Below are 71,368 nucleotides of genomic sequence, written 5' to 3' on the forward strand. Positions count from 1 at the left end.
CGTTCTTTTTCACCGCTCATGGTTCTTACTCACGTATAGATATGTTTTTAGTCACCCACAATGCTATCCCGGCGGTCACAGACGCTCAGATAGGCCACATAGCCCTGTCTGACCATGCCCCGATTTCTTTGATGCTGAAGCTACAACAGGAGTCGCGTGGTCAGTCCTGGTGGAGACTGAACGAGTCTCTCCTGAAGGACCCTGAGACCCACGCAGACCTGCTTAGGGAATTAGAAAGTTACTTTGATCATAACCGTGATTCTGTTTCCAACCCCCTCATGTTATGGGCGGCTCATAAATGCTACATTAGGGGCATTCTTATTAAACATGGTCATAGACTCAAAGTGGCCAAAACTGAGGCTCTCTCCAAACTTATTGCCAAGTTGCATGCGTGTGAACAACGACACAAATCCCAGCCGACTGCTGCGCTGGAGGTGGAGGTGAGAGATCTTAGAGAACAAATCAGAGATTTCTCTCTCTTTCAGGCTAGAACCAGACTCATGTGGGTCCGCAGGACGTATTATGAATATGGAGACAAGTGTAGTAGGTCCCTAGCGAACTCCCTGCGTGCCCAACGCAACGCGTCCTTCATTCCAACCATAACCTCCCCTTCGGGTGCCAAGCTTCATGATTCACGGGAGATAGCGGAGTGTTTCCGATCTTTCTATGAAGCCCTTTATAACTTGCACCCCCGGGACTCAGGAGACGCCCTCCAGGCCGGCACAGCGGCCATTGACGAGTACCTAGCTTCGGCAAACCTCCCGTCGCTGACACAGGAAGAGATAGAGCTTCTCTCGCAACCTATCTCCCCGGAGGAATTGTCGGCAGCGTTAAGAGACTCACCCAAGGGCAAGGCACCAGGCCCAGATGGGTTTACGGTCCCTTATTATAAGGCCTTCCTCTCCCTGTTGTCCACGCCGTTTGTGTCAGCTTTTAACGCCCTATTGGAGGGCCAGACCTTTCCACCGGAGCTGTTGCAGGCAAGCATCTCGGTCATACTCAAGCCGGAGAAGGATCCGCTTCTCTGTGCGAACTACAGGCCCATCTCCTTATTAAACAGCGACCTTAAGCTCTTCACTAAGATACTGGCGGAGCGGTTGGCGCCCATTCTCCAACGCCTGATACCTCTGGATCAGGTGGGGTTTATTCGTAACAGGGAAGCCCGAGACAACACTACCAGGACAATCAATGTTATAGAACGCGCCAGACGCCTTAAACTACCGATTATGTTGCTCTCTGTGGACGCAGAAAAAGCGTTTGACAGGGTGAGCTGGCCTTTTTTGCTAGCCACCCTGCGAAGCTTGGGTGTACCCCCCCATGCTTTCATGGGTTACAGCTCTTTACTCGTCACCGACGGCGATGGTTAAGGTCAATGGGTTTGCCTCGTCGCGTTTCACTATTGGCAATGGAACGAGGCAGGGATGCCCGTTGTCCCCCCTTTTGTTTGTCCTATCGCTTGAACCCTTGCTGCACCACATCAGGCAGAACATAGACATCAAGGGACTGGACACCCCCTCACACCACCATAAGGTCGCAGCCTTTGCAGATGACCTCTTGTTCTATGTCTCGGAGCCTCACATTACATTGCCGAATCTCTTAGCGGAAATAAGACGATATGGCACCCTGTCAAATTTTAAAATTAACTTACAGAAATCGGAAGCACTCAACGTCTCCCTGTCTACCAACGCCCAGACGAGTCTAAGCACTAATTTTCCCTTTCGTTGGGCAACTGGGGCTATACAATATCTGGGTACCAAGGTTCCCCCGGACCCACATCTGATTTTCCAATTGAATTTCCAGCCGCTTCTAAAAAATTTTGCCATAGATCTAGAGAGGTGGTCAAAGTTGGCGACCTCTTGGTTTGGGAGATGCAATGTGCTCAAAATGAATGTAATGCCCAGACTCTTGTACCTATTACAAGCCTTACCGATAAAAATCCCCCAATCATTTTTTAAAGCCATGCGCTCCATCTTTATTCGATACGTATGGCAGGGCAGGCCTCCAAGACTCAGCCGAACATTACTGCTCAGATCAAAAGACAAGGGAGGGATTGGCCTCCCAGATCCGGCATGGTACTATACGGCGGTGCACATGAACAGTGTAGTTGACTGGTGCAGACACCTGAAGGATAAGCTGTGGGTTCGTCTGGAGCGTGAATCCGTACCATTTCCAGGTTTGCCCTGGAGTGGACCGGGCTGGTCGGGAGCGACGCGGGCACACCCACTCATTGAGCCAACGTTACAAGAGCTAGACAGATATTTTACCCTGACGGGCGTGCCCAGTTTCCCTTCGCCCATGACTCCTATTATTGGACACCCACGCTTTGAACCCGGCATGACGGAAAAGTCTTTCCGCCTCGACCCTGACCGGAACCTTGTGCGGGCCTCTTCTTTTCTTGGCCCTAGGATGTGGACAGCGGTCTCCACTATGTACGAGGCGTTAGCAACCACGGCCCTGGGACAGTGGAAGCTTGCCCAACTCTCCCACTTCTTGAAATCTTTGTCAAACAGTGGCGAATTCCGCAGACCCCTAACATCGTTTGAGGAGGTATGCTCAGGAGAGGGACCGACCCGAGGGTCTCTTTCCCTGTCATATCGCATCCTACTGGACCAACTCTCCCAGGGTAACCTGGTGTTCGTGGAAAAATGGGAGTGAGACCTGCATGTCCGGCTCTCGCCAGACCAGAAGAACCGCGCGCTTCTTTTTGCGCACAAGTCATCCCTATGTAGTAAATACCAGGAAATAGCTTATAAAATTTTGACCCGATGGTACAGGACCCCCACTGTCCTGGCGGCTATGTTTCCCGGTCACAGCCCTTTGTGCTGGAGATGCGGTGAACAAGCCGGCACGTTACTACATATCTTTTGGGAATGCCCTCAACTGGCCCATTTCTGGAGACAGGTTCTCAATATCATTTATGACCTCACGGCTATTGATCTCCAGAACAACCCAGCTGCGATCTTCCTCAATCTGACCCCACTCTCGAGCAAGAAGTACCATAAATCTCTCTTAAAACATCTTCTGAGTGGGGCCAGGGCATGTATACCTAGCATGTGGAAACAGCAGGCCGCTCCACTGGTGTCTCACTGGTTTGCAAGAGTTTGCGACATCTACCGTATGGAACAGCTCACATCAGCGTTAGGCGACAGGGAGGAAGAGCACACTGCTCGTTGGTTGTCGTTGGTTGTCTTGGAGCCCCCCATCCCCTTCTCCTGCCCATTTGCTCCCCCCTCTTTCCCTACCCCCTAACTCCCAAGTATAATTAAAATACATGGTGATTGCAAGGATCTTTTCGTTTTGTTCCCTCGATTTCCCAGCCAGGGGTTGGCGGCCCTCGGGGTGGTCCCGGCTGAGCTCTTTGACCAATAGAATGAAGGTGACCGATGTTAGAGGCCCCTCAGTCTGGGCATTGAGGGGGATCGCCCCGGGGACTGCCCTGGTTTATAAGTAGACACTGGGGTGCCAGATCATTAGAGTGGGATAATGTGGTGGCCTAGCCACGGCTGGGGCTGCTGCTGACATAAGTTGTTAGGTTTCCCCCGGTCCCCCACGAAGTATTAACTATGTATTTTTGTTAACCTGGAAAACTGAGGGATCTATGTCTTTTACAGTTTGTCTCTGTATTACCTGCAATCCGTAAATAAAGAATTAAAAAAAAAAAAGACACTAACCAGACCAGATTCTTCTATGGCACCTGGTCTTCCCAGGGAGTCTCCCATCCAGGTACTAACCAGGCCTGACGCTGCTTAGCCTCTGAAATCAGATGACATCGGGTGCTTTCAGGTTGATGTGGCCGTAAGCGTTCTCTTCAAGACACGCCCAACCCTCTTGACAAATGCCAAGATGGTCGCCTTGAGAAACAAGCAAAAAACAACATAAAAAGAAGCCTATGGGCTTACAGCGGACCTTAAAAGATGGGACCCACTAGCTCTGTCATGGTTCGGACGCTGTAATGTGTTGAAGATGAACGCGAGGCCACGACTTCTGTATCTACTACAAGCCTTACCTATCAAAATACCCCAGACTTTCTTTCATGCGGTTCGCTCAATCTTTATCAAGTTCCTCTGGCGTGGAAAACATATGCGTATTGGTAGGGCAATGCTATTGTGACCGAAATTGCGGGGAGGTATTGGCTTCCCGGACCCTGCTCTATATTACACAGCGACGCACATGACACCGGTGGTTGACTGGTGCCGGTGTTCTGCCATATACTGTCTGGCCATGATATAGTGTCCGCGCCGTACTGTGCATGCGCAGTACGGAGCAGACGAAGCTTCGGAAAATCTCCGAAGCTGAACGGCGCCTGCGCGGTGAGTGGAGGTGGTAGCCCCACCATCCAAGCGGACATAGGGTTGTGAATATTAGAGGGTCCCTCGCAGGCGAGCTTTGCTCGCCACGCTTCGGGCTCGGCCTCGCTGCGCTCGGCTCTTTTATATTCTTACTCTATGTCCACTTGGATAGTGGGGATAGAACCTGGACTCAGTGCGCAGGCGCCGTTCATGCTCGGCAATTTTCTGAATCTGTGTTGCTGTGTACTGCGCATGCGCAGTACACAGCGGACACTATCCGATGGGGGACCATATGTGATAAGACACCGGCATGGGGAACTGAAGCTATGGGTCAAGCTAGAGCAGGAGATGGCGCGGGTTCCACTGGCTGGTCTGCCTTGGGCGGGGAGGCCATTGGAGCCCTGTGTGACTACTCACCCGTTAATTGGCCCCTCGCTCGCCGAGATGGATAGTTTTTTTCACCTTTCCCACCTGACTAACTTCCCTTCTCCTATGACCCCAATTATTGGACATCCTAGATTCCCTCCGGGCCTGTCTGACCAGGCCTTTACCAGGCAAGCCCCGAAAGGGCTTCTGAGAGCAGCCCTATTTCTTGGACCCACGGGCTTGATTCCCATGGGGACCATACTGCTAGAGCAAGTACCTGTTGCATTGAATAGCTGGAGAGCTAGACAGCTAATCCATTTCCTCGGATCACTACCTAACCATTCGTTCTTCTCTAGACAGTTCCACCCCTTCGAGGAACTTTGCCTGGATGATGGCCCAATTCGTGGTTCCCTCTCTAGGTCCTACCAAATCCTGACAGACGCACAATCCTCCACGGATCCACCCTTCCTAGCTAAATGGAAAAGGGACTTACAAACTACATTCTCCAAACCACAGAAGGACAGAATACTCTTTTTCGCCCATAAGTCGTCACTCTGCAGTAAATATCAGGAGATCTCATATAAGCTGATCACACGCTGGTATCGTACACCGGTGGTGTTGGCCAAAATATTCCCCGGTCAATCTGACCGCTGCTGTCGCTGTGGGCAACAGACTGGCACCATTCTCCACATTTTCTGGGAATGCCCTAAATTACAAACATTCTGGCAGCCTGTCCTGAGACTCATCCACAAGTTCACAGACATTTCCTTAGCCAATGATCCCGCAGCAGTTCTTCTCAATCTAACTCCTATGTCGAGAAAGCGTTATCATAAGTCCTTACTTAAACATCTCCTCAATGCAGCTAGGGCCTGCATCCCAAGTCAGTGGAAAGAGCAATCTGCTCCAATGGTGACCCAGTGGTTCGCAAGGGTAAATGATATTGAACGAATGGAAGATCTGACTGCCACAATGAGGGATAAAACGGAGGAGCATGGGAACAGATGGTTCTACTGGACCCAGTTTCGCTTTTCGGAAGAATACCTCCGTGAGACATAGTAAGCTCATGGTGATCGTTGGAGATCGCTGTTCCAAACGTTGGACAGCTGATGAGCTGGTGAGCCGAGCGCGTCTCTTGCTCCCTGGGAGGGGACCCCACCCTATCCACTCTACCCACGACACCCCCTTACCCCTTCTTTACCTTTTCTGCCATTTCCTTCCCCAATCTTCTCTTTCCCCTTCTCCCTCCTTTCAGTTCTACTATTTCCCTTCTTAACTCAAAAAAGGGAAAAGAAAATGGTATGTTCCGACCCCATTTGACTACTACACAATACTCTTCCCCTATCTATGGATATCTAAACTCTTCGAGGGTAGCAGGGCTAGTATCAATACTATTTTAAGTGATAGAGGATCCCAACGAGATGGAGCTTTAATCTCATCTTGATATGACCGCAAAGCTGTACACGTGCTATTCTCCTCAGACTTCTTACCATTGGCTCTGATATCCATGCAATATGATCGTTTGTTTGTAACTATTTGTATCACACATTCTGTGAAGTTGCCTTTGCATTGTATGTCGCATACTACTAAATAAAAAAAAAAAAAAACACAGAAGCCTATGGCACCTGGTATTCCCAGGCGGTCTCCCATCCAGGTACTAACCAGGCCCGACACTGTTTAGCATCCGAGATCAGACGAGATTGGGCGCTTTCAGGGTGATGGGGCCGTAGGTGATCTCTTCGGGCACTCTCAACCCTCTTGACAAATGCCAAGATGGTCACCTTGGGAAACAAGTGAAAAAAAAACAGGTCAATGTCAACAACATAAAAAGAAGAATACGGCACCTGGTATTCCAACGCCATCTCCCATCCAGGTACTAACTAGGCCCAACCCTTCTTAGCCTCAGAAAAGAGAAGAGATAGGGCTCTTTCAGGGTGATGCTGCTGTAAGCGATCTCTTTGGGCACTCTCAACCCTCTTGACAAATGCCAAGATGGTCACCTTGGGAAACAAGCAAAAAAAAGAAAACGAATCAACGCCAACAACATAAAAAGAAGCCTACAATAACTGGTAATCCCAGGTGGTCTCCCATCCAGGTACTAACCAGGCACGACTCTTCTTAGCCTCCAAGATCAGACGAGATTGGGTGCTTTCAGAGTGATGTGGCCATAGGCAATCTCTTCAGGCACTCTCAACCCTCTTGACAAACCCCAAGATGGTCACTTTGGGAAATAAGCGAAAAAAAAACAGGTCAACGCCAACAACATAAAAAGAAGTCTACGACACCTGGTATTCCCAGGCGTTCTCCAATCCAGGTACTAACAAGGCCCGACTCTATTAGCCTCCAACATCAAACGAGATCGGGTGCTTTCAGGGTGATGTGCCCGTAGGCAATCTCTTCAGGCACTTTCAACCCTCTTGACAAACGCCAAGATGGTCACCTTGGGAAACAAGCAAAAAAATAAAAATAAGTCGGAAGCTAGAGACAATACGGCCCGAGTCCTCAATTTAATCCATGCAGCGCATGTACAGGGAAGGCCCTTGCTTATGTTGTCAACGGACGCGGAGAAGGCCTTTGACAGGGTGGCCTGGCACTTTATGCAGGCCACCCTGGAACATATAGGTCTTGGCCCCAACATGATGAGCCGGGTAATGTCGCTTTACTCCACGCCATCGGCAGCGGTACGGGTGACCGAGTGGTGCTCGGACTCTTTCCCCATCACTAATGGGACGAGGCAGGGGTGCCCTCTGTCTCCCCTAATTTTAATTCTGACACTGGAACCACTTATGTGTCACGTTTGGAATGACCCGAATATTACTGGCATATCCAAACCCTCGGCACACCACAAAATTGCGGCGTACGCTAACGATCTAATTTTTTCCGTCTCCAATCCACACATTTTGCTTCCCAAAATACTTGCGTCTCTACAGCGACACGGCAGCCTATATGTATTGAATATATCGGTTCCGGATGGTGAGGCCAAGAGGCTCCGCTCCTCTTTTCCATTCTACTGGGCTGAAAAATCTATACGTTAACTGGGCGTTGACATCGCAGCGGATTTAGCGCAATTGTACCTGCTTAATTTTGTCCCTCTCCTGGATAGACTGAAATCTGATTTGGGAAACTGGCATGCTTTAACACTGACCTGGTTCGGGCGCTGTAATGCATTCAAAATGATGGCCCTCCCTCGGATCTTATACATGTTCCAGACATTACCGATCCGGTTACCCCCAATTTTTTTCCGACAACTGCAGCTGCTGCTCCGGGACTTTATTTGGGCGCGCAAACCGCCCAGAGCCCGTTTGCAATTGCTTGCCAGACCAAAGGACAAGGGGGGTCTGGGTCTCCCAGATCTCAGACAATACTATAGAGTGACTCTGCTAGCGAGAGTCGTTGATTGGCATTGTAATGGCCCACACAAGCAGTGGGTGGAGATGGAGATTGAGGATGGATCCATTCCCCTATTGACCTCCCCGTGGCTCCTGTCCTCCCTACCAAAAGACCTCAGAGGTCACCCCGTAGTGGGAGCTACGTTGGCTGTTGTGCGGAGGTTGTTCCGCTGCACACACATTGCTCCCCTGCCATCACCAATGACTCCGGTTATAGGTAATCCAGACTTCCCACCGGGATTTACCAACAAGAAACTGCGACAGTTGACAGTGGTGGGGAAACAGCGTCTGGGAGAGGTGTGGCCCACGGGAGGGCTCCCGACCACGCAAACTGTTGCCGAGCTTTCTGACCGTCCGCTTGACTTGTTTAGTGCTTATCAACTTCGTCACTTTCTTCTGGCCATACAAAGGGCCCCCTACACTCCTAGAGACCTGACACCCTATGAATCCATCTGTCACAAAAGGGAACCTGTGCGACACACCCTCTCCCTCCTGTACAACCTATTGAGTAGTCAGGAGGAGGAGTCAACCCCCACCATTTATCCACAAATGGGAGAAGGACTTTGGCATCACATTTACCCCACAACAGATAGGGAAGATCCTGACCTTAGTACATAAAGCTTCCATCGCAAACCAATATCACGATACAAGATAGTCTCACGCTGGTATAGAGTCCCATACCTTCTGAATAAAATGGATAGATCGATCCCGGATGTTTGTTGGAGGTGAAATTCAGATATGGGGACCATGGGACACCTTTTCTGGGCATGCCCGACCTTGAGGAACTTTTGGGTTCCCAGTAGTGTGCCTTCTACACTTGACCGAACAGCCTGTTCGAAAATACAAAAAAACCCTCACGATGCACCTCCTGAATGCCGCCCGGGCCTGCATTCCCGCACTGTGGAGGCAGCCTCAGCCCCCATCCAAGGTGCTGTGGTATTCCAAAGTCAATCATATTCTCCGGATGGAAGAATTGACCGCCACCCTTCACAACACTGAAGAGGCATTTAGTGTTACATGGAGGCCCTGGAGGTATTTTACTGTTACGCGAGACTACATTCGGGAGGTGAGCAGTGCCTCCGTCCCAGAAAACGACTGAACATCTAACGTTTACCTACGTAGGCCATGTCTGCCCTGGGTGGCATTCCCCCCCTCCCTTTTTGTCTTTATTTTTCTTTTTTTTCCCCGCCGCCATCCCCCCACCTCCTCTCTCTCCGTCTTTGCACTCTCTTCTTCCCCCGTCCTCCCTTTTGACTATGCCTTGTCTCCTTACTAGCCTTCGGGACCCAGAAGAACCCCAGGGTTCTGGACATGACCGGCTCATATTTTACTCTGGTTCACGTAGGTCATAATAAGCTGGCTCGCTGTGGTCCCAGTTGTTCTCCATGATTACATTTGTCCGAACGGAGTTGCACTAGTTATACTGTACTACATGTCGGAGGTGGGGTTTCTCTATTTTCTGCATGAAACTGTAGGACTCCCCTCTGAGAACCCAGAGTTATTTGGCTGCCTATTTTTTGTTAGCATGTAATTGTGACCCTGGCTCATGCTGTATGGTTGACTGTTATATTTATGTTGTTCTACTCAATAAAAGAATAATAAAAATTAAAAAAATAAGTCAATGTCAACAACTTAAAACTAAAGCCTATGGCATCGAGAAATCCCAGGCGGTCTCCCATCCATGTACTAACCATGTCCCAACCCTGCTTAGCCTCTGAGATCAAATGCACGCTCAACCCTCTTGACAAACGCCAAGATGGTCACCTTGGGAAACAAACAAAAAAAACAAGTCAACGCCAACAACATAAAAAGAAGCCTGCGGCATCTGGAAAACCCAGGCGGTCTCCCATCCAGGTACAAACCAGGCCCAACCCTGCTTAGCCTCTGAGACCAAACGAGATTGGGCGCTTTCAGGGTGTTGTGCCCATAGGCAATTTCTTTGTGCACTCTCAACCCTCTTGACAAATGCCAAGATGGTCACCTTGGGAAACAAGGGAAAAAAAACAGGTCAAAGCCAACAACATAAAAAGAAGCCTACGGCATCCGGAATTCCCAGGCGATCTCCCAATCAAGACACTAACCAGGCCAGATCCTTCTATGTCACCTGGTCTTCCCAGGCAGTCTCCCATTCAGGTACTAACCAGGCCTGATGCTGCTAAGCCTCTGAAATCAGACGAGATCGGGTGCTTTCAGGGTGATGTGGCCGTAAGCGTTCTCTTCAAGACACGCCCAACCCTCTTGACAAACGCCAAGATGGTCGCCTTGAGAAACAAGCGAAAAAAACAGTTCAAAGCCAACAACAAAAAAAGAAGCCTATGGCACCTGGTATTTCCAGGCGGTCTCCCATCCAGGTACTAACCAGGCCCGACACTGTTTAGCCTCTGAGATCAGATGAGATTGGGCGCTTTCAGGGTGATGGGGCCGTAGATGATCTCTTTGGGCACTTTCAACCCTCTTGTTAAACGCCAAGATGGTCACCTTGGGAAACAAGCGAAAATAAACAGGTAAACGCCAACAACATAAAAAGAAGCACCTGGTATTCACAGATGGTCTCCCATACAGGTATTAACCAGGCCGTACACTGCTAGGCCTCCGAGATCAGATGAGATTGTGCGCTTTCAGGGTGATGTGGCCATAGGTGTTCTATTTAGACACTCTCAACCCTCTTGACAAATACCAAGATGGTTATCTTGGGAAACAAGTGAAAAAAAAAAGGTCAACGCCAACAACATAGACCCTGGCGGTCTCCCATCTGACCCAGACCCTGCTTAGACTCTGAGATCGGGCGCTTTCAGGGTGATGTGACCTCAGGCGAATGCTTTGGGACATACTCAAAACTCTTGACTGATGCTAAAATGGTCACCTTGGGAAACAAGCGAAAGAAAAACAGGTCAAAGCCAACAATATAAAAAGATTCCTACGGACCCTGCTTAGCCTCTGAGATCAGATGAGATCGGGCGCTTTCAGGGGAATGTGGCCGTAGGAGATTTCTTTGGGCTCTCTCAGCCCTCTTGACAAATGCCAAGATGATCACCTTGGGAAACAAGCGGAAAAAAAAAAACATGTCAACGCCAACAACATAAAAAGAGTCCTACGGCACCTGGTATTCCCAGTTGGTCTCCCATCCAGTTACTAATCAGGCCCGACAATGCTTAGCCTCCGAGATCAGACAAGATCAAGCACTTTCAAGGTGATGGGGCCATAGGCGATCTCTTCGGGCACTCTCAACCATCTTGACAAACGCCAACATGGTCATCTTGGGAAACAAGCAAAAAAAACCAAGTCATTGCCAACATTGGAGGCTAAGCAGGGTTGGGCAATCAGTTTCCTTGCCTGAAATAGGCATCTCAGAACTGCCATCTGGCTACTTCCCGGGTTTCCAACTCCTTCAACTAATCCCAGGAGACAATACTTCGCCTCCATCCTGGTGGAGGTTCCAACCACCCGATCAATGGTTCCTGTCACCTCTGTCCAGTAGCGGATCAATTTTGGGCCTCTCCAAAACATGTGCATCATGTCTCCCCCCATGTTCCCGCACCGGGGGCAACTTGCGTCCGGCCGTTCGGCCAAACTGAAAAAGTTTACGAGGAGCATAATAGGTTCTATATAATAAGAACAGATGTGACATCCTGTGTGAGGAGAGCCACAATTCACCACAGGCAGGATTCCTGTGGCCAATTATAGCTCGGGGGGTTTAGTACACACCCCACACTATATAAGGCCGCCAGCACGGCGGCCTTGTATAGTGTGTTGCGGTGGTCAGGGAAAGAGGACGATAGGCAGGGACAGTGTCTTTACTGCTTGGGAACCTAGCACTGTTACAGTGGGTGTTATGTGCCTCCTGCACAGTACACACCTGAAGCTACCCTTTATTACTGGTGTTCAATTTCTGCAATACATGCATCTGCAGTGCAGAAGTTAGAGTCGGTGTTGTGTGCCTCCTGCACAGTATACACCTTATTGCTGGTGTTCTGTTTCTGTAATACTGTTACAGTGCTAGGGTGTACAGAGAAGCTGGTATATATAGAAGACTACAGCATACAGAAGAAAGGCTAGTGAATACAGAATACAGGTTTCGTGTATGGCTTGAGTATACAGAGATGCTAGAGTAAACAGTGAGGCTGGGGTACACAGAGAGGCTAGTTTAAAGACAAATACAAAGATGTTAGTGTATATAGAGAGGTTAGTGTATAGAGAGAGTCGAGTGTATACAGAAAGGACAGTGCATATAGAGAAGCTAGTGTATACAGAAAGGGTATACATGAAAGCTGACATTCTATACAGAAGACTGGGTAGTGTATACAGAGAGTCTAGTGGGTACAGAAGACAGGCTGGTGTATTCTAGCTAGTTTTTACAGTCTAGTGTATACAGAAGACATAGAGTTTAGTGTATTCAGAGAGTCTAGTGTATACAGTCGGCGAGTGTATACATAAGACTGGCTAGTTTACACAGTGTTTACAGAGATGCAAGGGTGTACAGAGAAGCTGGTATATATAGAAGACTACAGCATACAGAAGAAAGGCTAGTTAATACAGAATACAGAAGACTCGTGTAGGCTTGAGTATACAGAGATGCTAGAGTAAACAGTGAGGCTGGGGTACACAGAGAGGCTAATTTAAAGAGAGGCTAGTATATACAAAGATGTTAGTGTATATAGAGAGGTTAATGTATAGAGAGGGTCGAGAGTATACAGAAAGGACAGTGCATATAGAGAAACTAGTGTATACAGAAGACAGGCTTGGGTATACATCCAAGCTGACAGTGTATACAGAAGACTGGGTAGTGTATACAGAGATTCTAGTGGGTACAGAGGACTGGTGTATTCTATCTAGTGTTTACAGTCTAGTGTATACAGAAGACAGGCTGTGGTATACAGAGGGTTTAGTGTATTACAGAGATGCAAGGGTGTACAGAGAAGCTAGTATATATAGAAGACTACAGCATACAGAAGAAAGGCTAGTGAATACAGAATAAAGGCTGGCTTCTACGGAGAGGCTACCACTACGGAGATGCAGAACACTATCTAGGGTATATAGAGAAGCTAGATTATACAGAGAGGCTAGTGCATAGAGTGAAGCTATTGTATATATAGAAGCCTGGTTAGTGTATACAGAGAAGCTAGTGTGTACAGAAGAAAGGCTAGACAGGCTATAAAGAGAGACAAGTTTTTATAGAAGACAGTTTCGGTATACAGAGATGCTAGTTTATACAGAGAGACTAATGTATACAGAAGACAGGCTAGGGCATACAGAAGACAAAAGACGGGCTAGTGTATTCAGAACATAGGCTAGTGTATATCGAAGACAGGCTATTGTATGCAGAAGACCGGCTAGTGTAAACATGCTGGTGTATATAGAGAGGCTAGTGAATTTAGAGGGTAGGCTAAGTGATAACAGAAGACAATCTGGGCTATACAGAGACATTTCATCATTTCATCTAGCTCACATCTCTAATGGAGTTTGTCTCATTGCCATGTTATGCCTTTTCATTCTTATGCTAAATATAGATCACGACACGATTTTAATCATCCACATCAAGCATGCAATAAAACTATCATACATCAAAATAAACCATGTACTCTTTTGCTCTATTTTGCATATTTGTACCGGGACTGTGAGTATGTGACAGTCCTGACACACCATCCTGACTTATTTTTCTTTATTTCTTATTAGAAATGGAGAGTACTATCTCAAAATCCGCTTAAATCTATTCACTTCCATGAGTTCTACCTCTAATTGTACCTTAATGCAAAATGTTCACAAAACCATCCATTTGCTACCAGACATGCTGCACATACTAAGAGTAATGTAACTATCGCTCTCTAACGATGTAAACAGTTTTATTGCTTTTCTGACATTGACCGAGTATCTCTGACATTAACTGAGTATCTCTCTGCACTATGATCTTAATAATAATAATAATAATAATAGGATTGTGTAATGCAAAGATCAACTAGTCTAATATAAGCTTTCTCATTGGTACCGGCATATCCTTTAAATTTAGACTAACGCAACTATTTCTCGGCCATTTTCAAGCTAAGCTTTCAATCTCTTACCTTTGAACAGCGATACTTCCTCCCTACAATATTAAGCCATTTAAATGTCCTATTGGTCGCCTATATTATACAACTCTTTGAAAAGCCTATATGTAGAGAATAAAACTAGTCTTACATCTTAATAAAACAGTTTTAATGCTCAACCAGTATCAGCTGTCATGACAAATAAACGTTTCCACTGTTTGACTCTATTTTCTGTATTACTTCTTTTTCTCCACCTTATCTGTCACAGTTAAAACACAGTGACAAAACATTTCTTTTTACCGCAGCAAAATGTGAGAAAAGCAGTATAAGCCGTCTTTCTGCCATATGCAACCATCTCTCGCTACCTCTATGCAATAGGATTCTCTTTCCAGTGGAAACGGAAAACAGTCAGTGTAAGCCGTCTTCGTGCGTAACAAAATTACACGTTGGAATTTGCAAGCTACGTCAATTTACTGTTAAATAGAGTACCTTTGCATTTATCCCTTGACTTTGCTACTATCCCTTGATCCCTTTTGTGTATTCACTATATCTCGACCTATACATACTGCCTCAAAATTTTCCTAATTTGTTTTGCTATACTTATTATTATTATTTTATAGAGATTACTATCTCTAAATCATTGTAACAAGTTATAATGTCTACAGCTAATTTTACGTTAAAGCAAAAGTCACACAAAACCATCTTTTTAAAACCTTTTACACACTGCACATTAAGATTAATGCAACCATCTCTCGCTACCTCTATGCAATAGGATTCTCTTTCTGACTCTATTTTGTGTATTACTTCTTCTCCACATTAACTGTCACACTGATAACCATTTGTAACACATAACACTTGCAACACATTTTTTAACAGCGGCAAAATGTGCAAAAAGCAGTGGGACGGTTTACTTGATTGAGAAGTGGTTGCAGTAGCAAAGCATAGGAATACAGTTTGATTACATTAATAACACATAATGCAACTATTTTACATTCATTTTACATTCACATCATGCATACATCCTAATGTAAGCTGTCTATCACTATTAATGTTCATGGTTACTGATACATTATGCCGATGACCAGTGGAAACGGAAAACAGTCAGTGTAAGCCGTCTTCGTGCGTAACATAATTAATGGAACGATTTACACGTTGGAATTTTCAAGCTACGACAATTTACTCTTAAATACCCTTTAGCTGCTTAGCTCACACTTTGCTGTATGTAGCCGCGTTTACATGTAAGTAACCAATGGGGATTGACATTTCATGTCCATCTCACATCTCTAATGCAATTTGTCTCTTTGCCATGTAATACTTTGCCAGTTATTATACTTTCTCATCCGATAGAAACCTAGGCGTTGCTGATATTTCATGATTACAGCAATCATCTCATCTAATTGCTATTCCGACATTCTGCCTTGGTATTACTTTGCAATGCTCTATTGAACAATGTAAAGGTAAGCTAGATATTTTGTGTATTTCCAGTTAAACTCGACCAGTATATACTCAATATTATCCTTTCTAATTTTGCTAAATTAGATTATAGAGTTTGCTATGTCTAAATCCAGGTTACCTACTCTTACGTATACTGCTAATTTTAGGATAATACAAAACCATCTTATTGCTTCTTTACACGCTGCACATGTTAAGAGTAATGCAATGCTACCGTGAACAGTTTAATTACTCGTCTCACAGTAACTGGTATCTCTCTGCTATAGGAAACTGAATTTGTACTAGAACGATCACTCATCTAATATCAGTGCACTCAGTGCTACCGGGATAACTTTTAAATTTAGAGTAATGAAATGATTTCTCAGTTTTTTTGGAGCTACTGCAACTATCGCTTCCGATCTCATTTCGACTGCAATACTTAATCTCTGCTATTGCAGAATATTTAGCTGCTGACACGTAATTAACTTGATTGATAAAAACCTACACACGTTGTTGCTGTTATTTCATGTATTTCCACTTAAACTCGTTATAGTTATTTTGCTATATTTATTACTAGTATAAACAGATTATTATCTCTAAATCCTGGTAAACCAGCTCACACTAAACCATCTAATTTCTACCTTACACGCAGCACATATTAACATATTAACATTTAGCCGGTATAGTGAAATAGTAAACGAAATGTGTAGATCACTCATCTAATATCGTCTTTTCAGTGCTACCGGAACAACTTTTAAATTTAGAGTAATGCAACGATTTCTCAGATTTATGAAACTACTGCAACTAACGCTTTGGATCTCTTTCCTGATAAATTACGCTCTGCAATATTAAGCCATGTAAATTGTCCTATTGGTCTGCTAACAATGCTATGTATAATAATACAAATCTTTTAAAAGCAATATCGTCTCACTGCAATACTTACACTCTGCATAATATATATGAATAATGCGAATAATGCTAATAATAAAGTCGTCTAAAACTCGGCTATAAGTAGAGAATAAAACTATCTTACATCAAAATAAACCATGTACTGCCAAACCAATAACGGCCAATTACTTAACGTCTATCAGTCAATGACTTAACAAAATAAACTTAGCACTCTTTTGCTCTATTTTGAATAGTTGTAGTTCTCCACATTAACTGTCACATTGATATCACCACTGACAATACACCACTTTTTAACAGCACCAAAATATGAAAAAAGCACTTTATATGTTTCAAAAGTAGTTGCATTAGCAAAAAATAAAGTCCTGTCTTCTTTACACGCTAGCTTTTCTGTATACATGAATCTCTCTGTGTACACTAGCCACTCAATATAGACTAGCCTCTCTGTCTTCTGTATACAGGTGCCCGTAATCTATATACACTAGCCTGCCTTCTTATTACAATAGTCTCGGTGTCCCAGCCTCTCTGCATACACTAGCCTCACTGAATTCCCCAGACTGTCTTCTGTATACACAAGTCTATCTGTAAAAAAAATAGCCGGTCTTCTGCATACTCTAGCCTCTCTGTGTAACACAGTCTCTCTCTGGATTCCCTAGCCTACATCTCTGCATACCCAGGACCTTCCTCTGTATAATCTAGCCTATCTGTATACACTAGCCTGTCTTTTGTACAAATTAGCTTCTCTGTAGCCGGTCTTCTGTATACACGAGCCTCACTGTCTACTCTTGGTTGTCTTTTGTATACACTAGCATCTCTTTATACATTAGCTCTCTGTATACCCAAGCCTCTCTGTATACACTAGTCCACCGGTATACACTAGCAAGTCTGCATACACTAGCCTCTCTTTGTAACTCAACTTCTCTCTCTGTATACCTTAGCCTCCATCTCTGCATACCCAGGACGTTCTTCTCTATAATCTAGCCTATGTGTATACACTAGCCGGTCTTCTGTAGACATTAGTCTCCCTGTATAAACTAGCTGGTCTACTGTATACACTAGTCCGTCTGTATACACTAGCAAGCTTGCATACACTAGCCTCTCTGTGTAACCCAGCCTCCATCTCTGCATACCCAGGACGTTCTTCTCTATAATCTAGCCTATTTGTATACACTAGCCTGTCTTTTGTACACATTAGCCTCTCTGTATAAACTAGCCGGTCCTCTGTATACACTAGTCCATCTGTATACACTAGCAAGTATGCGTACTCTAGCCTCTCTCTCTGTATACCTTAGCCTCCATCTCTGCATACCCAGGACGTTCTTCTGTATAATCTAGCCTATCTGTATAATCTAGCCTATCTGTATACACTAGCCTATCTTTTGTACACATTTGCCTCTCTGTATAAACTAACCGGTCTTCTGTATACACTAGTCCGCCTGTATACACTAGCAAGTCTGTGTAACCAAGCCTCTCTCTCTGCATACCCTAGCCTCCATCTCTTGCATAAACCAGGACCTTCTTCTGTATAATCTAGCCTATCTGTATACACTAGCCTGTATGCATACTCTAGCCTCTCTCTCTGTATACCCTCGCCTCCATCTCTGCATACCCAGGACGTTCTTCTGTATAATCTAGCCTATCTGTATACAATTGCCTGTCTTTTGTACACATTAGACTCTCTGTATAAACTAGCCGGTCCTCTGTATACACTAGTCCGTCTGTATACACTAGCAAGTCTGTGTAACCAAGCCTCTCTCTCTGCATACCCTAGCCTCCATCTCTTGCATAAACCAGGACCTTCTTCTGTATAATCTAGCCTATCTGTATACACTAGCCTGTCTTTTGTACAGATTAGCCTCTCTGTGTAAACTAGCCGGTCTACTGTATACACTAGTCCATCTGTATACACTAGCAAGTCTGCATACTCCTGCCTCTCTGTGTAACCCAGCCTCGCTCTCTCTCTCTGTATACCCTAGCTTCCATCTCTGCATACCCAGGACGTTCTTCTGTATAATCTAGCCTATCTGTATAAACTAGCCTGTCTTTTGTACACATTAACCTCTCTGTATAAACTAGCCGGTACTCTGTATACACTAGTCCGTCTGTATACATTAGCAAGTCTGTGTAACCAAGCCTCTCTCTCTGCATACCCTAGCCTCCATCTCTTGCATAACTAGGACCTTCTTATGTATAATCTAGCCTATCTGTATACACTAGGCTGTCTTTTGTACACATTAGCCTCTCTGTATAAACTAGCCGGTCTACTGTATACACTAGTCCATTTGTATACACTAGCAAGTCTGCATACTCCTTCCTCTCTGTGTATCACAGTCTCTCTCTCTGTATACCCTAGCCTCCATCTCTGCATACCCAGGACGTTCTTCTGTATAATCTAGCCTGTGTTTTGTACACTTTAGCCTCTCTGTATAAACTAGCCGGTCTTCTGCATACACGAGTCTCTCTGTATACCCTTGGATGTCTTTTGTATACACTAGCTGCTCTTTATACATTAGCTCTCTGTATACCCAAGCCTCTCTATACACTAGTCCGTCTGTATACACTAGCAAGTCTGCATACACCAGCCTCTCTGTGTAACCCAGCCTCTCTCTCTGCATACCCAAGATGTTCTTCTCTATAATCTAGCCTATTTGTATACACTAGCCTGTCTTTTGCACACATTAGCCTCCCTATATAAACTAGCCGGTCTTCTGTATACACTAGTCCGTCTGTATACACTCTAGCCTCCATCTCTGCATACCCAGGACGTTCTTCTGTATAATCTAGCTTATCTGTATACACTAGTGTATACAGACAGACTAGTGTATACAGCGGACCGACTAATGTGTACAAAAGACAGGCTAATGTATACAGATAGGCTAGATTATACAGAAGAACGTCCTGGGTATGCAGAGCGCTCAGCTTCAAGGTATGGCCAACGTGAGTAATATGAGGGACACTCCTCACCCCCGCCCCCACCTACCAGATCTGAGTTTCATCCCCTTGCCCTCTCTGCCCCGGTCATCTGGTGGCAGTTTTATGCACTCCCTGGCCCCCACCCATTCATAATCCTTACCGACCTTTCTTTCCGCTGCTCACAGGAACACACTGAATGACTTGTCTAATTAACCAACTTGTACAAGACACCGCTATCCTCCTGTCTGACACCAGTCCCCCTTGGAGGCTTTACCCCTCACTGTTTGGGTGGTCCCTGCCTCTCCCTGGATGCTCCACATATACCACAACGACATTGTCAGAGGGGCACCACTTGACAGGACACGGGGCTTTCATTCCGGTGGCATCTCCCATTGGAGGAAGGGATGATGGCCCCAACCCCTTGGCAGCAGGTTCTTTCATGTACAGACCAGGGCGGCTCATCTTCCGTTCTGGAGTCTTGACCTTAGATGGGGGAGTTGCACTTTGGGGGGTCTGAGTGATACCTAATGCGCTGTACTGGAAGGGCTTGACATTCCCGCATATGTGTCCCCTCCCCCTGGATGCGCCCCTTGTCCCCCCCTCTGACTCCCACCTACTCTTTGCTGACATTGCCTTCTGCAGCTTTCGGGGACCCTGGATGACTTATTTATTGAGCCTATTGGTACGAGACACTGCTTCCCTCCAGGGTGACTCTGGACCCCCCTAGAGGATTTACCCCTTACTGTTTGGGCGGTCCCAGCCTCCCTCTGGATGCTCTACACAGCCCCCGATGGCGATGCAGGAGAGACACTAATTGGCGGGCCCCAGGACTGCTGCTCGGGTGAAGTCTCCCATTGGATGGAGGGATGGTGGCCCCAGCCCCTTGCCTGCTGGATTTTCCATGCACCGACCAGGGCTGCTCCTCTTTCATCTTGATGTGGTGACCATGGAGGGGAGGAGTTGAAATTTATGGGGTCCGGGTGTTTGCTGGTGGGAGTGCGCTAAAGGACTTGACATTTCTGCATGTTTGTCCCCTCTCCCCTGTTTCCCCCCTCCCTTCCCCCCCTTCCCACCCTTCCCTTCCCTCCTTTCCCTCCCCCTTTCCCCTTCCACTCCCCCTTTCCCCCCTTCCACTCCCCCTTTCCCCCCTTCCCTGCCCCTTTTCCCCCCGGGCCGTGGACGGGGGAGAGGGGGGTAAGGAGAGGACAATCTGCCAAATGGAGAAATGCATTTGTCCGGGGACTGCATGTACTTTAGGGGTATGGGACGGGGGGTGGTGGATCCCATTCTGTGATGCCTTTTCTGTTGTGACGGGCTCCCTCGTGCATGCCAATTTTTGGGGCGAGCCGAGGAGACCCCTCAGTGCTGACAGTTATATGCTCTACCTCTGTTTTGGTTATACTATTGTTTTTTGTTTCTTTGATGTTACTGATTGTCTTTTATTTGCATACCGGTATCAGACGTGACATTTACCACTGCCGGGACTGGGGGGACTAGGATTCGGGGGCTCCCTCTCCGACCTGTCTACCCAATAACCCAAGTAGGACAGCGCTTTAAACCCAGTGTACATCTGGTAAGCGCTATAGCATAATTGTGCTGTTTTAGTATACCCTTCCTGTACTGTTGAGTGCGGACAACCCTTAATTTCCCTCTCCCCCTGGGGTTGAGGTGCCCGGCCTCTTTTTCCCTTTACCTTTCCTTCCATTTGCCCTTCCTTTCTCCCCCTTAGTTCCCGCCATGCATTACCTACCCAAAACCTACCTTGGTTCAACTTTCTTTGCTTTTCTCTGATGTCCCCCTCCCCCTCCCCGAGGAGCGATGGCAGACTCAGTCAAGGTCACCTCTCTAAACGTTAAGGGACTGAACTCCCCTGAAAAATGGTGGATCCTCCTGTGAGAACTGAACACATCCTGTACTGATGTGGCCTTTATACAAGAAACACATTTTAAAAATACTAGCCTCCCCTTTCTATGGTCGAGATCCTTCCCTAAGGTCTACCACTCTACTAACCCCTCCTCTCCATTCTGATCTCTAGCAGGCTCCCCTGGGTTCTCCAGGATTCTCTGGTGGACCCTGGGGGCCAATATCTTTTTCTTAGGGGCCACATTGGAGAGCGCCTTTTTACATTTGCCACTGTGTACGCTCCCAATGATCACCAAGACACGTTCCTCAGAACTACCCTGCACAGATTATGTGACTTTCGGGAGGGCCAATTGATATTAGGTGGGGACTTTAATGTCCCCTTTCGCCATCGGTTGACACTTCTGCCTCTTGCTCCTCGCTCCCTACCCCTCACCTAGGTCTCTATTCTGGCACCTTAATGAGAGCCTCCTCCAGATACCGGAAGTTTTAGCAGATGTGACCAGGGAATTGGACCTTTATTTCCAAGAAAACTAAAGCAGGACTGTGACCCGGGGATAATTTGGGAGGCTCACAAGTCAGTACTCCGCAGGGTACTTATCAGGCACGGGGCGCGCATCAAACGAACACGGAAGGAACAGCTTGCTAATCTGTTTCGTGAACTTGCCTCTGTGTAAGCGAAACATAAACATACCCCCTTACGGACCTTAGAGATTGAATTGGGGACACTCCATACCCATATTGCTGTCCTACTCCATTATAAAGCGAAAGCGGCACTCCAGTTTTGTCGTAAACTGACGTAGGAATCAGAGGACACATGCAGAAAAATCTTAGCCAGGTCGGTAAAGGAGTTGAAATTTGGCTCTTACATACCACAGTTGATAGATGAGAATGGCCAGAGGGCCTCTACCCCAACCCAAATAGTCGAAGTCTTTGAAAAATGTTACTCTGATCTCTACAACCTGCCCGATTCAGGGTCTGGACAGGACAATATAGACAGATATGTAACCGGTTCTGGTCTACCAACCCTCTCATCGGAATCACGGGAGTACTTGGAGGACCCGATCACACTGGAAGAAGTCCAGACGGCCGTGGGACCTCCGAAGGTGGGTAAGGCTCCGGGCCCTGACGGATATACCGCACAATACTTTAAGACCTTCCTCCCTATTCTCGGCCTGCGCTTGGTGAATTTATTTTCCTGAGGATACCCTTAGAGCCCACATCTCGTTGATAACTAAGGAGGGCAAGGACCCAGGCCTATGTGGGAGCTACAGACCCATTTCCCTCCAAAATTCGGTCCTAAAACTATTCTCTAACTCCTCGCCACGTGATTGGCACATCACTTGTAGTCCCTTATACATATTGACCAGTTAGGTTTTATTCCCACCAGGGAAGATAGGGACAACACCACTAAGGTGCTTACCCTGATCCGTAAAGCAAAGTCATCTGGGACCCCTTGTCTTTTCATGAGTACTGATGCCGAGAAGGCTTTTGATCGGGTCAAATGGACATTAATGTTCTCGGTCCTTCGCCATATAGGTCTGAGTGAACGGATGCTGGCATGGATAAGTAAGATATACTCACGTACTTACATTCCACCGGACATCGCGCGTACGTTTATGTTGAACTTCCCCCCACCCCTTGTCACTAAGATCCGTAGTTTGCTTCACGGGTGGCATTCTGGCCTCCATTCCTGGTTCAGCAGATGCAATCTCATTAAAATGAACATACTCCCTAAATTTACTTATCTTTTCCAAGCTCTCCCGATCCAGATTCCAGTCCTGTTTTTTAAGCAAGCTCAATCCTTGCTCACTCAATTTAACTGGGCCCACAAAAATCCCAGACTTAAGCGGTCACAGCTGACATTGTCTAAACAACAGGGAGGGTTTGTTCTCCCTAACTTGCGACGCTACTACCTGGCCTCCCATCTGGGGCATGTATTGGACTGGAATCGAAACAAACTTTCTAAGCTCACTCCCGAATTCCGCTAAGAAGCGCCATGTGGTGCTATAAGTATTCCCCCACAGAATTTATGTCACATCCCACTATAGGGGCTTAGTTGAAAGTCAGTCACCTGATCGCTACCCAAAACACACTCACGTCTTTGACTTCCCCCCTATTCCCTATACGTGGCCATCCAACCTTTGAACTGGGGACCCACTTAGAAATTCCAACCTAGACAATGCGTCTAAATTCGTCATTGATGGAAAATGGCCTTCTTTCTCAACCCTAACAGATCCGACAGGGCTTTTCCAACTGCCTTTTTGGAGAGCGGCGCAACGACATCATTTTCTCCATTCCATCCCCAATCCTCAAACGTTCGCCCGCCCTCAGTCGGAGTTTGAGACTCTATGCAGGAGCGAAGGCCCTTTGGCCCACATTCTCTCTCAAACAGATTACCCACACTTAACCTGTCTGTCCAACTGGGAAAAGGACCTTAATTGCTAATTTTCCCCAGCACAGAGACAACGCATTATCACTTTGGCTCTCAAAATGTCGCTGTGCACGAAGATACAGGAGACGAATTTTAAACTTCTCACCAGGTGGTATTTGACACCATCAAAGCTGCAGAAATGTTTCTCCTCTTCCTCGAACATATGCTGGAGGTGTGGAGAAGAAGAGGGCACGTTGCTGCACATTTTTTGGTCCTGCCTCAGCTTGGTGGACTTCTGGACAGAGATCCGATGCATAACACAAAAATTCACAGACTTCTCCATCCAGGAAGAGGCTGCATTCTTTCTCTTGCACCATTCACAGATTCCCATTAAAGTGGAGGGCCGGTTATAAAAAAAAAAAAAAAAAAAAAAAGTCAGCAGCTGCAAACACTGCAGCTGCTGACTTAATAAACACACTCACCTGTCCAGGGCGCCCGCGATATCGGCCGCCCGAGGCCGACCCGTCCCTCGGCTCTCGGGTCCCGGCGCCGCCATCCCTTGTAAGGGAAACAGGCAGCGGAGCCTTATGGCTTCACTGCCCGTTTCCTACTGCGCATGCGCGAGTCCCGCAGCTACTGCGCATGCGCGAGTCCCGCAGCGCTTTCTGAATGGGACGCGCTGTGTTCTGGAACACACAGTTCCCAGAACACAGCGCGACTCATTACCCAGAAGACGCCGCGACGAAGACAGAAGATCTCCGCGGAGGAGGAAGAGGAAGATTAGGAGAAAGTGCCTAGCAACAGGCATTTCTGGTAAGTAAAAAAAAAAATTTTTTTTCATTTTTTTTTTTTTTTAGATTTTTTGTAATTTTTAACATTTTTTTGTTTTTCAGGGTGGCCCTCCCCTTTAAGAAGTACAAAAAAATCTATTTTACGGCATGTGATAAATGCGGCGAAATCCTGCATCCCTCTCTATTGGAAAAAATGTTCCCCCCCTTTCATTACTCACTGGCTTAGGAAAATAGAGGACATTAAAAAAAATGGAGGACTTGATCCTCACATCACAAGGTATACAAGAATTTTTTTAAAAAATCTGAGACATCTGGAATACCTTTATATTCTTGCTGGAAGGATGTCGCCTGCTATCGCCTTAGTGCTCTGAGCTTTCCTTGACTGGCCCCTTGGACAGTGGCTGCCATCGTGTCTCGTCCCCTCTTCTCCTTTTCTGATCTTTCAACCCTTCTCTTTTCTGCCTACCTCCCCTATCTCTCACCCCCTCCACCCCCTCTCTCTTTTGGAAAGAGTGGAAAATTGGGAATGACGGCCCCACACCCCCCTCTGGATGGATTATGCCGGAGGGACCTGGGGGTTTGTGTGACCCTGGATCTTGGTACAGTACTTTATCCGTGCCTCGAATCATTGTGATTGATGGAAGGCAGACTCACAGTTGCGAATATACCTGTATCAAGTATTGTTCAGCTGCTTTTTGCTCTGTATTTCTCTGTTGCATTATGTACTCGGGGGACCGTCTTCCCCTATTTGGAGAAAAAATTATATTTGAAAAAAAAAAAGAAGCCTACGACACCTGGTATTCCCAGGCGGTTTCCCATCCAGGCATTAACCAGGCCTGCTGGTCTGCTTAGCCTCCAAGATCAGACGAGATGGAACAGATTCAGGGTGATGTGGCCGTAGCCGATATCTTCAGGCACTCTCAACTCTCTTGACAAACACCAAGATGGTCACCTTGGAAACAAGCGGAAAAAAATAGGTCAATGGCCACAACATAAAAAGATGCCTACGGCATCTGGAAATCCCAGGCGGTCTCCCATCCAGGTACTAAACTGGTCCCAACCCTGCTTAGCCTCTGAGATCAGATGAGATTGGGCTCTTTTAGGGTGGTGTGGCCGTAGGAGATTTCTTCAGGCACTCTCAACCTTGACTAACGCCAATATGGTCACCTTGGGAAACAAACAAAAAAATCAAGTCAACGCCAACAACATGAGAAGAAGTCTACAGCACCTAGTATTCCCAGGTGGTCTCCCATCCAGGTATTAACAAGGCCCGACCCTGTTTAGTCTCTGAGATCAGATGAGATCTGTTGCTTTCAGGGTTATGTGGCCATAGGCGAGCTCTTCAAGCACTCTCAACCCTCTTGACAAACACCAAGATGGTCACCTTGGTAAACAAACAAAAAAAAAAAACAAGTCAACGCCAACAACATAAAAATAAGCCTTCAGCACCTAGTATTCCCAGGTGGTCTCCAATCCAGGTACTAGCAAGGCCCGACCCTGTTTAGCCTCTGAGATCAGAGGAGATCGGGCGCTTTCAGGCTTATGTGCCCATAGGCAATCTCTTTGGGCACTCTCAACCCTCTTGACAAATGCCAAGATAGTCACCCTGGGAAACAAGCGGAAAAAAAACAGGTCAATGTCAACAACATAAAAAGAAGACTACGGCACCTGGTATTCCAAAGCCATCTCCCATCCAGGGACTAACTAGGCCCAACCCTTCTTAGCCTCAGAGATGCGAAGAGATAGGGCTCTTTCAGGGTGATGCTGCTGTAAGCGAACTCTTTGGGCACTCTCAACCCTCTTGACAAATGCCAAGATGGTCACCTTGGGAAACAAGCGAAAAAAAAACAAAACGAATCAAGGCCAACAACATAAAAAGAAGCCTACAATAACTGGAATTCCCAGGTGGTCTCCCATCCAGGTACTAACCAGGCCTGACTCTTCTTAGCCTCCAAGATCAGATGAGATTGGGTGCTTTCAGAGTGCTCGGACTCTTTCCCCATCACTAATGGGACGAGGCAGGGGTGTACTCTGTCTCCCCTAATTTTTATTCTGACACTGGAACCACTTATGTGTCACGTTCGGAATGACCCGAATATTACTGGCATATCCAAACCCTCGGCACACCACAAAATTGCGGCATGCGCTGACGATCTAATTTTTTTCGTCTCCAATCCACACATTTCACTTCCCAATATACTCGCGGCTCTCCGGCGATACGGCAGCCTATCAAACTATAAAATCAATTGCACCGTCGGCTGTATTGAATATATCGGTCCCGGATGGTGAGGCCAGGAGGCTACGCTCCGCTTTTCCATTCTACTGAGCTGAAAAATCTATACGTTACCTGGGCGTTGACATCGCAGCGGATTTGGCGCAATTGTACCCGCTTAATTTTGTCCCTCTCCTGAATAGACTGAAATCTGATTTGGGAAACTGGCATGCTTTAACACTGACCCGGTTCGGGCGCTGTAATGCATTCAAAATGACGGCCCTCCCGCGGATCTTATACTTGTTCCAGACATTACCGATCCGGTTACCCCCAATTTTTTTCAGACAACTGCAGCTGCTGCTCCGGGACTTTATTTGGGCACGCAAACCGCCCAGAGCCCGTTTGCAATTGCTTGCCAGACCAAAGGACAAGGGGGGTCTGGGTCTCCCAGATCTGAGACAATACAACAGAGCGACTCTGCTAGCGAGAGTCGTTGATTGGCATTGTAATGGCCCACACAAGCAGTGGGTGGAGATGGAGATTGAGGATGGATCCATTCCCCTATTGACCTCCCCGTGGCTCCTGTCCTCCCTACCAAAAGACCTCAGAGATCACCCCGTAGTGGGAGCTACGTTGGCTGTTGTGCGGAGGTTGTTCCGCTGCACACACATTGCTCCCCTGCCGTCACCAATGACTCCGGTTATAGGTAATCCAGACTTCCCACCGGGATTTACCAACAATAAACTGCGACAGTTGACAGTGGTGGGGAAACAGCGTCTGGGAGAGGTGTGGCCCTCGGGAGGGCTCCCGACCACGCAAACTGTCGCCGAGCTTTCTGACCCTCCGCTTGAATTGTTTAATGCTTATCAACTTCGTCACTTTCTTCTGGCCATACAAAGGGCCCCCTACACTCCTAGAGACCTGACGCCCTATGAGTCATCTGTCACAAAAAGGAACCTGTGCGACACACCCTCTCCCTCCTGTACAACATATTAAGTAGTCAGGAGGAAGAGTCGACCCCACCATTTATCCACAAATGGGAGATTGCATTTGGCAACACATTTACCCCACAACAGATAGGGAAGATCCTGACATTAGTACATAAAGCTTCCATCGCAAACCAATATCAAGAATCAGGATACAAGATAGTCTCACGCTGGTATAGAGTCCCATACCTTCTGAATAAAATGAATAGATCGATCCCGGATGTTTGTTGGAGGTGCAATTCAGATACGGGGACCATGGGACACATTTTCTGGGCATGCCCGGCCTTGAGGAACTTTTGGGTGGAGGTGACCGGGACGATAAAAACTCTCAGAAATGTAGATATCGCAGACAACCCAGCAGCGTGCCTTCTACACTTGACCGAACAGCCTGTTCGAAAATACAAAAAAACCCTCACGATGCAACTCCTGAACGCCGCCCGGGTCTGCATTCCCACACTGTGGAGGCAGCCTCAGCCCCCATCCAAGGTGCTGTGGTATTCCAAAGTCAATCATATTCTCCGGATGGAAGAATTGACCGCCACCCTTCACAACACTGAAGAGGCATTTAGTGTTACATGGAGGCCCTGGAGGTATTTTACTGGTACTTGAGACTACATTCGGGAGGTGAGCAGCGCCCCTGTCCCAGAAAACGACGGAACATTTAACGTTTACCTACGTAGGCCATGTCTGCCCTGGGTGGCATTCCCCCCCCCCCTCATTTTTTGTCTTTATTTTTCTATTTTTCCCCGCCGCCATCCCCCCCCTCCTCTCTCTCCGTCTTTGCACTCTCTTCTTCCCCCGTCCTCCCTTTTGACTATGCCTTGTCTCCTTACTAGCCTTTGGGACCCAGAAGAACCCCAGGGTTCTGGACATGACCGGCTCATATTTTACTCTGGTTCACGTAGGTCATGATAAGCTGGCTCGCTGTGGTCCCAGTTGTTCTCCATGATTACATTTGTCCGAACGGAGCTGCATTAGTTATACTGTACTACATGTCGGAGGTGGGGTTTCTCTCTTTTCTGCATGAAACTCTAGGACTCCCCTCTGAGAACCCAGAGTTATTTGGCTGCCTATTTTTTGTTACCATGTAATTGTGACCCTGGGTCATGCTGTATGGTTGACTGTTACATTTGTGTTGTTCTACTTATACTTAGTAAAAGAATAAAACAAAAAATAAAAAATAAGTCAATGCCAACAACTTAAAAAAAAAGCCTATGGCATCGAGAAATCCCAGGCGGTCTCCCATCCACGTACTAACCAGGTCCCAAACCTGCTTAGCCTCTGAGATCAAATGAGATTTGGCTCTTTCAGGGTGATGCAGCCATAGTAGATTTTTTCAGGCACGCTCAACCCTCTTGACAAACGCCAAGATGGTCACCTTGGGAAACAAACAAAAAAAACAAGTCAATGCCAACAACATAAAAAGAAGCCTACCGCACCTAGTATTTCCACGCGGTCTCCCATCCAGGTATTAACAAGGCGCGTCCCTTTCTAGCCTCTGAGATCAGCGGAGATTGGGCACTTTCAGGGTGATGTGTCCATAGGCAATCTCTTTGGGCACTCTCATCCGTCTTGAAAAATGCCAAAACCCTGGGAAACAAGCGAAAAAAAACAGGTCAACGCCAACAACATAAAAAGAAGAATATGGCACCTGGTATTCCAAGGCCGTCTCCCATTCAAGTACTAACTAGGCCCAACCCTTCTTAGCCTCTGAGATCAGAAGAGATAGGGTGCTTTCAGGGTGATGTGGCTGTAAGCGATCTCTTTAGGCACTCTCAACCCTCTTGACAAATGGCAAGATGATCACTTTGGGAAACAAGCGAAAAAAACAGGTCAACACCAACAACATAAAAAGAAGCCTGCGGCATCTGGAAAACCCAGGCGGTCTCCCATCCAGGTACAAACCAGGCCCAACCCTGCTTAGCCTCTGAGACCAAGCGAGATTGGGCGCTTTCAGGTTGTTGTGCTCGTAGGCAATTTCTTTGTGCACTCTCAACCCTCTTGACACATGCCAAGATGGTCACCTTGGGAAACAAGGGAAAATAAAACAGGTCAACGCCGACAACATAATGAGAAGCCTATGGCACCTGGTATTCCCAAGCTGTCTCCCATCCAGGAACTAACCAGGCCCATCGCTGCTTAGCCTTTGAGATCAGATGAGATTGGGCTCTTTCAGGGTGATTTGGCCGTAGGCACTCTCTTTGGGCACTCTGAAGCCTCTTGACAAAGGCCAAGATGGTCACAAGCCAACAACATAAAAAGAAGCCTACGGCATCCAGTATTCCCAGGCGATCTCCCAATCAAGACACTAACCAGACCAGATCCTTCTATGGCACCTGGTCTTCCCAGGCAGTCTCCCATCCAGGTACTAACCAGGCCTGACGCTGCTTAGCCTCTGAAATCAGACGAGATTGGGTGCTTTCAGGTTGATGTGGCCGTAAGCGTTCTCTTCAAGACACGCCCAACCCTCTTGACAAACGGCAAGATGGTCGCCTTGAGAAACAAGCAAAAAAAACAGGTCAAAGCCAACAACATAAAAAGAAGCCTATGGGCTTACAGTGGACCCTAAAAGATGGGACCCACTAGCTCTGTCATGGTTCGGACGCTGTAATGTGTTGAAGATGAACGCGTTGCCACGACTTCTGTATCTACTACAAGCCTTACCTATCAAAATACCCCAGACTTTCTTTCATGCGGTTCGCTCAATCTTTATCAAGTTCCTCTGGCGTGGAAAACATATGCGTATTGGTAGGGCAATGCTATTGCGACCGAAATTGCGGGGAGGTATTGGCTTCCCGGACCCTGCTCTATATTACACAGCGACGCACATGACACTGGTGTTGACTGGTGCCGGTGTTCTGCCATATACTGTCCGGCCATGATATAGTGTCTGCGCCGTACTGCGCATGCGCAGTACGGAGCAGACGAAGCTTCGGAGATTTTCATGCGTGGTGAGTGGAGGTGGTAGCCCCACCATCCAAGTGGACATAGGGTTGGGAATATTAGAGGGCCCCTCGCAGGCGAGCTTCGCTCGCCACGCTTCGGGCTTGGCCTCGCTGCGCATGCGCAGTACACAGCGGACACTATCCGATGGGGGACCATATGTGATAAGACACCGGCATGGGGAACTGAAGCTATGGGTCAAGCTAGAGCAGGAGATGGTGCGGGTTCCACTGGCTGGTCTGCCTTGGGCGGGGAGGCCATTGGAGCCCTGTGTGACTACTCACCCGTTAATTGGCCCCTCGCTCGCCGAGATGGATAGTTTTTTTCACCTTTCCCACCTGACTAACTTCCCTTCTCCTATGACCCCAATTATTGGACATCCTAGATTCCCTCCGGGCCTGTCTGACCAGGCCTTTACCAGGCAAGCCCCGAAAGGGCTTCTGAGAGAAGCCCTATTTCTTGGACCCACGGGCTTGATTCCCATGGGGACCATACTGCTAGAGCAAGTACCTGTTGCATTGGATATATATATATATATTGGACCTATATGTTTCAGGGTGGCCTGCATAAAGTGCCAGGCCACCCTGTCAAAGGCCTTCTCCACGTCCGTTGACAACATAAGCAAGGGCCTTCCCTGTACATGCGCCGCATGGATTAAATTGAGGACTCGGGCCGTATTGTCTCTAGCTTGCGACTTATTTTTATTTTTTTGCTTGTTTCCCAAGGTGACCATCTTGGCGTTTGTCAAGAGGGTTGAAAGTGCCTGAAGAGATTGCCTACAGGCACATCACCCTGAAAGCACCCGATCACGTTTGATGTTGGAAGCTAAGAAGAGTCAGGCCTTGTTAGTACCTGGAGGGGAGACCGCCTGGGAATACCAGGTGTCGTAGACTTCTTTTTATGTTGTTCGCGTTGACCTGTTTTTTTTCCGCTTGTTTCCCAAAGTGACCATCTTGGTGTTTGTCAAGAGGGTTGAGAGTGCCTGAAGAGATTGCCTATGGCCACATCACTCTGAAAGCACCCAATCTCGTCTGACCTTGGAGGCTAAGAAGAGTCGGGCCTGGTTAGTACCTGGATGGGAGACCACCTGGGAATACCAGTTATTGTAGGCTTCTTCTTATGTTGTTGGCGTTGATTCGTTTTTTTTTTTGCTTGTTTCCCAAGGTGACCATCTTGGCATTTGTCAAGAGGGATGAGAGTGCCCAAAGAGATCGCTTACAGCAGCATCACCCTGAAAGAGCCCTATCTCTTCTCTTTTCTGAGGCTAAGAAGGGTTGGGCCTAGTTAGTACCTGGATGGGAGATGGCGTTGGAATACCAGGTGCCGTATTCTTCTTTTTATGTTGTTGACATTGACCTGTTTTTTTTCGCTTGTATCTCAAGGTGACTATCTTGGCATTTGTCAAGAGGGTTGAGAATGCCCAAAGAGATTGCCTATGGGCACATAACCCTGAAAGCGCCCGATCTCCTCTGATCTCAGAAGCTAAACAGGGTTGGGCCTTGCTAGTACCTGGATTGGAGACCACCTGGGAATACTAGGTGCTGTAGGCTTCTTTTTATGTTGTTGGCCTTGACCTGGTTTTTTTTTCACTTGTTTCCCAAGGTGACCATCTTGGCGTTTGTCAAGAGGGTTGAGAGTGCCCAAAGAGATCACCTATGGCCCCATCACCCTGAAAGCGCCCAATCTCGTCTGATCTCGGATGCTAAACAGTGTCGGGCCTGGTTAGTACCTGGATGGGAGACCGCCTGGAAATACCAGATGCCATAGGCTTTTTTTTTTTTTTTTTTTTTTTATTGAGTAGTATGCGACATACAATGCAAAGGCAACTTCACAGAATGTGTGATACAAATAGTTACAAACAAACGATCATATTGCATGGATATCAGAGCCAATGGTAAGAAGTCCGAGGAGAATAGCACGTGTACAGCTTTGCGGTCATATCAAGATGAGATTAAAGCTCCATCTCGTTGGGATCCTCTACCACTTAAAATATTATTGATACTAGCCCTGCTACCTTCGAAGAGTTTAGATATCCATAGATAGAGGAAGAGTATTGTGTAGTAGTCAAATGGGGTCGGAACATACCATTTTCTTTTCCCTTTTTGAGTTAAGAAGGGAAATAGTAGAACTGAAAGGAGGGAGAAGGGGAAAGAGAAGATTGGGGAAGGAAATGGCAGAAAAGGAAAAGAAGGGGTAAGGGGGTGTCGTGGGTAGAGTGGATAGGATGGGGTCCCCTCCCAGGGAGCAAGAGACGCCCTCGGCTCACCAGCTCATCAGCTGTCCAACGTTTGGAACAGCGATCTCCAACGATCACCATGAGCTTACTATGTCTCGCGGAGGTATTCTTCCGAAAAGCGAAACTGGGTCCAGTAGAACCATCTGTTCCCATGCTCCTCCGTTTTATCCCTCATTGTGGCAGTCAGGTCTTCCATTCGTTCAATATCATTAACCCTTGCGAACCACTGGGTCACCATTGGAGCAGATTGCTCTTTCCACTGACTTGGGATGCAGGCCCTAGCTGCCTTGAGGAGATGTTTAAGTAAGGATTTATGATAACGCTTTATCGACATAGGAGTTAGATTGAGAAGAACTGCTGCGGGATCATTGGCTAAGGAAATGTCTGTGAACTTGTGGATGAGTCTCAGGACAGGCTGCCCGAATGTTTGTAATTTAGGGCATTCCCAGAAAATGTGGAGAATGGTGCCAGCCTGTTGCCCACAGCGACAGCAGCGGTCAGATTGACCGGGGAATATTTTGGCCAACACCACCGGTGTACGATACCAGCATGTGATCAGCTTATATGAGATCTCCTGATATTTACTGCAGAGTGACGACTTATGGGCGAAAAAGAGTATTCTGTCCTTCTGTGGTTTGGAGAATGTAGTTTGTAAGTCCCTTTTCCATTTAGCTAGGAAGGGTGGATCCGTGGAGGATTGTGCATCTGTCAGGATTAGGTAGGACCTAGAGAGGGAACCATGAATTGGGCCATCATCCAGGCAAAGTTCCTTGAAGGGGTGGAATTGTCTAGAGAAGAACGAATGGTTAGGTAGTGATCCGAGGAAATGGATTAGCTGTCTAGCTCTCCAGCTATCCAATGCAACAGGTACTTGCTCTAGCAGTATGGTTCCCATGGGAATCAAGCCCGTGGGTCCAAGAAATAGGGCTGCTCTCAGAAGCCTTTTCGGGGCTTGCCTGGTAAAGGCCTGGTCAGACAGGCCCTGAGGGAATCTAGGATGTCCAATAATTGGGGTCATAGGAGAAGGGAAGTTAGTCAGGTGGGAAAGGTAAAAAAAACTATCCATCTCGGCGAGCGAGGGGCCAATTAATGGGTGAGTAGTCACACAGGGCTCCAATGGCCTCCCCGCCCAAGGCAGACCAGCCAGTGGAACCCGCGCCATCTCCTGCTCTAGCTTGACCCATAGCTTCAGTTCCCCATGCCGGTGTCTTATCACATATGGTCCCCCATCGGATAGTGTCCGCTGTGTACTGCGCATGCGCAGTACACAGCAACACAGATTCCAAAAATTGCGAGCATGAACGGCACCTGCGCACTGAGTACAGGTTCTATCCCCACTATCCAAGTGGACATAGAGTAAGAATATAAAAGAGCCGAGCGCAGCGAAGCCAAGCCCGAAGCGTGGCGAGCGAAGCTCGCCTGCGAGGGGCCCTCTAACCACTTTCAGACCGGACCAATTTGCTGGTCAAAGACCAGACCACTTTTTGCGATTCGGCACTGCGTCGCTTTAACTGACAATTGCGCGGTCGTGCGACATGGCTCTCAAACAAAATTAACGTCCTTTTTTTCCCACAAATAGAGCTTTCTTTTGGTGGTATTTGATCACCCCTGCGGTTTTCATTTTTTGCGCTATAAACAAAAATAGAGCGACAATTTTGAAAAAAACGCATTATTTTTTTACTTTTTGTTATAATAAATATCCCCCAAAAATATATAAAAAAACATTTTTTTTCCCTCAATTTAGGCCAATACGTATTCGTCTACATATTTTTGGTAAAAACAAAATCGCAATAAGCGATTATTGATTGGTTTGCGCAAAAGTTATAGCGTTTACAAAATAGGGATAGTTTTATAGCATTTTTATTAATAATTTTTTATTATTTTATTTTTACTAGTAATGGCGGCGATCTGCGATTTTTATTGTGACTGCAACATTGTCGGGGACCCATCGGACATTTTTGACACATTTTTGGGACCATTGTCATTTATACAGTAATCACTGCTATATAAATGCAGTGATTCCTGTGTAAATGACACTGGCAGTGAAAGGGTTAACCAGTGGGTGGCAGTGTAGGGGTTAAGTGTTCCTAGGGGAGTGTTACTAACTGTGGGGGGGTTGGGCTTTCATTTAGTGTACACTGATCTCTGCTCCAATCACATGGAGCAGAGATCAGCGTCACTAGTTGCTAGGCAGAATGAGAAAATGTTGTTTATACAGCATTTCCTCACTTCCGCCGCTCCGTGAGACGATCGCGGGGATGCCCGCGGCGATCGAGTCCGCGGGTCCCGCGACCGGACTCACGGGGGTCCCGACCAGCGCGGGAGCGCGCCGCCGGCGGCGCGCTCCCGATGGCACGGCGGCAACGAATATTGGACGGACATGTACGCCAATATGCCTGCCCGTGCCATGCTGTCGACGTACATCGTCGTGCGCTGGTCGGGAAGTGGCTAATATTCACAACCCTATGTCCGCTTGGATGGTGGGGCTACCACCTCCACTCACCGCGCAGGAGCCGTTCAGCTTCGGAGTACACAGCGGACACTATATCATGGCCGGACAGTATATGGCAGAACACCGGCACCAGTCAACCACCGGTGTCATGTGCCTCGCTGTGTAATATAGAGCAGGGTCCGGGAAGCCAATACCTCCCCGCAATTTCGGTCGCAATAGCATTGCCCTACCAATACGCATATGTTTTCCGCGCCAGAGGAACTTGATAAAGATTGAGCGAACCGAATGAAAGAAAGTCTGGGGTATTTTGATAGGTAAGGCTTGTAGTAGATACAGAAGTCGTGGCAACGCGTTCATCTTCAACACATTACAGCGTCCGAACCATGACAGAGCTAGTGGGTCCCATCTTTTAAGGTCCGCTGTAAGCCCATAGGCTTCCTTTTATGTTGTTGGCTTTGTCTGTTGTTCTCAAGGCGACCATCTTGGCGTTTGTCAAGAGGGTTAGGCGTGTCTTGAAGAGAACGCTTACGGCCACATCAACCTGAAAGCACCCGATCTCGTCTGATTTCAGAGGCTAAGCAGCGTCAGGCCTGGTTAGTACCTGGATGGGAGACTGCCTGGGAAGACCAGGTGCCATAGAAGGAACTGGTCTGGTTAGTGTCTTGATTGGGAGATCGCCTGGGAATACTGGATGCCATAGGCTTCTTTTTATGTTGTTGGCTTTGACCTGTTTTTTTTAGCTTGTTTCCCAAGGTGACCATCTTGGCCTTTGTCAAGAGGCTTCAGAGTGCCCAAAGAGAGTGCCTACAGCCAAATCACCCTGAAAGAGCCTAATCTCATCTGATCTCGGAGGCTAAGCAGCGATGGGCCTGGTTAGTACCTGGATGGGAGAAAGCTTGGGAATACCAGGTGCCGTAGGCTTCTCATTATGTTGTCGCGTTGACCTGTTTTTTTTCCCTTGTTCCCCAAGGTGACCATCTTGGCATGTGTCAAGAGGGTTGAGAGTGCACAAAGAAATTGCCTATGGGCACAACACCCTGAAAGCGCCCAATCTCGTTTGGTCTCAGAGGCTAAGCAGGGTTGGGCCTGGTTTGTACCTGGATGGGAGACCGCCTGGGTTTTCCAGATGCCGCAGGCTTCTTTTTATGTTGTTGGTGTTGACCTGTTTTTTTCGCTTGTTTCCCAAAGGGATCATCTTGGCATTTGTCAAGAGGGTTGAGAGTGCCTAAAGGGATCGCTTACAGCCACATCACCCTGAAAGCACCCTATCTCTTCTGATCTCAGAGGCTAAGAAGGGTTGGGCCTAGTTAGTACTTGAATGGGAGACGGCCTTGGAATACCAGGTGCCGTATTCTTCTTTTTATGTTGTTGGCGTTGACCTGTTTTTTTTCGCTTGTTTCCCAGGGTGACTATCTTGGCATTTTTCAAGAGGGATGAGAGTGCCCAAAGAGATTGCCTATGGGCACATCCCCCTGAAAGCGCCCAATCTCTGCTGATCTCAGAGGCTAGAAAGGGTCGCGCCTTGTTAATACCTGGATGGGAGACCGCCTGGAAATACTAGGTGCGGTAGGCTTCTTTTTATGTTGTTGGTGTTGACTTGTTTTTTTTGTTTGTTTCCTAAGGTGACCATCTTAGCATTTGTCAAGAGGGTTGAGCGTGCCTGAAAAAATCTACTATGGCTGCATCACCCTGAAAGAGCCAAATCTCATTTGATCTCAAAGCAGGGCCGGCGCTACCACTAGGCGAAGTAGGCAGCCGCCTAGGGCGCACTACCACCTAGGGCGCAACTACGGCCTCTGCCCAGTGTGAGCTCCTCTTCTGCTCTCTCACCCCCCCTGTGGTGTTCCACCGGCGCCACCAATCCCCCATGTTTCCTGCTGAGCGCCCCACCGTACTCATCTCACAGCGCCGCTCCGGGACTCCTTTGCTCCAGCCTGTCCCTCTGGAGCTGCGCTGTGTGTCTGTGTGAGTGCAGCGGAGGGGCGGGGCTCGGCGGAGATGGGAGCTTCGAGAGGTCGGTCAGCTGACCTCCTGCCCGGTGGGGACATCATGGAGCGGGGTTGACGGCGCTGGCCTGGTCCCGGCGGGGATATGATGGAGGCGGAGCGGATGGATGGCGCTGGTGTGGCCCCGGCGGAGCGGGTGGACGGCGCTGGTGTGGCCCCGGTGGAGCGGATGGATGGCGCTGGCGTGGCCCCGGCGGAGCGGGTGGACGGCGCTGGCAGTGCGGAGGAGTCGGAGAGGCCCGGTGGGATGATGGTCGCTGAAGGCAGCATCAAAGAGCAGAGGTAAGGAGGAGGATGGATCCATTGAGCTGTATGGAGGGGGTTTGTGTGTGAGTAATGCAGGAAGTAGGAGTCAGGTAGGTCAGTGTGATGTGTGTCAGTGTCATGCCAGTGTGGTGTGTCTGTGTATGTGTCATGTCAGTGTGATGTGTCTGTGTATGTGTCATGTCAGTGTGATGTGTCTGTGTATGTGTCATGCCAGTGTGATGTGTCTGTGTATGTGTCATGTCAGTGTGATGTGTCTGTGTATGTGTCATGTCAGTGTGATGTGTCTGTGTATGTGTCATGTCAGTGTGATGTGTCTGTGTATGTGTCATGTCAGTGTAATGTGTCAGTGTATGTGTCATGTCAGTGTAATGTGTCAGTGTATGTGTCATGCCAGTGTGATGTGTCAGTGTATGTGTCGTGTCAGTGTATGTGTCATGTCAGTGTAATGTGTCAGTGTATGTGTCATGTCAGTGTAATGTGTCTGTGTATGTGTCATGTCAGTGTGATGTGTCTGTGTATGTGTCATGTCATTGTGATGTGTCTGTGTATGTGTCATGCCAGTCAGTGTATGTGTCATGTCAGTGTAATGTGTCAGTGTATGTGTCATGTCAGTGTGATGTGTCAGTGTATGTGTCATGTCAGTGTGATGTGTCTGTGTATGTGTCATGTCAGTGTATGTGTCATGTCAGTGTGATGTGTCTGTGTATGTGTCATGCCAGTGTGATGTGTCAGTGTATGTGTCATGCCACTGTATGTGTCATGCCAGTGTGATGTGTCGTGTCAGTGTATGTGTCGTGTCAGCGTATGTGTTGTGTCAGTGTATGTGTCATGTCAGTGTATGCGTCAGTGTATGCGTCAGTGCCATTTTATGTGTCAGGGTATGTGTTTTCAGGGTATGTGTTTTCAGGGTATGTGTTTTCAGGGTAGGTGTCAGCGTGATGGTCAGTGTAGGTGTCAGCGTGATGGTCAGTGTAGGTGTCAGCGTGATGGTCAGTGTAGGTGTCAGCGCGATGGTCAGTGTAATTGGCAGTGTAGGTGCCAGGTGGGTTGGTGTAGGTGCCAGGTGGGTCGGTGTAATTATCAGGTGGGTCAGTGTAGGGGTCAATGTGATGTGAGTAGTGCAGGAAGTAGGAGTCAGGTGGATTCGTTTATGTGTCAGGGGGTCAGTGTAGGGGTCAGATAGGTCATGTGTAGCAAGGGCAGGGTAAGGTGGAGTCATGGGCGCAGCCGGGGGGGGGTGGCAAAATTAGGTTTTCGCCTAGGGTGTCAACGATCCTTGCACCAGCCCTGTCTCAGAGGCTAAGCAGGGTTGGGACCTGGTTAGTACCGGGATGGGAGACCGCCTGGGATTTCTCGATGCCATAGGCTTTTTTTTTAAGTTGTTGGCATTGACTTATTTTTTTTTTTTGTTTTATTCTTTTATTAAGTATAAGTAGAACAACATAAATATAACAGTCAACCATACAGCATGACCCAGGGTCACAATTACATGGTAACAAAAAATAGGCAGCCAAATAACTCTGGGTTCTCAGAGGGGAGTCCTAGAGTTTCATGCAGAAAAGAGAGAAACCCCACCTCCGACATGTAGTACAGTATAACTAATGCAGCTCCGTTCGGACAAATGTAATCATGGAGAACAACTGGGACCACAGCGAGCCAGCTTATCATGACCTACGTGAACCAGAGTAAAATATGAGCCGGTCGTGTCCAGAACCCTGGGGTTCTTCTGGGTCCCAAAGGCTAGTAAGGAGACAAGGCATAGTCAAAAGGGAGGACGGGGGAAGAAGAGAGTGCAAAGACGGAGAGAGAAGAGGGGGGGGGGATGGCGGCAGGGAAAAAAAGAAAAATAAAGACAAAAAGGGAAGGGGGGGAATGCCACCCAGGGCAGACTTGGCCTACGTAGGTAAACGTTAGATGTTCAGTCGTTTTCTGGGACAGGGGCGCTGCTCACCTCCCAAATGTAGTCTCAAGTACCAGTAAAATACCTCCAGGGCCTCCATGTAACACTAAATGCCTCTTCAGTGTTGTGAAGGGTGGCGGTCAATTCTTCCATCCGGAGAATATGATTGACTTTGGAATACCACAGCACCTTGGATGGGGGCTGAGGCTGCCTCCACAGTGTGGGAATGCAGGCCCGGGCGGCGTTCAGGAGTTGCATCGTGAGGGTTTTTTTGTATTTTCGAACAGGCTGTTTTTATTGTCCCGGTCACCTCCACCCAAAAGTTCCTCAAGGCCGGGCATGCCCAGAAAATGTGTCCCATGGTCCCCGTATCTGAATTGCACCTCCAACAAACATCCGGAATCGATCTATTCATTTTATTCAGAAGGTATGGGACTCTATACCAGCGTGAGACTATCTTGTATCCTGATTCTTGATATTGGTTTGCGATGGAAGCTTTATGTACTAATGTCAGGATCTTCCCTATCTGTTGTGGGGTAAATGTGATGCCAAATGCAATCTCCCATTTGTGGATAAATGGTGGGGTCGACTCCTCCTCCTGACTACTTAATAGGTTGTACAGGAGGGAGAGGGTGTGTTGCACAGGTTCCTTTTTGTGACAGATGGATTCATAGGGCGTCAGGTCTCTAGGAGTGTAGGGGGCCCTTTGTATGGCCAGAAGAAAGTGACGAAGTTGATAAGCATTAAACAAGTCAAGCGGAGGGTCAGAAAGCTCGGCGACAGTTTGCGTGGTCGGGAGCCCTCCCGAGGACCACACCTCTCCCAGACGCTGTTTCCCCACCACTGTCAACTGTCGCAGTTTCTTGTTGGTAAATCCCGGTGGGAAGTCTGGATTACCTATAACCGGAGTCATTGGTGACGGCAGGGGAGCAATGTGTGTGCAGCGGAACAACCTCCGCACAACAGCCAACGTAGCTCCCACTACGGGGTGATCTCTGAGGTCTTTTGGTAGGGAGGACAGGAGCCACGGGGAGGTCAATAGGGGAATGGATCCATCCTCAATCTCCATCTCCACCCACTGCTTGTGTGGGCCATTACAATGCCAATCAACGACTCTCGCTAGCAGAGTCGCTCTGTTGTATTGTCTCAGATCTGGGAGACCCAGACCCCCCTTGTCCTTTGGTCTGGCAAGCAATTGCAAACGGGCTCTGGGCGGTTTGCGCGCCCAAATAAAGTCCCGGAGCAGCACCTGCAGATGTCTGAAAAAGATTGGGGGTAACCGGATCGATAATGTCTGGAACAAGTATAAGATCCGCGGGAGGGCCGTCATTTTGAATGCATTACAGCGCCCGAACCAGGTCAGTGTTAAATCATGCCAGTTTCCCAAATCAGATTTCAGTCTATTCAGGAGAGGAAGAAAATTAAGCGGGTACAATTGCACCAAATCCGCTGCGATGTCAACGCCCAGGTAACATATAGATTTTTCAGCTCAGTAGAATGGAAAAGCAGAGCATAGCCTCTTGGCCTCACCATCCGGGACCGATATATTCAATACAGCCGATGGTGCAATTGATTTTATAGTTTGATAGGCTGCCGTATCGCCGGAGAGCCACGAGTATATTGGGAAGCGAAATGTGTGGATTGGAGACGAAAAAAATTAGATCGTCAGCGTACGCCGCAATTTTGTGGTGTGCGGAGGGTTTGGATATGCCAGTAATATTCGGGTCATTCCGAACGTGACACATAAGTGGTTCCAGTGTCAGAATAAAAATTAGGGGAGACAGAGGGCACCCCTGCCTCGTCCCATTAGTGATGGGGAAAGAGTCCGAGCACTCTGAAAGCACCCAATCTCGTCTGATCTTGGAGGCTAAGAAGAGTCAGGCCTGGTTAGTACCTGGATGGGAGACCACCTGGGAATACCAGTTATTGTAGGCTTCTTTTTATGTTGTTGGCCTTGATTCGTTTTTTTTTTTTTTTCGCTTGTTTCCCAAGGTGACCATCTTGGCATTTGTCAAGAGGGTTGAGAGTGCCCAAAGAGATTGCCTATGGGCACATAAGCCTGAAAGCGCCCGATCTCCTCTGATCTCAGAGGCTAAACAGGGTCGGGCCTTGCTAGTACCTGGATTGGAGACCACCTGGGAATACTAGGTGCTGAAGGCTTATTTTTATGTTGTTGGCGTTGACTTGTTTTTTTTTTTTGTTTGTTTACCAAGGTGACCATCTTGGTGTTTGTCAAGAGGGTTGAGAGTGCTTGAAGAGCTCGCCTATGGCCACATAACCCTGAAAGCACCAGATCTCGTCTGATCTCATAGACTAAACAGGGTCGGGCCTTGTTAATACCTGGATGGGAGACCACCTGGGAATACTAGGTGCTGTAGACTTCTTCTCATGTTGTTGGCGTTGACTTGATTTTTTTGTTTGTTTCCCAAGGTGACCATATTGGCGTTAGTCAAGGTTGAGAGTGCCTGAAGAAATCTCCTACGGCCACACCACCCTAAAAGAGCCCAATCTCATCTGATCTCAGAGGCTAAGCAGGGTTGGGACCAGTTTAGTACCTGGATGGGAGACCGCCTGGGATTTCCAGATGCCGTAGGCTTCTTTTTATGTTGTGGCCGTTGACCTATTTTTTTCCGCTTGTTTCCAAGGTGACCATCTTGGTGTTTGTCAAGAGAGTTGAGAGTGCCTGAAGATATCGGCTACGGCCACATCGCCCTGAATCTGTTCCATCTCGTCTGATCTTGGAGGCTAAGCAGGGTCAGGCCTGGTTAATGCCTGGATGGGAAACCGCCTGGGAATACCAGGTGTCGTAGGCTTCTTTTTTTTTTCAAATATAATTTTTTCTCCAAATAGGGGAAGACGGTCCCCCGAGTACATAATGCAACAGAGAAATACAGAGCAAAAAGCAGCTGAACAATACTTGATACAGGTATATTCGCAACTGTGAGTCTGCCTTCCATCAATCACAATGATTCGAGGCACGGATAAAGTACTGTACCAAGATCCAGGGTCACACAAACCCCCAGGTCCCTCCGGCATAATCCATCCAGAGGGGGGTGTGGGGCCGTCATTCCCAATTTTCCACTCTTTCCAAAAGAGAGAGGGGGTGGAGGGGGTGAGAGATAGGGGAGGAAGGCAGAAAAGAGAAGGGTTGAAAGATCAGAAAAGGAGAAGAGGGGACGAGACACGATGGCAGCCACTGTCCAAGGGGCCAGTCAAGGAAAGCTCAGAGCACTAAGGCGATAGCAGGCGACATCCTTCCAGTGAGAATATAAAGGTATTCCAGATGTCTCAGGTTTGTTTAAAAAATTCTTGTATACCTTGTGATGTGAGGATCAAGTCCTCCATTTTTTTTAATGTCCTCTATTTTCTTAAGCCAGTGAGTAATGAAAGGGGGGGAACATTTTTTCCAATAGAGAGGGATGCAGGATTTCGCCGCATTTATCACATGACGTAAAATAGATTTTTTTGTACTTCTTAATGGGAATCTGTGAATGGTGCAAGAGAAAGAATGCAGCCTCTTCCTGGATGGAGAAGTCTGTGAATTTTTGTGTTATGCATCGGATCTCTGTCCAGAAGTCCACCAAGCTGAGGCAGGACCAAAAAATGTGCAGCAACGTGCCCTCTTCTTCTCCACACCTCCAGCATATGTTCGAGGAAGAGGAGAAACATTTATGCAGCTTTGATGGTGTCAAATACCACCTGGTGAGAAGTTTAAAATTCGTCTCCTGTATCTTCGTGCACAGCGACATTTTGAGAGCCAAAGTGATAATGCGTTGTCTCTGTGCTGGGGAAAATTAGCAATTAAGGTCCTTTTCCCAGTTGGACAGACAGGTTAAGTGTGGGTAATCTGTTTGAGAGAGAATGTGGGCCAAAGGGCCTTCGCTCCTGCATAGAGTCTCAAACTCCGTCTGAGGGCGGGCGAACGTTTGAGGATTGGGGATGGAATGGAGAAAATGATGTCGTTGCGCAGCTCTCCAAAAAGGCAGTTGGAAAAGCCCTGTCGGATCTGTTAGGGTTGAGAAAGAAGGCCATTTTCCATCAATGACGAATTTAGACGCATTGTCTAGGTTGGAATTTCTAAGTGGGTCCCCAGTTCAAAGGTTGGATGGCCACGTATAGGGAATAGGGGGGAAGTCAAAGACGTGAGTGTGTTTTGGGTAGCGATCAGGTGACTGACTTTCAACTAAGCCCCTATAGTGGGATGTGACATAAATTCTGTGGGTAAATACTTATAGCACCACATGGTGCTTCTTATCGGAATTTGGGAGTGAGCTTAGAAAGTTTGTTTCGATTCCAGTCCAATACACGCCCCAGATGGGAGGCCAGGTAGTAGCGTTGCAAGTTAGGGAGAACCAACACTCCCTGTTGTTTAGACAATGTCAGCTGTGACCGCTTAAGTCTGGGATTTTTGTGAGCCCAGTTAAATTGAGTGAGCAAGGATTGAACTTGCTTAAAAAACAGGACTGGAATCTGGATCAGGAGTGCTTGGAAAAGATAAGTAAATTTAGGGAGTATGTTCATTTTAATGAGATTGCATCTGCTGAACCAGGAATGGAGGCCAGAATGCCACCCGTGAAGCAAACTGCGGATCTTAGTGACAAGGGGTGGGGGGAAGTTCAACATAAACGTACGCGCGATGTCCGGTGGAATGTAAGTACGTGAGTATATTTTACTTATCCATGCCAGCATCCGTTCACTCAGACCTATATGGCGAAGGACCGAGAACATTAATGTCCATTTGACCCGATCAAAAGCCTTCTCGGCATCAGTACTCATGAAAAGACAAGGGGTCCCAGATGACTTTGCTTTACGGATCAGGGTAAGCACCTTAGTGGTGTTGTCCCTATTTTCCCTGGTGGGAATAAAACCTAACTGGTCAATATGTATAAGGGACTACAAGTGATGTGCCAATCACGTGGCGAGGAGTTAGAGAATAGTTTTAGGACCGAATTTTGGAGGGAAATGGGTCTGTAGCTCCCACATAGGCCCGGGTCTTTGCCCTCCTTAGGTATCAACGAGATGTGGGCTCTAAGAGTATCCTCAGGAAAATCCCCATTCGAGCTCAGAGTATTAAATAAATTCACCAAGCGCGGGCCGAGAATAGGGAGGAAGGTCTTAAAGTATTGTGCGGTATATCCGTCAGGGCCCGGAGCCTTACCCACCTTCGGAGGTCCCACAGCCGTCTGGACTTCTTCCAGTGTGATCGGGTCCTCCAAGTACTCCCGTGATTCCGATGAGAGGGTTGGTAGACCAGAACCGGTTACATATCTGTCTATATTGTCCTGTCCAGACCCTGAATCAGGCAGGTTGTAGAAAACAGAGAAACATTTTTCAAAGACTTCGACTATTTGGGTTGGGGTAGAGCCCTCTGGCCATTCTCATCTATCAACTGTGGTATGTAAGAGCCAGATTTCAACTCCTTTACCGACCTGGCTAAGATTTTTCTGCATTTGTCCTCTGACTCCTACGCCAGTTTACGACAAAACTGGAGTGCCGCTTTCGCTTTATAATGGAGTAGGACAGCAATATGGGTATGGAGTGTCCCCAATTCAATCTCTAAGGTCCGTAAGGGGGTATGTTTATGTTTCGCTTCCACAGAGGCAAGTTCACGAAACAGATTAGCAAGCTGTTCCTTCCGTGTTCGTTTGATGCGCGCCCCGTGCCTGATAAGTACCCTGCGGAGTACTGACTTGTGAGCCTCCCAAATTATCCCCGGGTCACAGTCCTGCTTTAGTTTTCTTGGAAATAAAGGTCCAATTCCCTGGTCACATCTGCTAAAACTTCCGGTATCTGGAGGAGGCTCTCATTAAGGTGCCAGAATAGAGACCTAGGTGAGGGGTAGGGAGCGAGGAGCAAGAGGCAGAAGTATCAACCGATGGCGAAAGGGGACATTAAAGTCCCCACCTAATATCAATTGGCCCTCCCGAAAGTCACATAATCTGTGCAGGGTAGTTCTGAGGAACGTGTCTTGGTGATCATTGGGAGCGTACACAGTGGCAAATGTAAAAAGGCGCTCTCCAATGTGGCCCCTAAGAAAAAGATATTGGCCCCCAGGGTCCACCAGAGAATCCTGGAGAACCCAGGGGAGCCTGCTAGAGATCAGAATGGAGAGGAGGGGTTAGTAGAGTGGTAGACCTTAGGGAAGGATCTCGACCATAGAAAGGGGAGGCTAGTATTTTTAAAATGTGTTTCTTGTATAAAGGCCACATCAGTACAGGATGTGTTCAGTTCTCACAGGAGGATCCACCATTTTTCAGGGGAGTTCAGTCCCTTAACGTTTAGAGAGGTGACCTTGACTGAGTCTCCCATCACTCCTCGGGGAAGGGGAGGGGGACGTCAGAGAAAAGCAAAGAAAGTTGAACCAAGGTAGGTTTTGGGTAGGTAATGCATGGCGGGAACTAAGGGGGAGAAAGGAAGGGCAAATGGAAGGAAAGGTAAAGGGAAAAAGAGGCCGGGCACCTCAACCCCAGGGGGAGAGGGAAATTAAGGGTTGTCCGCACTCAACAGTACAGGAAGGGTATACTAAAACAGCACAATTATGCTATAGCGCTTACCAGATGTACACTGGGTTTAAAGCGCTGTCCTACTTGGGTTATTGGGTAGACAGGTCGGAGAGGGAGCCCCCGAATCCTAGTCCCCCCAGTCCCGGCAGTGGTAAATGTCACGTCTGATACCGGTATGCAAATAAAAGACAATCAGTAACATCAAAGAAACAAAAAACAATAGTATAACCAAAACAGAGGTAGAGCATATAACTGTCAGCACTGAGGGGTCTCCTCGGCTCACCCTAAACATAGGCATGCACGAGGGAGCCCGTCACAACAGAAAAGGCATCACAGAATGGGATCCACCACCCCCGTCCCATACCCCTAAAGTACATGCAGTCCCCGAACAAATGCATTTCTCCCTTTGGCAGATTGTCCTCTCCTTACCCCCTCTCCCCCGTCCACGCCCCGGGGGGAAAATGGGCAGGGAAGGGGGGAAAGGGGGAGTGGAAGGGGGAAAGGGGGAGTGTAAGGGGGAAAGGGGGAGGGAAAGGAGGGAAGGGAAGGGTGGTAAGGGAGGGAAGGGAGGGGGAAACAGAGGAGAGGGGACAAACATGCAGAAATGTCAAGTCCTTTAGCGCACTCCCACCAGCAAACACCCGGACCCCATAAATTTCAACTCCTCCCCTCCATGGTCACCACATCAAGATGAAAGAGGAGCAGCCCTGGTCGGTGCATGGAAAATCCGGCAGGCAAGGGGCTAGGGCCACCATCCCTCCATCCAATGGGAGACTTCACCCGAGCAGCAGTCCTGGGGCCCGCCAATTAGTGTCTCTCCTGCATCGCCATCGGGGGCTGTGTAGAGCATCCAGAGGGAGGCTGGGACCGCCCAAACAGTAAGGGGTAAATCCTCCAGGGGGGTCCAGAGTCACCCTGGAGGGAAGCAGTGTCTCGTACCAATAGGCTCAATAAATAAGTCATCCAGGGTCCCCGAAAGCTGCAGAAGGCAATGTCGGCAAAGAGTAGGTGGGAGCCAGAGGGGGGGACAAGGGGCGCATCCAGGGGGAGGGGACACATATGCGGGAATGTCAAGCCCTTCCAGTACAGCGCATTAGGTATCACTCAGACCCCCCAAAGTGCAACTCCCCCATCTAAGGTGAATACTCCAGAAGGGAAGATGAGCCGCCCTGGTCTGTACATGAAAGAACCTGCTGCCAAGGGGTTGGGGCCATCATCCCTTCCTCCAATGGGAGATGCCACCGGAATGACAGCCCCGTGTCCTGTCAAGTGGTGCCCCTCTGACAATGTCGTTGTGGTATATGTGGAGCATCCAGGGAGAGGCAGGGACCACCCACACAGTGAGGGGTAAAGCCTCCAAGGGGGACCGGTGTCAGACAGGAGGATAGCGGTTAATTAGACAAGTCATCCAGTGTGTTCCTGTGAGCAGCGGAAAGAAAGGTCAGTAAGGATTATAAAAGGGTGGGGGCCAGGGAGTGCATAAAACTGCCACCAGATGACCGGGGCAGAGAGGGCAAGGGGATGAAACTCAGATCTGGTAGGTGGGGGCGGGGGTGAGGAGTGTCCCTCATATTACTCACGTTGGCCATACCTTGAAGCTGAGCGCTCTGCATACCCAGGACGTTCTTCTGTATAATCTAGCCTATCTGTATACATTAGCCTGTCTTTTGTACACATTAGTCGGTCCTCTGTATACACTAGTTTGTCTGTATACACTAGTGTATACAGATAAGCTAGATTATACAGAAGAACGTCCTGGGTATGCAGAGATGGAGGCTAGGGTATACAGAGAGAGAGGCTAGAGTATGCATACTTGCTAGTGTATACAGACGGACTAGTGTATACAGTAGACCGGCTAGTTTATATAGGGAGGCTAATGTGTGCAAAAGACAGGCTAGTGTATACAAATAGGCTAGATTATAGAGAAGAACATCTTGGGTATGCAGAGAGAGAGGCTGGGTTACACAGAGAGGCTGGTGTATGCAGACTTGCTAGTGTATACAGACGGACTAGTGTATAGAGAGGCTTGGGTATACAGAGAGCTAATGTATAAAGAGCAGCTAGTGTATACAAAAGGCATCCAAGGGTATACAGAGAGACTCGTGTATGCAGAAGACCGGCTAGTTTATACAGAGAGGCTAAAGTGTACAAAACACAGGCTAGATTATACAGAAGAATGTCCTGGGTATGCAGAGATGGAGGCTAGGGTATACAGAGAGAGAGACTGCGTTACACAGAGAGGCAGGAGTATGCAGACTTGCTAGTGTATACAGATGGACTAGTGTATACAGTAGACCGGCTAGTTTATACAGAGAGGCTAATGTGTACAAAAGACAGGCTAGTGTATACAGATAGGCTAGATTATACATAAGAAGGTCCTGGTTATGCAAGAGATGGAGGCTAGGGTATGCAGAGAGAGAGGCTTGGTTACACAGACTTGCTAATGTATACAGACGGACTAGTGTATACAGAGGACCGGCTAGTTTATATAGAGAGGCTAATGTGTACAAAAGACAGGCTAGTTTATACAGATAGGCTAGATTATACAAAAGAACGTCCTGGGTATGCAGAGATGGAGGCTAGGGTATACAGAGAGAGAGTGAGGCTGGGTTACACAGAGCGGCAGTAGTATGCAGACTTGCTAGGGTATACAGAGAGAGAGGCTAGAGTATGCATACTTGCTAGTGTATACAGGCGGACTAGTGTATACAGAAGACCGGTTAGTTTATACAGAGAGGCAAATGTGTACAAAAGACAGGCTAGTGTATACAAATAGGCTAGATTATAGAGAAGAACGTCCTGGGTATGCAGAGATGGATGGCTAGTGTATACAGATAGGCTAGATTATACAGAAGAACGTCCTGGGTATGCAGAGATGGAGGCTAAGGTATACAGAGAGAGAGGCTAGAGTACGCATACTTGCTAGTGTATACAGATGGACTAGTGTATACAGAGGACCGGCTAGTTTATACAGAGAGGCTAATGTGTACAAAAGACAGGCTAGTGTATAAAAATAGGCTAGATTATAGAGAAGAACGTCCTGGGTATGCAGAGAGAGAAGTTGGGTTACAAAGAGAGGCTAGTGTATGCAGACTTGCTAGTGTATACCGGTGGACTAGTGTATACAGAGAGGCTTGGGTATACAGAGAGCTAATGTATAAAGCGATGCTAGTGTATACCGACGGACTAGTGTATACAGAGGACCGGCTAGTTTATACAGAGAGGTTAATGTGTACAAAAGACAGGCTACTTTATACAGATAGGCTAGATTATACAGAAAAACGTCCTGGGTATGCAGAGATGGAGGCTAGGGTATACAGAGAGAGAGAGCGAGGCTGGGTTACACAGAGAGGCAGGAGTATGCAGACTTGCTAGTGTATACAGATGGACTAGTGTATACAGTAGACCGGCTAGTTTACACAGAGAGGCTAATGTGTACAAAAGACAGGCTAGTGTATACAGATAGGCTAGATTATACAGAAGAAGGTCCTGGTTTATGCAAGAGATGGAGGCTAGGGTATGCAGAGAGAGAGGCTTGGTTACACAGACTTGCTAGTGTATACAGACGGACTAGTGTATACAGAGGACCGGCTAGTTTATACAGAGAGGCTAATGTGTACAAAAGACAGGCTAGTGTATACAGATAGGCTAGATTATACAGAAGAACGTCCTGGGTATGCAGAGATGGAGGCTAGGGTATACAGAGAGAGAGGCTAGAGTATGCATACTTGCTAGTGTATACAGGCGGACTAGTGTATACAGAAGACCGGTTAGTTTATACAGAGAGGCAAATGTGTACAAAAGACAGGCTAGTGTATACAGATAGGCTAGATTATACAGATAGGCTAGATTATACAGAAGAACGTCCTGGGTATGCAGAGATGGAGGCTAAGGTATACAGAGAGAGAGGCTAGAGTACGCATACTTGCTAGTGTATACAGATGGACTAGTGTATACAGAGGACCGGCTAGTTTATACAGAGAGGCTAATGTGTACAAAAGACAGGCTAGTGTATACAAATAGGCTAGATTATAGAGACGAACGTCCTGGGTATGCAGAGATGGAGGCTGGGTTACACAGAGAGGCTAGTGTATGCAAGCTTGCTAGTGTATACAGACGGACTAGTGTATACAGTAGACCAGCTAGTTTATACAGGGAGGCTAATGTCTACAGAAGACCGGCTAGTGTATACACATAGGCTAGATTATAGAGAAGAACGTCCTGGGTATGCAGAGATGGAGGCTAAGGTATACAGAGAGAGAAGTTGAGTTGCAAAGAGAGGCTAGTGTATGCAGACTTGCTAGTGTATACCGGTGGACTAGTGTATACAGAGAGGCTTGGGTATACAGAGAGCTAATGTATAAAGAGATGCTAGTGTATACAAAAGACAACCAAGAGTAGACAGTGAGGCTCGTGTATACAGAAGACCGGCTACAGAGAAGCTAATTTGTACAAAAGACAGGCTAGTGTATACAGATAGGCTAGATTATACAGAGGAAGGTCCTGGGTATGCAGAGATGTAGGCTAGGGAATCCAGAGACTGTGTTACACAGAGAGGCTAGAGTATGCAGAAGACCGGCTATTTTTTTTTACAGATAGGCTTGTGTATACAGAAGACAGTCTGGGGAATTCAGTGAGGCTAGTGTATGCAGAGAGGCTGGGACACCGAGACTATTGTAAAAAGAAGGCAGGCTAGTGTATATAGATTACGGGCACCTGTATACAGAAGACAGAGAGGCTAGTCTATATTGAGTGGCTGGTGTACACAGAGAGATTAATGTATACAGAAAAGCTAGCGTGTAAAGAAGACAGGACTTTATTTTTTGCTAATGCAACTACTTTTGAAACATATAAAGTGCTTTTTTCATATTTTGGTGCTGTTAAAAAGTGGTGTGTTGTCAGTGGTGATATCAATGTGACAGTTAATGTGGAGAACTACAACTATTCAAAATAGAGCAAAAGAGTGCTAAGTTTATTTTGTTAAGTCATTGACTGATAGACGTTAAGTAATTGGCCGTTATTGGTTTGGCAGTACATGGTTTATTTTGATGTAAGATAGTTTTATTCTCTACTTATAGCCGTGTTTTAGACGACTTTATTATTAGCATTATTCGCATTATTCATATATATTATGCAGAGTGTAAGTATTGCAGTGAGACGATATTGCTTTTAAAAGATTTGTATTATTATACATAGCATTGTTAGCAGACCAATAGGACAATTTACATGGCTTAATATTGCAGAGCGTAATTTATCAGGAAAGAGATCCAAAGCGTTAGTTGCAGTAGCTTCATAAAACTGAGAAATCGCTGCATTACTCTAAATTTAAAATATGTTCCGGTTGCACTGAAAAGACGATATTAGATGAGTGATCTACACATTTCGTTTACTATTTCACTATACCGGCTAAATGTTAATATGTTAATATGTGCTGCGTGTAAGGTAGAAATTAGATGGTTTAGTGTGAGCTGGTTTACCAGGATTTAGAGATAGTAATCTGTTTATACTAGTATATAAATATAGCAAAATAACTATAACGGGTTTAAGTGGAAATACACGAAATAACAGCAACAACGTGTGTAGGTTTTTATCAATCAAGTTCATTACGTGTCTTTAATCATGTAGTGATATTGGAGCACAAGGATGAGCAAGCATAATAACTAACAGAGGATGACATGGCAAAAAGACAAACTGCATTAGAAATGTGAATATGAATTAGAGTTGAAATGCCAATCTCCACGGCTACGTACAGCAAAGTGTGAGCTAAGCAGCTAAATATTCTGCAATAGCAGAGATTAAGTATTGCAGTCGAAATGAGATCGGAAGCGTTAGTTGCAGTAGCTCCAAAATGACTGAGAAATCATTTCATTACTCTAAATGTAAAAGTTATCCCGGTAGCACAGAGTGGACTGATATTAGATGAGTGATCGTTCTAGTACAAATTCAGTTTCCTATAGCAGAGAGATACCAGCTAAATGTGAGACGAGCAATTAAACTGTTCACGGTAGCTTTGCATTACTCTTAAATATCAGCAACGACTAGGTTTCTATCGGATGAGAAAGTATAATAACTGGCAAAGTATGACATGGCAAAGAGACAAATTGCATTAGAGATGTGAGATGGACATGAAATGTCAATCCCCATTGGTTACTTACATGTAAACGCGGCTACATACAGCAAAGTGTGAGCTAAGCAGCTAAAGGGTATTTAAGAGTAAATTGACGTAGCTTGAAAATTCCAACGTGTAAATCGTTCCATTAAATATGTTACGCACGAAGACGGCTTACACTGACTGTTTTCCGTTTCCATTGGTCATCGGCATAATGTATCAGTAACCATGAACATTAATAGTGATAGACAGCTTACATTAGGATGTATGCATGATGTGAATGTAAAATGAATGTAAAATAGTTGCATTATGTGTTATTAATGTAATCAAACTGTATTGCTATGCTTTGCTACTGCAACCACTTCTCAATCAAGTCCCACTGCTTTTCTCACTTTTTGCCGCTGTTAAAAAATGTGTTGCAAGTGTTATGTGTTACAAATGGTTATCAGTGTGACAGTTAATGTGGAGAAGAAGTATAACAAAATAGAGTCAGAAAGAGAATCCTATTGCATAGAGGTAGCGAGAGATGGTTGCATTAATCTTAATGTGCAGTGTGTAAAAGGTTTTAAAAAGATGGTTTTGTGTGACTTTTGCTTTAACGTAAAATTAGCTGTAGACATTATAATTTGTTACAATGATTTAGAGATAGTAATTTCTATAAAATAATAATAATAAGTATAGCAAAACAAATTAGGAAAATTTTGAGGCAGTATGTATAGTCGAGATATAGTGAATACACAAAAGGGATCAAGGGATAGTAGCAAAGTCAAGGGATAAATGCAAAGGTACTCTATTTAACAGTAAATTGACGTAGCTTGCAAATTCCAACGTGTAAATCGTTCCATTAATTTTGCTGCGCACGAAGACGGCTTACACTGACTGTTTTCCGTTTCCACTGGAAAGAGAATCCTATTGCATAGAGGTAGCGAGAGATGGTTGCATTACTCTTAATTTTGCTTTAACGTAAAATTAGCTGTAGACATTATAACTATGGTTAGGTTTTACAATGATTTAGAGTTAGTAATCTCTATAATATAATAATAATAAGTATAGCAAAACAAATTAGGAAAATATTGAGGCAGTATATATAGGTCGAGATAAAGTGAATACACAAAAGGGATCAAGGGATAGTTGCAAAGTCAAGGGATAAATGCAAAGGTACATTATTTAAGAGTAAATTGACGTAGTTTGCAAATTCCAACGTGTAAATCGTTCCATTAATTTTGTTACGCACGAAGACGGCTTACACTGACTGTTTTCCGTTTCCACTGGAAAGAGAATCCTATTGCATAGAGGTAGCGAGAGATGGTTGCATATGGCAGAAAGACGGCTTACACTGCTTTTCTCACATTTTGCTGCGGTAAAAAGAAATGTTTTGTCACTGTGTTTTAACTGTGACAGATAAGGTGGAGAAAAAGAAGTAATACAGAAAATAGAGTCAAACAGTGGAAACTTTATTTGTCATGACAGCTGATACTTGGTTGAGCAATAAAACTGTTTTATTTAGATGTAAGACTAGTTTTATTCTCTACATATAGGGTTTTCAGAGAGTTGTATAATATAGGCGACCAATAGGACATTTAAATGGCTTAATATTGTAGGGAGGAAGTATCGCTGTTCAAAGGTAAGAGATTGAAAGCTTAGCTTGAAAATGGCCGAGAAATAGTTGCGTTAGTCTAAATTTAAAGGATATGCCGGTACCAATGAGAAAGCTTATATTAGACTAGTTGATGTTTGCATTACACAATCCTATTATTATTATTATTATTATTATTAAGATCCAAGTGCAGAGAGATACTCAGTTAATGTCAGAGATACTCGGTCAATGTCAGAAAAGCAATAAAACTGTTTACATCGCTAGAGAGCGATATTTACATTACTCTTAGTATGTGCAGCATGTCTGGTAGCAAATGGATGGTTTTGTGAACATTTTGCATTAAGGTACAACTCATCGAAGTGAATAGATTTAAGCGGATTTTGAGATAGTACTCTCCATTTCTAATAAGAAATATAGAAAAATAAGTCAGGATGGTGTGTCAGGACTGTCACATACTCACAGTCCCGTTACAAATATGCAAAATAGAGCAAAAGAGTACATGGTTTATTTTGATGTATGATAGTTTTATTGCATGCTTGATGTGGATGATTAAAATCGTGTAGTGATCTATATTTAGCATAAGAATGAAAAGGCATAACATGGCAATGAGACAAACTCCATTAGAGATGTGAGCTAGATGAAATGATGAAATGTCACTGTATGCCCCAGATTGTCTTCTGTTATCACTTAGCCTACCCTCTAAATTCACTAGCCTTCTCTATATACACCAGCATGTTTACACTAGCCGGTCTTCTGCATACAATAGCCTGTCTTCGATATACACTAGCCTATGTTCTGAATACACTAGCCCGTCTTCTGTATACATTAGTCTCTCTGTATAAACTAGCATCTCTGTATACCCCAAACTGTCTTCTGTAAAAACTTGTCTCTCTTTATAGCCTGTCTAGCCTTTCTTCTGTACACACTAGCTTCTCTGTATACACTAACCAGGCTTCTATATACAATAGCTTCACTCTATGCACTAGCCTCTCTGTATAATCTAGCCTCTCTATATACCCTAGATAGTGTTCTGCATCTCCGTAGTGGTAGCCTCTCCGTAGAAGCCAGCCTTTATTCTGTATTCACTAGCCTTTCTTCTGTATGCTGTAGTCTTCTATATATACTAGCTTCTCTGTACACCCTTGCATCTCTGTAATACACTAAACCCTCTGTATACCACAGCCTGTCTTCTGTATACACTAGACTGTAAACACTAGCTAGAATACACCAGCCTGTCTTCTGTACCCACTAGAATCTCTGTATACACTACCCAGTCTTCTGTATACACTGTCAGCTTGGATGTATACCCAAGCCTGTCTTCTGTATACACTAGTCTCTCTATATGCACTGTCCTATCTGTATACACTCGACCCTCTCTATACACTAACCTCTCTATATACACTAACATCTTTGTATATACTAGCCTCTCTTTAAATTAGCCTCTCTGTGTACCCCAGCCTCATTGTTTACTCTAGCATCTCTGTATACTCAAGCCTATCTGCGTACACGAGTCTGTATTCTGTATTCACTAGCCTGTATTCACTAGCCTTATATATACTAGCTTCTCGCTTCTCTGTACACCCTTGCATCTCTGTACACTAGACTCTCTGAATACACTAAACCCTCAGTATACCACAGCCTGTCTTCTGTATACATTAGACTGTAAAAACTAGCTAGAATACACCAGCCTGTCTTCTTTACCCAATAGACTCTCTGTATGCACTACCCAGTCTTCTGTATACACTGTCAGATTTGATGTATACCCAAGCCTGTCTTCTGTATACACTAGTTTCTCTATATGCACTGTCCTTTCTGTATACTCTCGACCCTCTCTATACATTAACCTCTCTATATACACTAACATCTTTGTATATCTCTCTTTAAATTAGCCTCCTTGTGTACCCCAGCCTCACTGTTTACTCTAGCATCTCTGTATACTCAAGCCTATCTACATACACGAGTCTTCTGTATTGTGTATTAACTAGCCTTTCTTCTGTATGCTGTAGTCTTCTATATATACCAGCTTCTCTGTACACCCTTGCATCTCTGTAAACACTGTGTAAACTAGCCAGTCTTATGTATACACTCGCCGACTGTATACACTAGACTCTCTGAATACACTAAACTCTCTGTATACCACAGCCTGTCTTCTGTATACACTAGACTGTAAAAACTAGCTAGAATACACCAGCCTGTCTTCTGTACCCACTAGACTCTCTGTATACACTACCCAGTCTTCTGTATAGAATGTCAGCTTTCATGTATACCCTTTCTGTATACACTAGCTTCTCTATATGCACTGTCCTTTCTGTATACACTCGACTCTCTCTATACACTAACCTCTCTATATACACTAACATCTTTGTATTTGTCTTTAAACTAGCCTCTCTGTGTACCCCAGCCTCACTGTTTACTCTAGCATCTCTGTATACTCAAGCCTATCTACATACACGAAACCTGTATTCTGTATTCACTAGCCTTTCTTCTGTATGCTGTAGTCTTCTATATATACCAGCTTCTCTGTACACCCTAGCACTGTAACAGTACTAGGTTCCTGTATTACAGAAACAGAACACCAGCAATAAGGTGTATACTGTGCAGGAGGCACACAACACCGACTCTAACTTCTGCACTGCAGATGCATGTATTGCAGAAATTGAACACCAGTAATAAAGGGTAGCTTCAGGTGTGTACTGTGCAGGAGGCACATAACACCCATTGTAACAGTGCTAGGTTCCCAAGCAGTAAAGACCCTGTCCCTGCCTATCATCCTCTTTCCCTGACCACCGCAACACACTATACAAGGCCGCCGTGCTGGCGGCCTTATATAGTGTGGGGTGTGTACTAAACCCCCCTGAGCTATAATTGGCCACAGGAATCCTGCCTGTGGTGAATTGTGGCTCTCCTCACACAGGATGTCACATCTGTTCTTATTATATAGAACCTATTATGCTCCTCGTAAACTTTTTCAGTTTGGCCGAACGGCCGGACGCAAGTTGCCCCCGGTGCGGGAACATGGGGGGAGACATGATGCACATGTTTTGGAGATGCCCGAAGTTGATCCGCTACTGGACAGAGGTGACAGGAACCATTGATCGGGTGGTTGGAACCTCCACCAGGATGGGGGCGAAGTATTGTCTCCTGGGATTAGTTGAAGGAGTTGGAAACTCGGGAAGTAGCCAGATGGCAGTTCTGAGATGCCTATTTCAGGCAAGGAAACTGATTGCCCAACCCTGCTTAGCCTCCAATGTTGGCAATGACTTGGTTTTTTTCGCTTGTTTCCCAAGATGACCATGTTGGCGTTTGTCAAGATGGTTGAGAGTGCCCGAAGAGATCGCCTATGGCCCCATCACCTTGAAAGTGCCTGATCTTGTCTGATCTCGGAGGCTAAGCATTGTCGGGCCTGATTAGTAACTGGATGGGAGACCAACTGGGAATACCAGGTGCCGTAGGATTCTTTTTATGTTGTTGGCGTTGACATGGGTTTTTTTTTCCGCTTGTTTCCCAAGGTGATCATCTTGGCATTTGTCAAGAGGGCTGAGAGAGCCCAAAGAAATCTCCTACGGCCACATCCCCCTGAAAGCGCCCGATCTCATCTGATCTCAGAGGCTAAGCAGGGTCCGGCCTAGATAGTATTAAAGGTGCCGTAGGAATCTTTTTATATTGTTGGCTTTGACCTGTTTTTCTTTCGCTTGTTTCCCAAGGTGACCATTTTAGCATCAGTCAAGAGTTTTGAGTATGTCCCAAAGCGTTCGCCTGAGGTCACATCACCCTGAAAGCGCCCGATCTCAGAGGCTAAGCAGGGTCTGGGTCAGATGGGAGACCGCCAGGGTCTATGTTGTTGGCGTTGACCTTTTTTTTTTCACTTGTTTCCCAAGATAACCATCTTGGTATTTGTCAAGAGGGTTGAGAGTGTCTAAATAGAACACCTATGGCCACATCACCCTGAAAGCGCACAATCTCATCTGATCTCAGAGGCCTAGCAGTGTACGGCCTGGTTAATACCTGTATGGGAGACCATCTGTGAATACCAGGTGCCCAACAAGAGGGTTGAGAGTGCCCAAAGAGATCATCTACGGCCCCATCACCCTGAAAGCGCCCAATCTCATCTGATCTCAGAGGCTAAACAGTGTCGGGCCTGGTTAGTACCTGGATGGGAGACTGCCTGGAAATACCAGGTGCCATAGGCTTCTTTTTTTGTTGTTGGTTTGAACTGTTTTTTTCGCTTGTTTCTCAAGGCGACCATCTTGGCGTTTGTCAAGAGGGTTGGGCGTGTCTTGAAGAGAACGCTTACGGCCACATCACCCTAAAAGCACCCGATCTTGTCTGATTTCAGAGGCTTAGCAGCATCAGGCCTGGTTAGTACCTGAACGGGAGACTGCCTGGGAAGACCAGGTGACATAGAAGGATCTGGCCTGGTTAGTGTCTTGATTGGGAGATCGCCTGGGAATTCCGGATGCCGTAGGATTCTTTTTATGTTGTTGGCTTTGACCTGTTTTTTTTCCCTTGTTTCCCAAGGTGACCATCTTGGCATTTGTCAAGAGGGTTGAGAGTGCACAAAGAAATTGCCTATGGGCACAACACCCTGAAAGCGCCCAATCTCGTTTGGTCTCAGAGGCTAAGCAGGGTTGGGCCTGGTTTGTACCTGGATGAGAGACCTCCTGGGTTCTCCAGATGCCGCAGGCTTCTTTTTATGTTGTTGGCGTTGACTTGTTTTTTTTGTTTGTTTCCCAAAGTGGCCATCTTGGCGTTTGTCAAGAGGGTTGAGCGTACATTTGATCTCAGAGGCTAAGCAGGGTTGGGACATGGTTAGTACCTGGATGGGAGACCACCTGGGATTTCTCGATGCCATAGGCTTTAGTTTTAAGTTGTTGGCATTGACTTATTTTTTTATTTTTATTATTCTTTTATTAAGTAGAACAACATAAATATAACAGTCAACCATACAGCATGACCCAGGGTCACAATTACATGCTAACAAAAAATAGGCAGCCAAATATTTCTGGGTTCTCAGAGGGGAGTCCTACAGTTTCATGCAGAAAATAGAGAAACCCCACCTCCGACATGTAGTACAGTATAACTAGTGCAGCTCCGTTCGGACAAATGTAATCATGGAGAACAACTGGGACCACAGCGAGCCAGCTTATCATGACCTACGTGAACTAGAGTAAAATATGAGCCGGTCATGTCCAGAACCCTGGGGTTCTTCTGGGTCCCGAAGGCTAGTAAGGAGACAAGGCATAGTCAAAAGGGAGGACGGGGGAAGAAGAGAGTGCAAAGACGGAGAGAGAGGAGGTGGGGGGATGGCGACGGGGAAAAAAAGAAAAATAAAGACAAAAAGGGAGGGGGGGAATGCCACCCAGGGCAGACATGGCCTACGTAGGTAAACGTTAGATGTTCAGTCGTTTTCTGGGACGGAGGCACTGCTCAACTCCCGAATGTAGTCTCGAGTACCAGTGAAATACCTCCAGGGCCTCCATGTAACACTAAATGCCTCTTCAGTGTTGTGAAGGGTGGCGGTCAATTCTTCCATCCGGAGAATATGATTGACTTTGGAATACCACAGCACCTTGAATGGGGGCTGAGGCTGCCTCCGCAGTGCGGGAATGCAGGCCCGGGCGGCATTCAGGAGTTGCATTGTGAGGGTTTTTTTGTATTTTCGAACAGGCTGTTCGGTCAAGTGTAGAAGGCACGCTACTGGGAACCCAAAAGTTCCTCAAGGTCGGGCATGCCCAGAAAAGGTGTCCCATGGTCCCCATATCTGAATTTCACCTCCAACAAACATCCGGGATCGATCTATCCATTTTATTCAGAAGGTATGGGACTCTATACCAGCGTGAGACTATCTTGTATCCTGATTCTTGATATTGGTTTGCGATGGAAGCTTTATGTACTAAGGTCAGGATCTTCCCTATCTGTTGTGGGGTAAATGTGATGCCTAAGTCCCTCTCCCATTTGTGGATAAATGGTGGGGGTCGACTCCTCCTCCTGACTACTCAATAGGTTGTACAGGAGGGAGAGGGTGTGTCGCACAGGTTCCCTTTTGTGACAGATGGATTCATAGGGTGTCAGGTCTCTAGGAGTGTAGAAGGCCCTTTGTATGGCCAGAAGAAAGTGACAAAGTTTATAAGCACTAAACAAGTCAAGCGGAGGGTCAGAAAGCTCGGCGACAGTTTGCGTGGTCGGGAGCCCTCCCATGGGCCACACCTCTCCCAGATGCTGTTTCCCCACCACTGTCAACTGTCGCAGTTTCTTGTTGGTAAATCCCGGTGGGAAGTCTGGATTACCTATAACCGGAGTCATTGGTGATGGCAGGGGAGCAATGTGTGTGCAGCGGAACAACCTCCGCACAACAGCCAACCTAGCTCCCACTACGGGGTGACCTCTGAGGTCTTTTGGTAGGGAGGACACGAGCCACGGGGAGGTCAATAGGGGAATGGATCCATCCTCAATCTCCATCTCCATCCACTGCTTGTGTGGGCCATTACAATGCCAATCAACGACTCTCGCTAGCAGAGTCACTCTGTAGTATTGTCTGAGATCTGGGAGACCCAGACCCCCCTTGTCCTTTGGTCTGGCAAGCAATTGCAAACGGGCTTTGGGCAGTTTGCGCGCCCAAATAAAGTCCCGGAGCAGCACCTGCAGTTGTCTGAAAAAAATTGGGGGTAACCGGATCGGTAATGTCTGGAACATGTATAAGATCCGAGGGAGGGCCATCATTTTGAATGCATTACAGCGCCCGAACCAGGTCAGTGTTAAAGCATGCCAGTTTCCCAAATCAGATTTCAGTCTATCCAGGAGAGGGACAAAATTAAGCAGGTACAATTGCGCTAAATCCACTGCGATGTTAACGTATAGATTTTTCAGCCCAGTAGAATGGAAAAGAGGTGCGGAGCCTCTTGGCCTCACCATCCGGGACCGATATATTCAATACAGCCGACTTGGCGCAATTGTTTTTATAGTTTGATAGGCTGCCGTGTCGCTGTAGAGACGCAAGTATTTTGGGAAGCAAAATGTGTGGATTGGAGACGGAAAAAATTAGATCGTCAGCGTACGCCGCAATTTTGTGGTGTGCAGAGGGTTTGGATATGCCAGTAATATTCGGGTCATTCCAAACGTGACACATAAGTGGTTCCAGTGTCAGAATTAAAATTAGGGGAGACAGAGACCACCCCTGCCTCGTCCCATTAGTGATGGGGAAAGAGTCCGAGCACCACTCGGTCACCCGTACCGCTGCCGATGGCGTGGAGTAAAGCGACATTACCCAGCTCATCATGTTGGGGCCAAGACCTATATGTTCCAGGGTGGCCTGCATAAAGTGCCAAGGTGACCATCTTGGCGTTTGTCAAGAGGGTTGAAAGTGCCTGAAGAGATTGCCTACGGGCACATCACCCTGAAAGCACCCGATCTCGTTTGATGTTGGAGGCTAATAGAGTCGGGCCTTGTTAGTACCTGGATGGGAGACCGCCTGGGAATACCAGGTGTTGTAGACTTCTTTTTATGTTGTTGGCGTTGACCTGTTTTTTTTTCGCTTATTTCCCAAAGTGACCATCTTGGTGTTTGTCAAGAGGGTTGAGAGTGCCTGAAGAGATTGCCTGAAGAGATTGCCTATGGCCACATCACTCTGAAAGCACCCAATCTCATCTGATCTTGGAGGCTAAGAAGAGTCGGGCCTGGCTAGTACCTGGATGGGAGACCACCTGGGATTACCAGTTATTGTAGGCTTCTTTTTATGTTGTTGGCGTTGATTCGTTTTCTTTTTTTTGCTTGTTTCCCAAGGTGACCATCTTGGCATTTGTCAAGAGGGTTGAGAGTGCCCAAAGAGATCGCTTACAGCAGCATCACCCTGAAAGAGCCCAATCTCGTCTGATCTCGGATGCTAAACAGTGTCGGGCCTGGTTAGTACCTGGATGGGAGACCGCCTGGGAATACCAGGTGCCATAGGCTTCTGTTTTTTTTGTTTTTTTATTTAGTAGTATGCGACATACAATGCAAAGGCAACTTCACAGAATGTGTGATACAAATAGTTACAAACAAATGATCATATTGCATGGATATCAGAGCCAATGGTAAGACGTCTGAGGAGAATAGCACGTGTACAGCTTTGCGGTCATATCAAGATGAGATTAAAGCTCCATCTCGTTGGGATCCTCTACCACTTAAAATATTATTGATACTAGCCCTGCTACCCTCGAAGAGTTTAGATATCCATAGATAGGGGAAGAGTATTGTGTAGTAGTCAAATGGGGTCGGAACATACCATTTTCTTTTCCCTTTTTTGAGTTAAGAAGGGAAATAGTAGAACTGAAAGGAGGGAGAAGGGGAAAGAGAAGATTGGGGAAGGAAATGGCAGAAAAGGAAAAGAAGGGGTAAGGGGGTGTCGTGGGTAGAGTGGATAGGGTGGGGTCCCCTCCCAGGGAGCAAGAGACGCCCTCAGCTCACCAGCTCATCAGCTGTCCAACGTTTGGAACAGCGATCTCCAACGATCACCATGAGCTTACTATGTCTCGCGGAGGTATTCTTCCGAAAAGCGAAACTGGGTCCAGTAGAACCATCTGTTCCCATGCTCCTCCGTTTTATCCCTCATTGTGGCAGTCAGGTCTTCCATTCGTTCAATATCATTTACCCTTGTGAACCACTGGGTCACCATTGGAGCAGATTGCTCTTTCCACTGACTTGGGATGCAGGCCCTAGCTGCATTGAGGAGATGTTTAAGTAAGGACTTATGATAACGCTTTCTCGACATAGGAGTTAGATTGAGAAGAACTGCTGCGGGATCATTGGCTAAGGAAATGTCTGTGAACTTGTGGATGAGTCTCAGGACAGGCTGCCAGAATGTTTGTAATTTAGGGCTTTCCCAGAAAATGTGGAGAATGGTGCCACATTTGGTCCACAGCGACAGCAGCGGTCAGATTGACCGGGGAATATTTTGGCCAACACCACCGGTGTACGATACCAGCGTGTGATCAGCTTATATGAGATCTCCTGACATTTACTGCAGAGTGACAACTTATGGGCGAAAAAGAGTATTCTGTCCTTCTGTGGTTTGGAGAATGTAGTTTGTAAGTCCCTTTTCCATTTAGCTAGGAAGGGTGGATCCGTGGAGGATTGTGCGTCTGTCAGGATTTGGTAGGACCTAGAGAGGGAACCACGAACTGGGCCATCATCCAGGCAAAGTTCCTCGAAGGGGTGGAATTGTCTAGAGAAGAACGAATGGTTAGGTAGTGATCCGAGGAAATGGATTAGCTGTCTAGCTCTCCAGCTATCCAATGCAACAGGTACTTGCTCTAGCAGTATGGTCCCCATGGGAATCAAGCCCGTGGGTCCAAGAAATAGGGCTGCTCTCAGAAGCCCTTTCGGGGCTTGCCTGGTAAAGGCCTGGTCAGACAGGCCCGGAGGGAATCTAGGATGTCCAATAATTGGGGTCATAGGAGAAGGGAAGTTAGTCAGGTGGGAAAGGTGAAAAAAACTATCCATCTCGGCGAGCGAGGGGCCAATTAACAGGTGAGTAGTCACACAGGGCTCCAATGGCCTCCCCGCCCAAGGCAGACCAGCCAGTGGAACCCGCGCCATCTCCTGCTCTAGCTTGACCCATAGCTTCAGTTCCCCATGCCGGTGTCTTATCACATATGGTCCCCCATCGGATAGTGTCCGCTGTGTACTACGCATTCCGAAAATTGCCGAGCATGAACGGCGCCTGCGCACTGAGTCCAGGTTCTATCCCCACTATCCAAGTGGACATAGAGTAAGAATATAAAAGAGCCGAGCGCAGCGAGGCAAAGCCCGAAGCGTGGCGAGCTAAGCTCGCCTGCAAGGGACCCTCTAATATTCACAACCCTATGTCCGCTTGGATGGTGGGGCTACCACCTCCACTCACCGCGCAGGCGCCGTTCAGCTTTGGAGATTTTCCGAAGCTTCGTCTGCTCCGTACTGTGCATGCGCAGTACGGCGTGGACACTATATCATGGCCGGACAGTATATGGCAGAACACCGGCACCAGTCAACCACCGGTGTCGTGTGCGTCGCTGTGTAATATAGAGCAGGGTCCGGGAAGCCAATACCTCCCCGCAATTTCGGTCGCAATAGCATTGCCCTACCAATACGCTTATGTTTTCCGCGCCAGAGGAACTTGATAAAGATTGAGCGAACCGCATGAAAGAAAGTCTGGGGTATTTTGATAGGTAAGGCTTGTAGTAGATACAGAAGTCGTGGCATCGTGTTCATCTTCAACACATTACAGCGTCCGAACCATGACAGAGCTAGTGGGTCCCATCTTTTAAGGTCCGCTGTAAGCCCATAGGCTTCTTTTTATGTTGTTGGCTTTGACCTGTTTTTTTTGCTTGTTTCTCAAGGCGACCATCTTGGCGTTTGTCAAGAGGGTTGGGCGTGTCTTGAAGAGAACGCTTACGGCCACATCAACCTGAAAGCACCCGATGTCGTCTGATTTCAGAGGCTAAGCAGCGTCAGGCCTGGTTAGTACCTGGATGGGAGACTCCCTGGGAAGACCAGGTGCCATAGAAGGATCTGGTCTGGTTAGTGACTTTTTTTTTTTTTTAATTCTTTATTTACGGATTGCAGGTAATACAGAGACAAACTGTAAAAGACATAGATCCCTCAGTTTTCCAGGTTAACAAAAATACATAGTTAATACTTTGTGGGGGACCGGGGGAAACCTAACAACTTATGTCAGCAGCAGCCCCAGCCGTGGCTAGGCCACCACATTATCCCACTCTAATGATCTGGCACCCCAGTGTCTACTTATAAACCAGGGCAGTCCCCGGGGCGATCCCCCTCAAGGCCCAAACTGAGGGGCCTCTAACATCGGTCACCTTCATTCTACTGGTCAAAGAGCTCAGCCGGGACCACCCCGAGGGCCGCCAACCCCTGGCTGGGAAATCGAGGGAACAAAACGAAAAGATCCTTGCAATCACCATGTATTTTAATTATACTTGGGAGTTAGGGGGTAGGGAAAGAGGGGGGAGCAAATGGGCAGGAGAAGGGTATGGGGGTAGAAAGAATGAAAGTTATAGGGGGCTAACAGTGCTACGAGGCAGACGGGGGAGAGAGTGAACCAGGGTGGTATACGAGAAGGGAGAGAAAGAAAGAGGACTCCGATGGGTTCCCACGACCGGACCCTTCCCTCTATACACGTGCCAGAGCCTACAGATAGGATCTGTATGCGTCGGAAAACCTGAACAGGCTCCAAGACAACCAACGAGCAGTGTGCTCTTCCTCCCTGTCGCCTAACGCTGATGTGAGCTGTTCCATACGGTAGATGTCGCAAACTCTTGCAAACCAGTGAGACACCAGTGGAGCGGCCTGCTGTTTCCACATGCTAGGTATACATGCCCTGGCCCCACTCAGAAGATGTTTTAAGAGAGATTTATGGTACTTCTTGCTCGAGAGTGGGGTCAGATTGAGGAAGATCGCAGCTGCGTTGTTCTGGAGATCAATAGCCGTGAGGTCAAAAATGATATTGAGAACCTGTCTCCAGAAATGGGCCAGTTGAGGGCATTCCCAGAAGATATGTAGTAACGTGTCGGCTTATTCACCGCATCTCCAGCACAAAGGGCTGTGACCGGGAAACATAGCCGCCAGGACAGTGGGGGTCCTGTACCATCGGGTCAAAATTTTATAAGCTATTTCCTGGTATTTACTACATAGGGATGACTTGTGCGCAAAAAGAAGCACGCGGTTCTTCTGGTCTGGCGAGAGCCGGACATGCAGGTCTCGCTCCCATTTTTCCACGAACACCAGGTTACCCTGGGAGAGTTGGTCCAGTAGGATGCGATATGACAGGGAAAGAGACCCTCGGGTCGGTTCCTCTCCTGAGCATACCTCCTCAAACGATGTTAGGGGTCTGCGGAATTCGCCACTGTTTGGCAAAGATTTCAAGAAGTGGGAGAGTTGGGCAAGCTTCCACTGTCCCAGGGCCGTGGTTGCTAACGCCTCGTACATAGTGGAGACCGCTGTCCACGTCCTAGGGCCAAGAAAAGAAGAGGCCCGCACAAGGTCCCGGTCAGGGTCGAGGCGGAAAGACTTTTCCGTCATGCCGGGTTCAAAGCGTGGGTGTCCAATAATAGGAGTCATGGGCGAAGGGAAACTGGGCACGCCCATCAGGGTAAAATATCTGTCTAGCTCTTGTAACGTTGGCTCAATGAGTGGGTGTGACCACGTCGCTCCCGACCAGCCCGGTCCACTCCAGGGCAAACCCTCAAGTGGAAATGGTACGGATTCACGCTCCAGACGAACCCACAGCTTATCCTTCAGGTGTCTGCACCAGTCAACTACTCTGTTCATGTGCACCGCCGTATATTACCATGCCGGATCTGGGAGGCCAATCCCTCCCTTGTCTTTTGGTCTGAGCAGTAATGTTCGGCTGAGTCTTGGAGGCCTGCCCTGCCATACGTATCGAATAAAGATGGAGCGCATGGCTTTAAAAAATGATTGGGGGATTTTTATCGGTAAGGCTTGTAATAGATACAAGAGTCTGGGCATTACATTCATTTTGAGCACATTGCATCTCCCAAACCAAGAGGTCGCCAACTTTGACCACCTCTCTAGATCTACGGCAACATTTTTTAGAAGCGGCTGGAAATTCAATTGGAAAATCAGATGTGGGTCCGGGGGAACCAGCGACGGGAGGTTTGCCGAAGCTAGGTACTCGTCAATGGCCGCTGTGCCGGCCTGGAGGGCGTCTCCTGAGTCCCGGGGGTGCAAGTTATAAAGGGCTTCATAGAAAGATCGGAAACACTCCGCTATCTCCCGTGAATCATGAAGCTTGGCACCCGAAGGGGAGGTTATGGTTGGAATGAAGGACGCGTTGCCTTGGGCACGCAGGGAGTTCGCTAGGGACCTACTACACTTGTCTCCATATTCATAATACGTCCTGCGGACCCACATGAGTCTGGTTCTAGCCTGAAAGAGAGAGAAATCTCTGATTTGTTCTCTAAGATCTCTCACCTCCACCTCCAGCGCAGCAGTCGGCTGGGATTTGTGTCGTTGTTCACACGCATGCAACTTGGCAATAAGTTTGGAGAGAGCCTCAGTTTTGGCCACTTTGAGTCTATGACCATGTTTAATAAGAATGCCCCTAATGTAGCATTTATGAGCCGCCCATAACATGAGGGGGTTGGAAACAGAATCACGGTTATGATCAAAGTAACTTTCTAATTCCCTAAGCAGGTCTGCGTGGGTCTCAGGGTCCTTCAGGAGAGACTCGTTCAGTCTCCACCAGGACTGACCACGCGACTCCTGTTGTAGCTTCAGCATCAAAGAAATCGGGGCATGGTCAGACAGGGCTATGTGGCCTATCTGAGCGTCTGTGACCGCCGGGATAGCATTGTGGGCGACTAAAAACATATCTATACGTGAGTAAGAACCATGAGCGGTGGAAAAGAACGTATAGTCCCTATCCTGTGGGTGAAGCGTACGCCACACATCGATCAGTCGGTGGGAGTGTAGCAGGTCTCTTATGTGTGAACGCGTTCTCGCAGAAATCGCAAAGGTGCCCGATGATGAGTCTCTGCGGGGGTCCAAGGTGAGGTTAAAGTCCCCCCCAATGATCAAAGTACCCTCCGAGAATGCAGCCAGGGCATCCAAGGATGCTTCTAAGGCCGGCAGCTGGTCCACATTCGGCATGTATAGGTTGGCAAGAGTAAAAGTTTGCGAGTGGAGAGTTCCCTTAATGAAGAGATATCTCCCTTCACTATCGGCTTGGACAGCTAACAGGCGCCACGGCAAGTTTTTAGCAAGAAGAACACACACTCCTCTCGATTTGGAAGTAGGGGACGTGCTGTGGTGGGCCAGGGGGAAGTGCTTACTATAAAGCCGTGGTATTTGGTCTGTCCTGAAATGGGTCTCCTGGAGGAAAACTATTTGGGGCTTCATCCGCCACAATTCTGTTAGGCAGCTGGACCTTTTTTCAGGTACATTCAGCCCTTTCACATTACAGGAAACCAGCTTCAGGGCCATGACGGCAGTGGTACCCGGCCGGCGGTCCCCACCAGAGTCAGTAGTAGATTAAGAGTTCAAGCACAGAGGAAGAGGAGGAGAAAAAGGAAAAGCAGTAACGAAGCGGAGAAGGTCCGGAGTTAGTAGGGAGGAGGAGGGTAGGAGGGGTGGGGATAGATCGGGGAATTGCTAAAGCTCCTATCGGAGAGAACCTGCCGGTTAGGGCAGAGGGGCCTAGTGGGGGAAGAGGTAAGGCACTGCAGAGGGAGGAACTCGTCGGTGCAGTACCCCTCCAGCATCCCATGGTCCATGCAGTCGCAATCGGGCGTGCACGGAGCTTCTTTGGCATCTTAACTACGACATCAAACGCATTATAGAACATCACTGCAGCAGGTATCGGGCAGTTAACAACAGTAGAACAGTGCATAATTAGACCAACATATTAAACTTTTCAACACAGAGTATAGATAACTTTATACCACCCAGGCACCCACCCCTCCCCCCCCCCAGAAAAAAAAAAAGGAAAAAAAAGGGGGGGGGAGGAGGAGAGGGGGAGGGAGCAGAAACGCTGCCCAGGGGCACCCGGGGGCACCACCAGGCAGTCCAAAAACACAAAGAGCGCCGAGACTAGGGCACCTGTAGATAAACAGTAACGAGAATGGTGAACAGTACCGCCAATAACTCAGGGCTTCGTCCAGGAAGCGCAGTGTCCAACTCTGTTCTTCCAATGTCCTTCCTCTCCCCTAGCTGGGGCGCTGGGAACAATGGCCCGTGGCATGGTAAACAACACAAAGCTGGATACTCCAGCCGTCTATGTTGGTAGAGAAAAAGAAAACAAAAAAAAAAGGGTATAACACAGGAATAACGGAAAATTACTGTACTCTCTCAGGGTTCACGATCTTGAGGGGCCTGCGATCTCTGACGTTGGGATCGACGGTGGCGTCTCACTCTCTGTTGCCTGGTTGAGGGGTTGTCCGTCGGGGCCACTGCTCCCTGGGGGACAACAGGAGCCAACCAGTCGGGGACCTGAACCGAAGGCAGGCCCAAAGCCTCCAGAAAGGACGGGACCTCCGAAGGGTGTCGTAGCGCAAGGGGCCTCCCATTTTTGCGCACTATAAGGTGAAACGGATGGCCCCACTTGTATGGAATCCTCCGTTCAGTTAGGTGTTCCAGAAGGGGTCGCAGACAGCGTCTCATCTGGAGGGTCTTGCAGGATACATCTGGCAGAAGGGTGACTTGGGCCCCGTCAAAATCAATGCTGCCTTTGCGCCACGCCGCTTGCAGGACATCCTCCCTAACTGAGTAATTGTGGAGACAGCATAAAACGTCACGTGGCCGGTTCTCTGTGGGGCTCCTGGGGCCCAGGGTCCTGTGGACTCTATCAATGGCTATTACTGTGTCAGCAGCGCGGTCCAGACAGGCGTTAAATATAGCTGTAACTGTGGCTTTGAGGTCTGCCTGGCCAGCGGCTTCGGGCAAGTCTCTGATCCTGATGTTGCGTCTGCGGTTGCGATTCTCAAGGTCATCCACTAGGAGTTGCAACTGTGTGACTCTTTCAGCAAGGGTATCATGTGCGGCTTGCAGGCCAGAAACATCAGTGGTCAGGGAGGTCACATCCGATGCCAGGGTGGTCACCCGCTCGTTCGTAGCCGACACGTCACGTTTGACCCCTGCGATTTCATGTCGCAAGGTCGTTTCAATCCTGGCTGCCATACAGCTAAAGTCTGCTTTAGTGGGAAGGTTTTGGAGTAAAGCTAGGATGGCCTTGTCCCCCAATAATGCCGGTGCTGGTGGCAGCGGTGGGTCCCCCTGTGTGTCTGAGGTAAGAGCAGCCTGGCCATTCGGTCCTGGGATGAGGCTTCCACTGCGGGAGGGTCTCTGGGACAGTTGGGAGTTGTGAGGGAACCAGGGTGGCAGGCCGCTATGGTCCGGGCTGTCAAGCGAGGCCATGGACAGTGAGCGGGGGAGACACGGGGACAAGTCACTAGGCGGGGAGAACGGGGGCATGTCGTGTCCCTGCATAGCAGTCTGCTCACCTTCCCTCTGTACCGCGTGTCCTGGAGCACCGGAGGCCGCGGGCGCCATCTTGGCTGGATCCGGCGTGGAGGCCGGAGGCTGCAGCGGGACCAAGTACCTGTCCATGGCAGCAGCGGCGGACCCCGCTCGGCTGGCTGTGTTCCGCCGAAGCGCGGGGATGTCGGCGATGCCGAAATATGCGACCAGACTGTGGTAAAGGGGTGTGGAGGGGTCACGGACCGGGAGCTCCGGAAAAGAGCGTCCTCACTCCTTCATGCCTAGGTCACGCCCACCCTGGTTAGTGTCTTGATTGGGAGATCGCCTGGGAATACTGGATGCCGTAGGCTTCTTTTTATGTTGTTGGCTTTGACCTGTTTTTTTTAGCTTGTTTCCCAAGGTGACCATCTTGGCCTTTGTCAAGAGGCTTCAGAGTGCCCAAAGAGAGTGCCTACGGCCAAATCACCTATATAGTATCTTATATATAATAACTAAAAATATTATTTATTATTATAGATATAGATATATAGTATAGTGATTTGGCCGTAGGCACTCTCTTTGGGCACTCTGAAGCCTCTTGACAAAGGCCAAGATGGGTTGAGAGTGCCTGAAGAGATTGCCCATGGCCACATCACTCTGAAAGCACCCAATCTCGTCTGATCTTGGAGGCTAAGAAGAGTCAGGCCTGGTTAGTACCTGGATGGGAGACCACCTGGGAATACCAGTTATTGTAGGCTTCTTTTTATGTTGTTGGCGTTGATTCGTTTTTTTTTTTTTGCTTGTTTCCCAAGGTGACCATCTTGGCATTTGACAAGAGGGTTGAGAGTGCCCAAAGAGATCACTTACAGCAGCATCACCCTGAAAGAGCCCTATCTCTTCTCTTCTCTGAGGCTAAGAAGGGTTGGGCCTAGTGGGTACCTGGATGGGAGATGGCGTTGGAATACCAGGTGCCGTATTCTTCTTTTTATGTTGTTGAAATTGACCTGTTTTTTTTCGCTTGTGTCTCAAGGTGACTATCTTGGCATTTGTCAAGAGGGTTGAGAATGCCCAAAGAGATTGCCTATGGGCACATAACCCTGAAAGCGCCCGATCTCCTCTGATCTCAGAAGGTAAACAGGGTTGGGCCTTGCTAGTACCTGGATTGGAGACCACCTGGGAATACTAGGTGCTGTAGGCTTCCTTTTATGTTGTTGGCCTTGACTTGTTTTTTTTTCCACTTGTTTCCCAAGGTGACCATCTTGGCTTTTGTCAAGAGGGTTGAAAGTGCCTGAAGAGATTGCCTACGGGCACATCACCCTGAAAGCACCCGATCTCGTTTGATGTTGGAGCCTAAGAAGAGTCGGGCCTTGTTAGTACCTGGATGGGAAACCGCCTGGGAATACCAGGTGTCGTAGACTTCTTTTTATGTTGTTGGCGTTGACCTGTTTTTTTTTCGCTTGTTTCCCAAAGTGACCATCTTGGTGTTTGTCAAGAGGGTTGAGAGTGCCTGAAGAGTTTGCCTATGGCCACATCACTCTGAAAGCACCCAATCTCGTCTGATCTTGGAGGCTAAGAAGAGTCGGGCCTGGTTAGTACCTGGATGGGAGACCACCAGGGAATACCAGTTATTGTAGGCTTCTTTTTATGTTGTTGGCGTTGATTCGTTTTTTTTTTTTTGCTTGTTTCCCAAGGTGACCATCTTGGCATTTGTCAAGAGGGTTGAGAGTGCCCAAAGAGATCGCTTACAGCAGCATCACCCTGAAAGAGCCCTATCTCTTCTCTTCTCTGAGGCTAAGAAGGGTTGGGCCTAGTTAGTACCTGGATGGGAGATGGCGTTGGAATACCAGGTGCCGTATTCTTCTTTTTATGTTGTTGA

At 47.3% G+C, this 71,368-nt stretch overlaps 19 pseudogenes; 13 read left to right on the top strand and 6 right to left on the bottom strand.

Annotated features, from left to right (window-relative positions):
• Window positions 1-6,265: 6,265 nt before the first annotated feature.
• On the bottom strand, window positions 6,266-6,384 carry LOC143947181 (5S ribosomal RNA; annotated as a pseudogene).
• A 322-nt stretch (window positions 6,385-6,706) lies between these two features.
• On the bottom strand, window positions 6,707-6,825 carry LOC143948306 (5S ribosomal RNA; annotated as a pseudogene).
• Window positions 6,826-10,351: 3,526 nt separating this feature from the next.
• On the bottom strand, window positions 10,352-10,470 carry LOC143949185 (5S ribosomal RNA; annotated as a pseudogene).
• A 659-nt stretch (window positions 10,471-11,129) lies between these two features.
• Window positions 11,130-11,248, bottom strand: LOC143949842 (5S ribosomal RNA; annotated as a pseudogene).
• Window positions 11,249-25,337: 14,089 nt separating this feature from the next.
• Window positions 25,338-25,457, bottom strand: LOC143949881 (5S ribosomal RNA; annotated as a pseudogene).
• A 95-nt stretch (window positions 25,458-25,552) lies between these two features.
• Window positions 25,553-25,671, bottom strand: LOC143949461 (5S ribosomal RNA; annotated as a pseudogene).
• A 5,799-nt stretch (window positions 25,672-31,470) lies between these two features.
• Window positions 31,471-31,589, top strand: LOC143946570 (5S ribosomal RNA; annotated as a pseudogene).
• A 319-nt stretch (window positions 31,590-31,908) lies between these two features.
• On the top strand, window positions 31,909-32,027 carry LOC143948737 (5S ribosomal RNA; annotated as a pseudogene).
• Window positions 32,028-32,128: 101 nt separating this feature from the next.
• Window positions 32,129-32,247, top strand: LOC143948794 (5S ribosomal RNA; annotated as a pseudogene).
• Window positions 32,248-35,967: 3,720 nt separating this feature from the next.
• On the top strand, window positions 35,968-36,086 carry LOC143949904 (5S ribosomal RNA; annotated as a pseudogene).
• A 5,514-nt stretch (window positions 36,087-41,600) lies between these two features.
• Window positions 41,601-41,719, top strand: LOC143949809 (5S ribosomal RNA; annotated as a pseudogene).
• A 95-nt stretch (window positions 41,720-41,814) lies between these two features.
• On the top strand, window positions 41,815-41,934 carry LOC143949755 (5S ribosomal RNA; annotated as a pseudogene).
• A 14,949-nt stretch (window positions 41,935-56,883) lies between these two features.
• Window positions 56,884-57,002, top strand: LOC143949522 (5S ribosomal RNA; annotated as a pseudogene).
• Window positions 57,003-57,618: 616 nt separating this feature from the next.
• On the top strand, window positions 57,619-57,737 carry LOC143949716 (5S ribosomal RNA; annotated as a pseudogene).
• Window positions 57,738-61,153: 3,416 nt separating this feature from the next.
• Window positions 61,154-61,272, top strand: LOC143947837 (5S ribosomal RNA; annotated as a pseudogene).
• Window positions 61,273-61,375: 103 nt separating this feature from the next.
• LOC143949291 (5S ribosomal RNA) lies at window positions 61,376-61,494 on the top strand (annotated as a pseudogene).
• An 8,637-nt stretch (window positions 61,495-70,131) lies between these two features.
• On the top strand, window positions 70,132-70,250 carry LOC143948512 (5S ribosomal RNA; annotated as a pseudogene).
• Window positions 70,251-70,571: 321 nt separating this feature from the next.
• Window positions 70,572-70,690, top strand: LOC143949220 (5S ribosomal RNA; annotated as a pseudogene).
• Window positions 70,691-71,010: 320 nt separating this feature from the next.
• Window positions 71,011-71,129, top strand: LOC143946958 (5S ribosomal RNA; annotated as a pseudogene).
• The last annotated feature ends 239 nt before the right edge of the window (window positions 71,130-71,368 follow it).

The sequence above is a fragment of the Lithobates pipiens genome, unplaced genomic scaffold (assembly GCF_037356315.1).
Source record: "Lithobates pipiens isolate NorthernLeopardFrog02 unplaced genomic scaffold, aLitPip1_a1.2 Scaffold_30, whole genome shotgun sequence".
Classification (NCBI taxonomy): Eukaryota; Metazoa; Chordata; class Amphibia; order Anura; family Ranidae; genus Lithobates; species Lithobates pipiens.